This window comes from Sturnira hondurensis, unplaced genomic scaffold, assembly GCF_014824575.4.
Source record: "Sturnira hondurensis isolate 20B ecotype Veracruz unplaced genomic scaffold, ASM1482457v3 Scaffold0009719, whole genome shotgun sequence".
Taxonomy (NCBI): Eukaryota; Metazoa; Chordata; class Mammalia; order Chiroptera; family Phyllostomidae; genus Sturnira; species Sturnira hondurensis.
The window spans coordinates 3019182-3091185 of NW_028082350.1; the positions used below are offsets into that span (position 1 = coordinate 3019182).

Consider the following 72004-nt stretch of genomic DNA (forward strand, 5'->3'; position numbering starts at 1 on the left):
GATGAATGGTTGTCAGACTTCTGTACAATTCAATTTTCTGTCAGTTCTGGTTGTTTTTTGTTTCTAAATTCTTGTTGTCCTTAATTTTGGTTATGTGAGGAGGCACAGTGTGTCTACTTATGCCTCCATCTTGGCCAGAAGTCTGTTTAAGTATTTTTAAATGTATACTAAGACTATTATAATTTCCTCTATCTAGGTCATATATAGTTTTTGTTAGGTATTTATTGGATATACTCTGATATTATAGTAGGTAGTATCTTTTATCTTAGCTATGCTTTTAGTTGATTGTTGTTGGGGTATAGAAATATTTATTAATATTATGTATGTCATCTTATATCTTCGTTGCTAAATTGTCCTATTATTCCTAATCACTTGCTTATATTCTTTTGTTTTGGTAATGTGGAAAATTGTGTCATCTACAAAAAATTACAGCTTTATTTCCTCTTTTTGTTCCAAAGGTCTCTAATTTTGTTTTCTTCTTGAACTATGCTTGATAGGGCCTTAGATACAGTAATATTCTGAAAACAAGAGGGAACATTGGGCATTCTTCTGAATCCCTAATTTGGGAATGAATCTGCTATTTCTCCACCTAGGACAATATATGCTGTAGGATTTTAATAGTTACTCTTTATCAAGCTAATAAATTCCCTCTAATTCTAATTTACAAAAAGTTTTTTTATCCCAAATAGGCATAGGATTGTATTCAAAGGTTTTTTTGCTTCTATCGAGGTGGTCATATGGTTTTCCTCTTAATCTATTTATGTAGTGAATTATATCTATAGGGTTTTCTGATATTAAACCATTTTTGGTGTAATTGGATAAATAGTATTTTGTACTGGTGATTCTTTTTCTTTCTTTCTTTGCATGGTTGCATTCAATTTGCTAATATATTTTTTAGGACTTTTGCCACCACTTTTATTAGTGCAATAGGCTTAAAATTTCTTTGTTATAGTGTCTTTATCCAATTTTTGTATCAGGATTATTATGCTGGCCTCCATGAATAAATTGAATAGTATTTTATTTCTTCAATATTCAGAAAGAACTTAGTTTTTCTGGCATGTTAATTCATTTACTACTCATTCACTTGTGCAGCTTCTAAACTTTTGTCCCATTTCCTATCTGGTATTATCTTTATATTTTCTTGTCTTTTATAAGTATGTGCCATTTTAGTAGGATTTCAAGACATAAATCAGATAAATATGTATCTGTTCAGTTTATGTTTAACCCAAAATCTGATATCTCTATTTCCTTTCCTACTTATGCATTTATCTGTAAATTTGAGATCTGAAACTGAATATCTAACTTTATTCATTTTAATGGAAAAACTAAAAAGCCTATGTAACATAAAACAGTACATAATTTAAAGAATACTTTACCAAACCAGTACCAGTAAGACACCCAATGCCCAGACTGAACCTGAAATACAATACTATTTTCCACTAAAAGTAATTAGGGATCTATCAAGGGGGGTGGATGATTTCAGGTCTAGGGCAAGTAGCGTACAAGATGAGCCTGGAACATCTGTGGAGGATCAGCTGTGCAGGCGCAGAGTGGTGGTGCTCTTGGGTGGTCTGTAGCTGTCCACTAGGTGCATCGGCCTTGAAGTTTCCTGGGTGATGCAAGCCAGGGTCAGTTCCCATCTATGTTTTGCCCAGGGCCATCCTGACTGAGCTATCACGTAATTTGAGATGGCTGCTACTTGTGCTGGGCTTGGAGATTTCTAGGCAAAACCAAGCTGTGAATCTAGGTTGGCTGCTGCTAGTGCTGGGCCTGTGGCTAACTGAGGCCAGCTGTGGCTAATTTGAGAGGATTTAGGAAGTTGTAAAGCATGAATAAACACCAGCCTTTCCATATGGAGAAGCAGCTTCGGTGGGCCCATAAATTAACTAGTCTTATTTATTTATTTATTTTTAATTTATTTAATTATTTTTCAAGTACAGTTTTCTGTCTATTTCTTCCATCCCATACCACCCCCCATCCTCCCCCCTCCCTCCCATTTCCACCCTTCTCAGTTGTTGTCCATGTATCCTTTATATAGGTTCCTCTAAATCCCTCCCCTATTTCCCCTGAAATTGCCTCCCCTCTCCCCACTGGTCACTGTCAGCCTGTTCTCTATTTCAGTGTCTTTGGTTATATTTTGCTTGCTTGTTTGCTTTGTTGTTTAGCAACCTGTTAAAGGTGAGATCATATGGTATTTGTCTTTCAACACCTGGCTTATTTCACTCAGCATAATGCTTTCCAGTTCCATCCATGATGTTGCAAAAGGTAGGAGCTCCTCCTTTCTGCAGCATAGAATTCCATTGTGTATATGTACCATAGTTTTTTGATCCATTCATTTACTGACGGGCACCTAGGTTGCTTCCAACTCTTGGCTATTGTAAATTGTGCTGCTATGAACATTGGGGTGCATAGGTTCTTTGGGATTGGTGTTTTAGGGTTCTTAGGATACAATCCCAGCAGTGGAATTGCTGGGTCAAAAGGCAAGTCCAATTTTAGTTTTCTGAGAAAATTCCATACTGTTTTCCATAATGGTTGTACCAGTCTACAATCCCACCAACAGTGGACCAGAGTCCCCTTTCCTCCACACCCTCTCCAACATTTGTTGTTTATTGCTTTGTTTATGATAGCCATTCTCACCGGTGTAAAGTGGTATCTCATTGTAGTTTTAATTTGCATCTCTCTGATAGCTAGTGATATTGAGCATCTTTTCATGTGTCTCTGGATCCTCTGTATGTCCTCCTTGCAGAAGTGTCTGTTCAAGTCCTTTCCCCATTTTTTAATTGGGTTAGTTGTCTTCTTAGAGTGAAGTCGTGTGAGTTCTTTGTATATTTTGGAGATTAAACCTTTGTCTGAGGTATCATTGGCAAATATGTTTTCCCATACAGTTGGTTGTCTTTTTATTTTAATGCTGTTTTCTTTAGCTGCGCAGAAGCTTTTTATTTTGATGAGATCCCATTTGTTTATTCTTTCCTTTATAGTCCTTGCTCTAGGGGACATATCAGTAAAAATGTTGCTGCGTGAAATATCTGAGATTTTCCTGCCAATGTTCTCCTCTAGGACTTTAATGGTGTCATGGCTTATATTTAAGTCTTTTATCCACCTTGAATTTATTTTGGTGTATGATGTAAGTTGGTGCTCGAGTTTCATTTTTTTGCATGTAGCTGTCCAGTTCTCCCAACACCATTTGTTGAAGAGGCTATCTTTACCCCATTTTATGATACTGCCCCCTTTGTCGAATATTAATTGACTGTAGAGATTTGGGTTTATTTCTGGGCTCTCTATTCTGTTCCATTGGTCTATGTGCCTGTTTTTATGCCAGTACCAGGCTGTTTTGATTACAGTGGCCTTGTAATACAGTTTGATATCAGGTATTGTGATCCCTCCTACTTTGTTCTTCTTTCTTAACATTGCAGCTGCTATTCGGGGTCTTTTATGGTTCCAGATAAATTTTTGAAGTGTTTGTTCTATGTCTGTGAAATATGCCATTGGTACTTTAATAGGTATTGCATTGAATCTGTAAATTGCTTTGGGTAGTATGGACATTTTGATGATGTTAATTCTTCCAATCCATGAACACGGTATACGTCTCCATTTGTTTGTGTCTTCCTTGATTTCTGTCTTCAGTGTTGTGTAATTTTCTGCATACAGGTCTTTAACCTCCTTGGTTAGATTTATTCCCAGATATTTTATTTTTCTTTTTGCTATATCGAATGGGATTTTTTTCTTGATTTCTGCTTCTGCTGATTCATTGTTAGTATACAGAAATGCCTTTGATTTCTGGATATTGACTTTGTATCCCGCTGTTTTGCCAAATTCATTTATTAGTTCCAGCAATTTTTTGGTAGAGTCTATAGGATTTTCCATGTACACTATCATGTCATCTGCAAACAGTGACAGTTTTGTTTCCTCCTTTCCGATTTGGATGCCTTTTATTTCCTTTTCTTGTCTGATCGCTGTGGCTAGAACTTCCAATACTATATTAAATAGAAGTGGTGAAAGTGGACAACCTTGTCTTGTTCCTGATCTTAGTGGAAAAGCTTTCAGTTTTTGCCCATTCAGTATGATGTTGGCTGTAGGTCTTTCATATATGGCCTTTATTATATTGAGGAATGCTCCCTCTATTCCCACTTTGCTGAGTACCTTTATCATAAATGGGTGTTGTACCTTATCAAAAGCTTTTTCCGCGTCTATTGATATGACCATGTGGTTTTTGTCCTTGCTTTTGTTTATGTGGTGTATTACATTTACTGATTTGCGGATATTGAACCATCCTTGCATCCCTGGGATGAATCCCACTTGGTCATGGTGTATGATCTTTTTGATGTATTGTTGGATGCGATTTGCCAATATTTTGTTGAGGATTTTAGCATCTATGTTCATCAGTGATATTGGCCTGTAATTTTCTTTCTTTGTTGTGTCTCTCTCTGGTTTTGGAATTAGGATAATGCTCGCTTCATAAAAAGAGTTTGGGAGTTTCCCATCATTTTGGATTTTTTGGAATAGTCTGTGAAGAATAGGGGTTAGCTCTTCCTTAAACGCTTTGTAGAATTCTCCTGTGAAACCATCTGGTCCGGGGCTTTTGTGTGATGGGAGTTTTTTGATTACTGCTTCAATTTCATTTGCTGTTATTGGTCTGTTCAGGCTTTCTACTTCTTCTTCATTGAGTTTTGGAAGATTATATTTTTCTAGAAATTTGTCCATTTCACCTAGGTTTTCAAATTTCTTGGCATACAGTTCTTCATAGTAATTCCTTACAATCCCTTCTATTTCTGTGGTATCAGTTGTAATCTCTCCTCTTTCATTTCTGATTGTGTTTATTTGTGTCCTCTCTCTTCTTTTCTTAATGAGCCTACTTAAAGGCTTGTCTATTTTGTTTATCTTTTCAAAAAACCAACTCTTGGATTCATTGATCCTTATAATTGTGCTTTTGGTCTCTATGTCATTTAATTCTGCTCTGATCTTGGTTATTTCCTTCCTTGTACTTGCTCTGGGCTGTCTTTGTTGTTGTTCTTCGAGTTCTTGCAGGCGTCGGGTTAGGTTGTTTGTTTGAAATGTTTCTATTTTCTTTAGGTAAGCCTGTATTGCTATGAACTTCCCTCTCAGGACTGCCTTGGCCGTGTCCCATAAGTTTTGGGTTGTTGTGAGTTCATTTTCATTTGTTTCCAGAAACTTTTTGATTTCTTCCCTAATTTCAATCTTGACCCATTCGTTGTTTAATAGCATACCATTCAGTCTCCATGATTTTGGGTGTTTTGGGTTTTTTCCTTTGGGGTTGGTTTCTAATTTCAGTCCCTTGTGGTCAGAGAAAATGCTTGGTATGATTTCAATTTTCTTGAATTTGTTGAGGCTCATTTTGTGTCCTATCATGTGGTCTATCTTTGAAAATGTTCCATGTGCATTTGAAAAGAATGTGTATTTAGCTTCTTTGGGATGAAGCGCTCTATATATATCAGTCAAGTCCATTTCTTCTAGAGTGTCGTTTAATGCTGCTATATCTTTGTTGATATTTTGTTTGGAAGATCTGTCCATTTTTGACAGTGGGGTGTTAAAATCCCCTACTATAATTGTGTTGCTGTCAATATCTTTCTTGAAGTCTTCTAGGATTTTTCTTATATATTTGGGTGCTCCTATGTTGGGTGCATATATATTTATGATGTTAATGTCTTCGTGCTGGATTCTTCCCTTGAGCAATATGAAGTGACCTTCTGGGTCTCTCTTTATGGCCCTTTTTTTGAAGTCTATTTTGTCTGATATTAGAATTGCTACCCCGGCTTTTTTTTCTTGTCCATTTGCTTGGAAAATTTGTTTCCAGCCTTTCACTTTTAGTCTGTGATGGTCTTTTGTCCTGAGGTGGGTCTCCTGTAGGCAGCATATGTGTGGGTCATGCTTTCTTATCCATTCAGCTATTCTATGTCTTTTGATTGGAGCATTTAATCCATTTACATTTAAGGTTATTATTGATAGGTACTTATTCATTGCCATTTTTCTACCAGAGTTCCTCTCTGTCTCTCTCTTTTCCTTCCTTTCCTTAAAGCAGTCCTTTTAGTGTTTCTTAGAGAGCTGGTTTGGTTGAGGTTTATTCTTTTATACTTCTTTTGTCTTGGAAACTCTTTATTTGGCCTTCTATCTTGATTGAGAGCCTTGCTGGGTAAAGTAGCCTTGGTTGTAGGCCTCTGGTTCTCATTACTTGGAGTATTTCTTGCCATTCTCTTCTTGTTTGGAGTGTTTCCATTGAGAAGTCAGTAGCCAACCTTATTGGGGCTCCCTTGTATTTTACTTCCTTTTTCTCCTTGGCTTCCTTTAAGATTCTCTCTTTGTCTTGGAATTTTGCCATTTTAATGATGATGTGTCTTGAAGTGGGCCTCTTTAGGTTCCTCTTGAATGGGACTCTCTGTGATTCCTGGATTGTGTAACTTTTTCTCTCATCAAATTAGGAAAATTTTCCATCATTACTCTTTCAAATAGGTTTTCTATCCCTTGTTCTTGTTCTTCTCCTTCTGGTATTCCTATTATTCAGATATTATTACATTTCATATTGTCTTGCATTTCTCTTAATCCCTCTTCTGTCTTTCTGAGCCTCTTTTCCCTTTCTTGCTCTTTCTGGGAGATTCTTTCTACTGTGTCCTCCAACTCACTGATCCGATCTTCTGCCTCATCAATCCTGCTTTTCATTCCTTCTACTGTGTTCTTCAGTTCCAAAATTGTATTCTTCATTTCCTCCTGGCCTTTGCTGATAGTTTCTATTTCCTTTTTCATGTTGATATAGTTTTTGGAGAGTTCATTGTAGCTCCCCTCTAGTTTCTGGTTGGTCCCCTCTAGTTTCTGGTAGCTCATTGTGAGCTCTTTGAATTTCCTGATAACTAGTGCTTTGAATTCAATATCTGATAGCTGAGTTGCCTCTCTTTCATCTAACTTTATTTCTGAGACTTCCACCTTTTCTTTCATTTGGGGATTGTTTCTTTGTCTTCCCATTGTTTATGAAACTTTTCTTGTTAGCCTCAGCTTCTTAAATTGATCTGTTCTTACTCCCTGGGTTTATAGTGTGATCTTCTGTGGTAGAATATCTGTGAAATTCAGTGGTGCTGTCTCCTGCAGGTATCTTGAAGTTCTCTGCTTCCACCTACTCCTTTCTTTGTGTGTGTGTGATCAGTTGGAGGGGCAGGCATAATGGTTTATGACAGCAGGAGAGTACTTTATGATATTTACTCTCACAGCTGGTAGAGAAGAGATAGAAGATCTTTAGGCTCTATATAGTGTTAACTGTAATCTTCAACCCAATTTGCCACTTTTAAGAAAGGATAGACCAAAGATCAGTCTCTTGTTGAGGAGAGAAGGCTTGTGAGTTGTATTTAGAAAGCAGTGAGGTTGCGGGTGGTCAGATTTTGAGGTAAGGTGAGAGTAAAGAATAGTAAGTAGGTGTAGCATGTGAGTAAGTAGAGTTAATCACTGCAGTAATGGAATTCAGGAATCTTTAGTGTGCTAAGACCTGAGAGATGTGTTGTGAAGTATTTACAGTGGTATAGAAAGCAACAAACAAACAAACAAACAAACAGGAAGGTCAGGAGAAGTGAGGAAAAAGCAATAAGTTTAGAGTGAAACGATGAAGGACTAAAACAGAAAAAAAGAAAGGAGAGAAACAAAGTACTGAAAGATACAGCAACAATAAAGTTAAAAAAATACAATTACTGAAAAAAAAGTTAAAAAGAAAACAAAACCCTCCCGTGTTGGTTTCAAACTGTTCAATCCGGTTTTTCTGGTTTCAGCAGGACTTCTCTTCGGGCTGGGTTGTAGGCCCAGACGGACTCCTGCACACCAGCCAGGCTACCAGAATGGAGTGCAGGTGCCTGCCCACCCGACAGTCTGCCTGCGGCCCATGGGATCTGGTACTGGTCCTTCCCAGTCCTGTGCCTCGGTGAGAAACAAGTCAAGCTGCCTTCACAGGAGAACACCTCAGTCCACTTTTCAATAAAAACATCTCCAGAAAGCCTGCCTCTCAGCCCAGCCCAATCCCCAGCCCGACCAGTTAGGACAATGCTCCTCTCAAATTTCCTGGGCTGGTGGGCTGGTGGGCTGGTGACCACAGAGATCAAAACTGAACATGGCCCCCTGTCCTTGCCACCCTCCCTGCAAACCTAGACAGACAGGTGTCTGCCACCCAGCCCCGCCTAGATGGGGAGGGAGGGAGCCAGCTCTCTTCCAAGGACCCTGCAGCTGGCCCTAGGCTTCACTGGGTGCCGAGCTCCCGATGAGTCCTCTGTGGCACTGGGCACAGATGGAAGTCTCTACACCCCTAACACAGTGGCCGCGGCGGCTCTGAGGCATTACGGGCTCACCAAGGGCAGCTGGCCCTGCCACTGCTGCTTTTGTCTTTAGTCACCGGTGCCGGGCTCCCGATGAGTCCTCTGTGGCAGACATCCCAACGATGGCCGGAGATGGAAGCCTCTGGGCCCTGAAAGCTGAGGCAGCAACAGCTCCAAGGCTGTTAGGCGATGGCTGAGGGCTGCTTGTCCTGCTGCCGCTGCTCCCACCACTGTCACCCTTGAGTTTACTCAGGGGTGACGGGCTCCTGATGAGTCCTCCATGGCAGACGCCCCTATTGCTGGGTGCAGACGGAAGCCTCTGGGCCCCAACCGCTGCAGCAGCCACGGCCCAGGGCTGCTGCCGGCCAGGCTGCCTCTGTCCTTACTTGCGTCCCTGAGACCCGAACGACCTGTAGCTGTCTGGTCCGTCACTATCTCTGCTCTCTTATTTTCATAAATGCTTGGGAATTGTTGGTTGGGGAATTGATTGCGCTGTTCCTCAGTAGATCTGCCAGGATTTTCTCCCAGGGGTATGAGAACTGGAGTTGCTCTGTCCTACTCTGCCGCCATTTTCTAATAACCAAATTAACCAAATCCTGGACCAGTCTACTCCCCTGTCAATTTAAGAGTACAGAGAATTGGAACATTGCAAGTGAATTGACAGGGCACCAGCAGCCTGTGTGTTACAAATTTCTCTGTGATGGGCTGCAGACCCTGTAGGGTCTTCTGTTTCACAGGATACAGTTTCCTATGGGGATAGGCTGTCCCAGGCTCTAAGCGAATTTGAACTGGTTGGGCAGTCTTAGCATTTTCAGGAACTCCAGAGTCCCAGACTAAGGGACCTATTTTCTGTAAAATTTGTTCTGGGGTGTCATTTCCTAATTTTATTTTATTGGCTAACACAATTTTAAAGATCTTAATTGGGACCCCCTGAAACTTTAAAGTGTCCCCTAATCTGGCCAAGAGGTCTTGTCCTAGAAATGGTATAGAACATTGTAGAATAATTAGAAAAGAATGTTTAAAAATCTGGTTTTCAAATTGATAGCTGATGGAGTGTGTAAAAACAAGTTGGAGATTTTCCTTCAACCTCCATAATATTAATTGAATTGGAGTTGAATTAAAGTCCAGTGTAAGCATTGAGGACAGAGTAAGAGGTCCCAATACCAACAAAAAAGTTAATTTTCTTACCTGCCACATCACTGCTTACCTGGAATTTCTTGTTAGAGATCAAAATACTGGTGTATGTAGGCTGGGGCCATTCTGTTCCCCAGGCACCCTCAGACCTTACGCACTGCCATAGCCTTAGGTGATAATCCCTTTCTACTCTGGGAATAGGGACAGTCTATCTTCCAGTGCCAGAGATCAGGGTTCACACCTTTGCACATGGGACATGGCCCTGGGTGTGGCCTAGTACAATCCCTTATCCAGTGTCCAGGGTATTTAAACTTAAAGCATGTTTAATCTTTTTTTCCTTGAGATTTTTATGGCTTTCCTAGGTTACCTTGAGGTGGCTAAACATTGCCAATGGCACTGCTAAGAGTGCCATTAACTTGGCTGCATTTCCTCCCTCTTTTTCCTATGCTGGATCTGTTTCTTCCTTTCCTCAAGGTATTGATTGTTAAAAACCAAGAAGGCAGTGTCTATTAGTTGGGCCATAAAAGTTTGTGGACCCATTTGTAATTTCCAGAGCTTTCTACAAATATCTGGTGCTGACTAGCTAATGAAATGCTGCTCCATTAATACTTGACCTTCTGGAGAGAATGGATCTAGATTAGTATATTTCCTAAATGCCTCAACCAGCCTATTACAGAACAGAGCATAATTCTCTTCCTGTCCTCATCATTTCTCTGATCTTGTCATAATTTACAGGCCTTCTAATGCATTGTTTCACTCCAACTAATAAACACTGAATCATGATGCTCCTGTTTCTATTTCCTCCCTGAGTATTATAGTCCCAATCAAGCTCTTGATCAGGGGCTATTTGGGTTGCTAGTTTTGAACATGTATTGGCTTGCATGTTTGCAGGCCTCTTCCCAAATTTGTTGCTTTTCTTCTAGAGAGCAACAGATGGTCAGGGTTATATGAAGTTCTCTCCAGGACATAACAAAGGCAAGGTTAAGGTTTGAAAGTTACTAGCGAAGAATGGGTGATCCTCAGAGAAGCTTCCTAGTCTATCTTTGCACTGCTGCTGGCCAGTTATTAAAAAGGGCACAGTTACTGAAATAGGCTCTTCTGTACCTGCTACTTTCCTTAGGGTGAGGCAGGCAGGAGCAATGGGGAGATATGAGGCTCCACTCCAAGTATGCTGCACTGGACTAGGTTTCTGGGAGTAGGGTGGAGGAGAGATTAATTCCTCTGAGGTAGGAACAGAGGCTTCAGGACTCTGGGGCCCACTTGGTTCCCTCTGAGAGACAGACAGAGGTCATTGCTGACCCCTAGAGGGTCTGTCTCCCTTGGCCCAGAACAGAGGGCTAGATTGTGATACAGTGCAATGAAGGCCTGAACACAGGAAACCTCTGGCCATTTGCCCAACCTTTAAAAAACAGGTCTAACTAAGATATGGTATAATTGTTGCTTCCATTTTCAGGCCAACTTCTGCATCACCTAGTCTATACTGAGACCAAGCCATACTACAAAAGAAAATTAGTCTCCCTTTCTTGAGATTTTTAGGTTCTTTTCCCCCCGGATTCTAAGAATGCATCCTAATGGGGATCCTGAGGGAATAGAGGGTATATTACTCATCTTGTCCATGACATAAGTGAGTGGGAATTCCTGGCTCCACAGAGGCACCCCTCTTTGTTGCCCAAGGAATTCCCTAGTGGGTTACAGGGCGCCCCCTGTTATCTCACTGTTCTAAGCTACCAGATGTCTCTGGTGAAACTCAGATAGAAAACAAACAAACTAGAGTTGCCATGGGCTAATCATACTCTCTTTCCTGGTCCTAATTCGGAGGCTTCAGTAAGAAAATTAACTTCTGCTAGTTCCCTTTGCTCCTAATTGATTAACTTGGGCTAGTTTAATGGGCTAGTTTCCTTTGCTCTTCATAACTTGGGCTACTTTCCTCATAACTGATTAACTTGGAAATTGATTTTTTAAGTTGGACTCCTGCAAGGGGTTGTAGGAATGGGATTGTAATTGATCAACTTGGGCTAGTTTCCTCCTTGAAACTGTTTAATTCAAACTAGTTTCCTCATAATTGATGAACTCAAACTAGTTTCCCTGCTTAACTTGAATTAGTTTCCTCTACTCTTCTGCTTCTCATGATTGATTAAATCTCCTCTTCATAATTGATTTCTCTGCATAGGGGGCAAGAGCATTGTAGTTTACAAACTTAACCTGTGTTGGGAAGCCCTCCAAAAGGATCTAAAGGGCTTACTATCCTTGACATACAATCAGCAAATGTAGGAAAAATGTACAGGGAAGAGGTACAAAACAGAGAAGTGGTAAGTGAAACAAGTTTTGGAAGGATCATTGTTGACTTGCAAAGAAGAGAGGTGGATCAAGCAACACTTTCCGAGAGTTACCATAGCCTTGCATGGAGAGCTTCAGGGAAGGGATGGTGTTATGTTTTAACAGTGTGCCTTTGCATGGATATTGTTTTGTGCCTGGTGGGGAGCTAGTCTCTCAACCCAATCCATGACAAGGTAATCCTTATGTGGGAGTCTTTTAATGCCTGGCTTTTAACTGCCTGATCCATGCCTGTGCAAAAGTGGCAAATTCTCTTCAAGGAGCCAGGGTGTCCCAAGGCATAAAGGAGACAGAACAAAGGCCTCCTCTAAAGGAAGGGGTTGTCTTACCACTCCAGTGTCTTCACAGTTCTTCTGGTTGGCTCACCAAACTGTTGCAGATGGAGATAGGGTGTAGGCTCTTGGTGGTCTTGAACAAAGAATTAGACTGACCACACAGATATTATAAAGCAAAGCTAGTGGGGAATTTATTAAGGAAAGTATACTTCCCAAGACTTGGGAGCAGGCCATCTCTGGTCAGGGAATGACACTCTTCTATTGAAAGGCTACAGGCTTTATAGGGTTTTTACTAACGCTTATACACATGTAATTTCCCACAGTCCTTCTTGATTGCCCAATCAGGAAGGAAACCACAACACTAATTATTATCAGTTCCCCCCAAGGTGATTCTCAGAAGTCAGGATGCTGACTGATGAAAGCTGCAGTGTCTCAGGATTTCCTATTCTATCTTCTGCCTCAACATGACCCACTTTAAAAATGTTAATTACAGGAAATAAAATAGAGATAAAGGGGAGTCCACAGACTGAAAAATACTTAGGAAACTTATGGATCAATTACAACTTTTGGACCTTATTTGGACCCTAACTCAAATAAAGAAACTATAACAAAATTTAATAGTATTTATGAGATAATGGAAAGTTTTAAGATGACATTTTACATTTAGGAAATATTATTTTTAAAAACATGTTTTAAATTTATTTTTCAGAAAGAGGAGAAGGGAAGGAGAAAGAGTGGGAGAGAAACATCATTTTGTGGTTGCCTCTCATGTGTCCCATACTAGGGACCTGGCCTGGAACCCAGGCATGTGCTCTGACTGGGAATTCAACCAGCGACCCTTTGCTTCATAGGTCCATGCTCAATCCACTGAGCTACACCAGCCAGGGCAGAAAATGTTAATTCTTTTTAGGTGTGATAATGGCATTGAAGTTACATTTATGAGTGAAATGCTACGACGTCTTCAAGTTATTCAAAATAATGTTGGATGGGAAGTTGAAAGTAAAATGAAAAAATGTTGACAATGGTTGATGACAATTGGACTGAATGGCAGGTACTTAGGGTTCATTGTACTGTTTTGTTTATTTCTGTACATGTTTGAAGTTTTCCATAGTAAAAAGCTTAAAAATTACCTTTAAATTTATGGGGCTTTGTGTGAACCCTTAGAAAGAACTTTAGATTTAGACAGAATACCCAGAATGAGCTCAAGTTCTACCATTTATCTTGTAGTGGTAGGTAGCTGGGTAGCTGGGTCAATGACTTCATAGCTATCATTCTCTTTTCTTTCTTTTTAAAATATATTTTATAGATTATGCTACTACAGTTGTCCCATTTCCCCCCCTTCATTCCCCTCCATCCTGTACACCCTCTCCCACCCACTTTCCCCCCCTTTAGTTCATGTCCATGTGTCATAGTTCTTCAGCTTCTACATTTCCCATACTGTTCTTGCCCTGCCCCTGTCTGTTCTCTACCTACCATCTATGCTACTTAGTCTTGTACCTTTTCCCCTGTCTCCTCCTCCCACTCCCCTATTGCTAACCCTCCATGTGATCTCCATTTCTGTGGTTCTGTTTCTGTTGTAGTTGTTTGCTTAGTTTTTTTTGTTTTTGTTTTAGGTGTGGTTGTTAATAATTGTGAGTTTGCTGTCATTTTACTATACATGTTTTTTATCTTCTTTTTCTTAGATAAGTCCCTTTAGCATTTCATATAATAAGTACTTGCTGATGATGAACTCTTTTAACTTGACTTTATCTGAGAAGCACTTTATCTGCCCTTCTATTCTAAATGAAAGTTTTGCTGCATAGAGCAATCTTGGATGTAGGTCCTTGACTTTCATGACTTGGAATACTTCTTTGCAGCTCCTTCTTGCCTGTAAGGTCTCTTTTGAGAAATTAGCTGACAGTCTGATGGGAACTCCCTTGTAGGTAACTCTCTCATTTTGTCTTGCTGCTTTAAAAATTCCCTCTTTATCTTTAATCTTAGGTTATGTACTTAAGATATGTCTTGGTGTGTTCCTCCTTGGGCCCAACTTCTTTGGGACTCTCTGAGTTTCTTGGACTTCCTGGAAGTCTATTTCCTTTGCCAGACTGGGGAAGTTCTCCTTCATTGTTTTTTAAAATAAGTTTTCAATTTCTTGGTCTTCCTCTTTTCCTTTTGGCACTCCTATAATTAGAATGTTGGAACGTTTAAAGATATCCTGGAGGTTCCTAAGACTCTCCCTTTTTTTTTTTGAATTCATGTTTCTTCATTCTTTTCTGATTGAATATTTCTTTATTCCTTCTGGTCCACTCCATTGATTTGAATACCAGTTTTCTTCCCATCACTATAGGTTCTCTGTACATTTCCTTTATTTCACTTAGCATAGCCTTTATTTTCTCAACTAATTTGTGACCAAACTCAATCAATTCTGTGAGCATCCTGATCACCAGTATTTTGAACTGTGCATCTGATAGGTTGGCTATCTCTTCAATGCTTAGTTGTATTTTTTCTGGAGCTTTGATCTGTTCTTTCATTAAGGCCATTTTTTTTTGTCTTGATGCATCTGTTATGTAGTGAGAGGTGGGGCATTAGGTGTTCACCTGGGCAGGGCAACCCAGTCACTGGATTGTGATCCTGTATGTGGGGCATGCATGGGTCCAAGAGAAAACAATGGTACTTACTCTGCTCTCTGCTGGATTTCAGTCACTTCCCCCACTTTCCACAAGCAAATTGAGCCCTTCTGGTGCTGATTCCCACGTGGGTGGGTTTGTGTGTGTTCTAAGACCCTGTGGGTCTCTCCAGTGACCTCTCCTGTGAGACTGGAAGTTTCTCCTAATGCCTCACCCCCAGAGGTGTTTTTGATTGGTGTTCTGAGGCTTTATCTCCCCAAGCTGGGACCTTAGGTTGCGCAGTTTGTCTTGCTCCCTATTTTCTCCAGGTTTATCTGTGAGTGAATGTGGAATTGCCTGGTCCACTAGCTGCCTTGCACCACACCCATTCCACAATCCGCTACCTTGCTGGGTCTGCCAGCTGCCTTCTTGCACCTGTGGAATCTGCCAGCCACTGCTTTGTTGCAAGCCCTCTCCATCCCAGCTGCCTGACTCCGCCCCTCCTACCAATCTGGATGAATGTGTCCATTTTAACTTCTTGGTGGTTGGACTTCCATACAGTTCAATTTTCTGTCAGTACTGGTTGCTTTTTGTTTTTAAATTGTTGTTGTTCTTCTTTTGGTTGTGCAAGGAGGCACAGTAGCTGTGCAAATCTCCCAACACCATTTGTTGAAGAAGCTATTTTCACTACATTTTATGCTGCTGCCCCTTTGTCAAATATTAATTGACTATAGAGACTTGGGTTTATTTCTGGGCTCTCTATTCTTTTCCATTGATCCATGTGTCTGTTCTTATGCCAGTACCAGGCTGTTCTGATTACAGTGGCCTTGTAATACAGTTTGATATCAGGTATTGTGATTATCTCCTACTTTGTTCTTCTTTCTCAAAATGGCTGCAGCTATTTGGGGTCATTTATGCTTCCATATAAATTTTTGAAGTGTTTGTTCTATAGTCATAAAATATGCCATTGGTACTTTAGTAGGTATTGCATTGAATCTATAAATTGCTTTGGGTAGTATGGACATTTTGATGATGTTAATTCTTCCCATTCACGAACATGGTACAGGCTTCCACTTTTTTTGTATCTTGTTCAATTTCTTTCTTCAGTGTCTTATAACTTTCCAAGTACAGGTATTTTATATCCTTGGTTGTAAAATTATTTTATAACCAATGTATTTCTAAGTACATTATTCCTAGGTATTTTACTCTTGTTGAAGCGATTGTAAATGGGATTGTTTTCTTAATTTTTCTTTCTGTCAGTATATTATTGGCATGTAGAAATGCAAATAATTTCTGAATATTAATTTTGTATCGTGCTACTTTGCTGACTTCTTTTATTAGTTCTAGTAGTTTCTTGCTGGAATCTTTGGGATTCTCTATGTACAGTCCCATGTCGTCTCCAAATGAAGAAAGTTTTACTTCGCCCTGGCTGGTGTAGCTCAGTGGATTGAGCGCGGGCCTGTGAACCACATGATCGCGGTTCGATTCCCAGTCAGGGCACATGCCTGGGCTGCATGCCAGTTCTCAACAGGGGACTCTTGAGAGGCAACCATACATTGATGTTTCTCTCCTCTCCTTCCCTTCCTCTCTAAAGATAAATAAATAAAATCTTTAAAAAAATAAAAAAAAAAGAAAGTTTTACTTCTTTCCTAGTTTGGATGTATTTTATTTCTATTTCTTGTCTGATTTCTGTGGCCAGCACTTCCAGTACTATGTTGAATAAGGAAGGTGAAAGCAGACATTCCTGTCTTGTTCCTGATCTTAAGGGGAATGCTTGTAGTTTTTGCCATTGAGTATGATGCTGGCAGTGAATTTGTCATATATGACTGTTATTATGTTTAGGTATGTTCCCTCTCTTCCCACTTTGCTAAGAGTTTTAATTATAAATGGGTGTTGGATTTTATCAAATGCTTTCTGTTCATCTATTGATATGATTGTGTGGTTTTTATCTTTCATTTTGTTTATGTGGTGAGTCACATTTATTGATTTGTGAATGTTGTACCAACTTTGCATTCCCAGAATAAACCTCACTTGATTGTGGTATATGATCTTTTTGATGCATTGCTGTTTTTGGTTTGCTAATATGTTGTTGAGGATTTTAGGATCTATGTTCATCAGAGATACTGGTGTATAATTTTCTTTTTTAAAGTGTCTTTATCTGGTTTTGAATTTATGATAATTCTGGCTTTGTAAAATGAGCTTGGGAGCTTTTACCTTTCTTGAATTTTCTGAAGTATTTTGAGAAGGAGAGGTGTAAGTTTTTCACTAAATGTTTGATAAAATTCACCTGTGAAGTCATCCATCCAGTCAGGGCTTTGAATTATTGGGATTTTTTAAATTAATGCTCAAATTTCATTAGGTATAATCTGTCTATTCAGATTCTCTGATTCTTTCTGGTTTAGTTTTTGAAGATTGTATGTTTCTAGGAATTTATCCATGTCATTAAGTTTGTCCAATTTGTTGGCATATAGTTGTTCATAATATTTTCTTACAATCCTTTGTTTTTTTTTTGGTGTCAGTTGTTATTTTTCCTCTTTCATTTCAGATTTTATTTATTTGGGTTCTCTCTATTTTCTTCTTTGAGATTGGTTAAAGTTTTGTCAATATAGTTTGTGTTTTCAAGAACCAGCTCTTGGATTCATAGATCTTTTGTATGGATTTTTTTTAGACTCTATTTAATTTATGTATGCTATGATCTTTATTGTTTCCTTCCTTCTACTAACTCTGGGCTCAAGTTCAAGTGTAAAGTTAGATTATTTATTTGAGCTTTTTCTCTTTTTTTTTTTTGAGATAGGACTGTAAAGCTATGAATTTTCATCTTATGATTGCTTTCCCAGTGTCCCACAGATTTTGGATTGTTGTGTTCTCATTTTCATTTGTTTCAAGGTATCTTTTGATTTCTTCCTTGATCTTGTCATTGACAATTTCATTGTTTACTAATGTGTTATTTAGCTTCCAGGTCTTTGTACATATTTCAGTGTTCTTGTGATTGATTTTTAGTTTCATAGCATTGTGGTCAGAGAAGATGCTTGATATGATTTCAGACTTCTTGGATTTATTAAGACTTGTTTTTTATCCTAACATGTGGTATATCCCTAGAAAACATTTCATACACATTTGAAAAGTATGTACTGTATTTTGCCATGCCTAATGCCCTTCCATGTATAATGCATACCCACATTTTTGTGCACATTATACAGGAGATTATTATACTCATTACTATACCCATTGTATGTAATCATTATACCTGTGTAAGATGAGCATCCTTATTTTTCCCTAAAATTTTGGGCAAAAAGTGCACTTGTACACAGCAAAATATGGTATATTCTGCTGCTTTAGGGTAAAATGTTCTGAAGATATCAATTAACTTCATTTGATCTAGTGTGTTGTTTAAAGCCACTGTCTCCTTGTTGATTTTCTCTCTGGAAGATCTATCCATTGAAGTCAGTGTGGTGTTAAAATCCCCAAATATGTATTTCTGTTGATCTCTCCATTTATGTCCATCAGATTTGCTTTACATAGTTAGGTGATCCTATGTGGGGTGTGTAAATATTTACTGGAGTTATGTCCTTTTGTTGTATTGTTCCCTTTATTATTTTGCAGTGTCTTTCTTTGTCTCTTTACTATAGCCTTGTTTTTAAAGTCTATTTTGTACTTCTGGCCAAAATGGAGGCATAGGTAGAAATGCTTTACCTCCTTGCACAACCAAAAGACAACAACAAATTTAGAAACAAAAAATAACAGAACTGCCAGAAAATCGAACTGTATGGAAGTCTGACAACCAAGGACTTAAAGAATAAACATTTATCCAGGCTGGTAGGAGGGGTGGAGATGGGCAAGGGTGCAGCTGGTGGACAGGGCAAGGTGGTGGCTGGTGGAGTGGGTGGTCCCACATTTGTATGGGGTTAAATTGGGAGAAATAACTGAGGAGCAAGATAGACCATGCAACCCAGGGTTCCAGTGCAGAGAAATAAAGCCTCAAAACCTCTGACTGAAAGAAACCTGTGGGGGTTGTGATACTGGGAGAAACTCCCAGCCTCATAGGAGAGTTTCACTGGGGAGACCCACAAGGTCCTAGAATATACACAAACCCACCCTCCCAGGAATCAGCACAAGAAGGGCCCAATTTGCTTGTGGATAGCAGAGGAACTGACCAAAAGTGGAGCAAGAACTGAGCAAGCAGCACTGTTTCCTCTCTGACTCCCTCCACCACATACAGCACCACAGTGCAGCAAAGTGGGTTACCCGGCCCTGGAAAATACCTAAGGCTCTGCCCCTCACAATATAACAGGTGGGCTGAGACAAACAAATATGGCCCAAATAAAGATGAGCTCAAAACTCTAGAAAAAGAACTAAACAACAAGGAGATAGTCAACCTATCAGATGCAGAGTTCAGAATACCTTAATCAGGATGCTCAGAGAAATCCTTGAGTATGGATGCAAAATAGAGGAAGAAGTGAAGGCTATACAAAGTGAAATAAAGCAAAATATACAGGCAACCAACAGTGAAGGGAAGGAAGCCAGGTCTCAATGCAATGATTTGTAGCAGAAAGAAGAAAAACATTCAACTGGAACAGAATGAAGAAACAAGAATTCAAAAAAAAAAATGAGGAGAGTCTTAGGAACCTCTGCAACAATTTGAAATCTTCCAACATCTGAATGAGAGATGCCAGAAGGAGAAGAACAATAGTTTCAAAACTTATTTGAAAAAACAATGAAGGAAAACTTCCCCAGTCATATGAAGGAAATAGACTTCCAGGAAGTCCAGGGAGCTCAGAGAGTCCCAAAGAAGTTAGACACAAAGAGGAACACACCAAGGCAGATCATCATTAAGTTACCCAAGATTAAAGACAGGAGAAAATCCTAAAAGCAGTAAGAGAAAAAAAGATAGTTACCTAGAAAGGAGTTCCCATCAGACTGTCAGCTGATTTCTCAAAAGAAACCTTACAGGCAAGAAGGGGCTGGAATGAAGTTTTCAAAGCCATGAAAGGCAAGGACCTACATCCAAGATTGCTCTATGCAGCAAAGCTTTCATTTAGAATGGAAGGGCCAATAAAGTGCTTCCCAGGTAAGGTCAAGATAAAGGAGTTCATCATTGCCAAGCCCTTATTATATTAAATGTTAGAAGGACTTATCTAAGAAAAAGGAGAAGATCAAAAATACAAACCGTAAAGTGACAACAAACACAGTTATCAACAAGTGAACCTAAAGCAAAAACAAACCAAGCAAACAGCTAGAATAGGATCAGAACCACAGAAATGGAGAGCACATGGAGGGTTATAAGAGGGGAGGAGGCTGGGGGAGAGTGGAGTAAAAGGTACAGGGAGTAAGAAGCATAATTTGTAGGTACAAAATAGGCAGGTGGAGGCTAAGAATAGTATAGGAAATGTAGAAGCCAAAGTACTTATATATACAACCCATGGACATGAACTAAGGTGGGAGTATGCTGGTGGGAGCAAGGTACAGGGCAGAGGAGGATAAAGGGGAGTAAATAAAGTGATGTAATAGTATAATCAATAAAATATACTAAAAAAGAAGTAAACTAATGCTTCACCCACCACAAAAATAATATTGAATAGAATTTTCATTATTAATGTTATAAATTTTTCTTTATATTATTAGAATTTAACTGAAAACTCTTGTGATACAGTGCATACAAGAATCTAGCCATCAATAGCCTCTTTCCTGCTGTTGTTCCTCTTATATTTGAAATTTGTTTTGTGGAGCAAGGGTCATAGACTTTAGAATTAAAGCCCAGCTACCACTTTTTGGCTATGTGACCTTGAGCAAGTTACTAAATCTCCCATCTTCAATTTCCTCATCTCTAAAAGTACTTTCTAAGGTTGTGATATATAAAGATATTAAAATAAGTTATGTAACAAATGGTAGTTATTACTATTACCACACTCCAGTATCCTACCTGGAGTTTTTGCACAAACTGGTCTGTTTCACTCCTAACTCCAGAGTGCCCTGCCCTTCTGTGAAGTGGTCTTCATTTTTCAGAAAGCCTTATATGTTTAACCTTTCCAAAGAATCCCTCCCTTGTGTCCCAAGGCAAAGCATGTCTTTATTCTTGCACTATCACTTGTATTTGGAAGCTACTTTATTACTGTGTATTAGCCTGTAATGCAGCTTTTTTAAAAGCTAATCACTGTTTAGGGATAAGATATCTTTTTTTAATCCTTGAATTTCTGAAGACAGTGCCTGACAACTGGTAGTTGCTTGAAAGTATATTTTTTAAGATTTTATTTATTTATTTTCTGTGAGAGATTAAGAGAGAAGGAGAGAAACATCGATATGTGAGAGAAACATTAATTGGTTGCCTATTGCACACTCCTAACCAGGGACAGCCCACAACCCAGGCATGTGCCCTGACCAGGAACTGAACCAGTGACCTTTCAGTTTGTCAGACAATGCCCAACTCACTGAGCCATATCAGTCAGGGCTAAAAACTAGTTTTGAAAAATAAATCAGTAATAAGACACAGAAGGAGCAAAATGATGAGATTTTGGCACAATCCAAACTTTACTTTCCACAAAACTTCCAAGTTTTTTCATATCAAATCTTTTATTTTAGGGTAGACATTGAGAAGAGTATGTCTAAATTTTATTTATTTTATTTTTGCCTCAAAAGTCTGTTATAGTTGTGGAGGGTGGTAGTGGTCATGAGAGAAGGAAGGTACTATATTGGTCAGAGTAGCCTGTGCATACAATTAAGGGTTGGCTAAAGATCCAATTGATAAAATTTTAATGAGAAAGAAAGACTGGTATTGCAGAAAGAGTTAAGTTGGATCTGAAGTTGACCTGAGAGTTAGACAGGCCTGGTTTTGAATTCTGACCATGACACTGGGTAGGTAACCATGGGTTGGATACTGGTCCTCAAAGTCTCAGATTTTGACTAATTTTTTTTTCTCATTCCTATTACCAACCCTGTCAGACCTCCTCTTTCTTTCAGACTTCTCTCCCAATCTCCTTGCCTCTAGGATAATGACCCTTCTTCCCCAGTATAAAACTAGAGTAGTAACCCATTAGATTAGAACTCCCTGAAGTGGGAAAAATAACTTTATAAATACACACATAGATTTTTAAAAAACCCTTCAATTTTTGGTCTCTTTCACCTTCAAAGATGGCCATATGGGTGCCCATCCTGAGGTCTCTCCTTATCTAGGTTTACCATATAAATGATCTTCCAAACTATAAAAGAGTGTGAAAGGAGTAATATTAGTCATTACAGCAGGACAATAGGTATAAACCAGTACTATTGTGAACAGCCAGAACATCCTTAAGCTCTTGCTGAAAGAGGTATGCTTCTTCCTGTTCACTGGCTCATTTCTATAAGCATTTTAACATTACAAAACTTGCCCTTCTTAAAACTAGCAAATGAGTCCCAAACTAAAATCTTCTTTCTGCCCATATCCCATTGCAGTTACCTCCTTCTTTGCGCCCTTTACACAACCTTTGTTCTTTGTAAACTATTCCCTCACCTCCTACCTACCCATCCAGCTACTGAAAAATAGCCTCTGCCTTTACGACCTGGTGGAACTGCTTTCACCAAAATCACCAATTGAAGCATCTAGTAGATACTTCCAGTCTTATTTTACTTGAATCTTGGCATTTGATATTTTGTATGGTTGCTCTCTTTTGAAACCCCCTTCTTCCCCTAGCTTCTGTTAAACCACTGTCCTACGTTATTTTCTTCTCTCCTTTCCTTTTCTTTTAGACACACTTGGTTTTTTTCCCCCACAGATCTGCTTTTCTTCTTATTCCTTAGGTATTGTTCAGCCTGTAGATCTTGTCTTAGGACCTTATTGTTCCTAACTCTTCAGTGGTCCTGGAAAATCTCTAATCTCATTCCTGCAGTTACCTTCCAGGAGGGCTAAAGATCTCAAACATGTCCCTACAGCAGGGGTCCCCTGTTAGGAACTGTGAGCAAAGTTTGCCTGAGCTCTGTCTATTGTTTTGCACCTCCTCCCCATGAAACCAGTCTCTGGTGTCAAAAAGTTTGGAGACTGCTGCCCTATTGTCATTTCCTACCCTTACCCAAGAGCAAACATTTTTATACTTTTTTCTACCAAATATTAGTTTTATCTGTTCTAGAACTTCATAAAAGTGGAATCAAAGAGTATGTAGTACTTCACATCTGGCTAATTTTATTCAACATAATAGTTTTGAGGTCCATTTATAGTTTGTATATATCAATAGTTTGTTCCTTTTTATTGTTGAGCAGTCTCCCATTGTATGAGTATTCCACAGGGTACTTATCCACTTTTCTGTTGATGAACTCCTAAGCTGTTTCCAGTTTGGAGATACTGTGAATAAAGCTCCTACAAATGTTCTCACACAAGTACTCTTTGTAGATTTATAACTTTATTTCTCTTGGGTAAATACCTAGGAGTGGAATTGTTAAGATGGTTAGCTTTACATGAATCAGCTTTATAAGAAACTGCCAGGCCTTTCCAAAAGTGGTCATGGGAACAGTTTTTTAAATTTTTTTTTATTTTTTAATTTTTTTATTTAACTTTTGTTCAAGTACAGTTTTCTTTCTTCTTTCCCAGCCCTGCACCCCCCCAGTGCTCCCCACCCCCTCCCATCTCCGCCCCCCGTCTTAGTTATTGTCCATGTGTCCTCCATACTTATTCATGTGAGTCCATCCCCTTTTACTCTGTGCTTCTCTCCCCTCTACCCTCTGGACCCTGTCAGAACGTTCTGTATTTCAGTGTCTTTGGTTACATTTTGCTTGCTTGTTTGTTTTGTTGTTTACATTCCTGTTAAAGGTGATATCATATGGTATTTGTCTTTCACTGCCTGGCTTATTTCGCTCAGCATAATGCTTTCCAGTTCCATCCATGATGTTGCAGAGGGTAGGAGCTCCTTCTTCCTTTCTGCAGCATAGAATTCCATTGTGTATATGTACCATCGTTTTTTGATCCAGTCATCGACCGATGGGCATCTAGGTTGCTTCCAACTCTTGGCTATTGTAAATTGTGCTGCTATGAACATCGGGATGCATAGGTTCTTTTGGATTGGTGTTTCAGGGTTCTTAGGATATACTCCTAGCAGTGGAATTGCTGGGTCAAAAGGCACGTCCATTTTTAGTTTTCTTAGAAAATTCCATACTGCTTTCCATAGTGGTTGTACCAGTCTGCAATCCCACCAACAGTGAACTAGAGTCCCCTTTTCCCCACAACCTCTCCAGCACTTGTTGTTTGTTTCTTTGTTTATGATAGCCAATCTGACTGGTGTTAAGTGGTATCTCATTGCGGTTTTAATTTGCATCTCTCTGATAGCTAGTGATATCGAGCATCTTTTCATGTGTCTCTGGATTCTCTGTATGTCCTCCTTGGAGAAATGTCTGTTCAAGTCCTCTGCCCATTTTTTGATTGGGTTGCTTGTCTTCTTTGAGTGGAGCCGAATGAGTTCTTTGTATATTTTGGAGATTAAACCCTTATCTGAGGTATCATTGGCAAATATGTTTTCCCAAGCTGTTGCTTCTCTTTGTATCTTGATACTGTTTTCCTTAGCCATGCAGAAGCTTTTAATTTTGATGAGATCCCATTTGTTTATTCTTTCCTTTATGTTCCTTGCTCTAGGGGACGTATCAGTAAAAATATTGCTGCGTGGAATATCTGAGATTTTCTTGCCAAGGCTCTCCTCTAGGGTTTTAATGGTTTCACGGCTTATATTTAAGTCTTTTATCCACCTTGAATTTATTTTGGTGTATGGTGTAAGTTGGTGCTCAAGTTTCATTTTTTTGCATGTAGCTGTCCAGTTCTCCCAACACCATTTGTTGAAAAGGCTGTCTTTACTCCATTTTATGTTATTGCCCCCTTTGTCGAATATTAATTGACTGTAGAGAGTTGGGTTTATTTCTGGGCTCTCTGTTCTATTCCATTGGTCTATGTGCCTGTTTTTGTGCCAGTACCAGGCTGTTTTGATTACAGTGGCCTTGTAATACAGTTTGATATCAGGTATTGTGATCCCTCCTACTTTGTTCTTCTTTCTCAAAATTGCAGCAGCTATTCGGGGTCTTTTCTGGTTCCATATAAATTTTTGAAGTGTTTGTTCTATGTCTGTGAAATACGCCATTGGTACTTTAATAGGTATTGCATTGAATCTGTAAATTGCTTTGGGTAGTATGGACATTTTGATGATGTTAATTCTTCCAATCCATGAACACGGTATATGTTTCCATTTATTTGTGTCTTCCTTGATTTCTTTCTTCAGTGTTGTGTAGTTTTCTGCATACAGGTCTTTTACCTCCTTGGTTAGGTTTATTCCCAGATATTTTATTTTTCTTTTTGCTATATCGAATGGGATTTTTTTCCTGATTTCTGCTTCTGCTGCTTCATTGTTGGTATACAAAAATGCCTTTGATTTCTGGATATTAACTTTGTATCCCGCTGTTATGCCAAATTCATTTATTAGTTCCAGCAGTTTTTTGGTAGAGGCTATAGGGTTTTCCATGTACACTATCATGTCATCTGCAAACAATGCCAGTTTTGTTTCCTCCTTTCCGATTTGGATGCCTTTTATTTCCTTTTCTTGTCTGATCGCTGCAGCTAGAACTTCTAATACTATATTGAATAGAAGTGGTGAAAGTGGGCAACCTTGTCTTGTACCTGATCTTAGTGGAAAAGCTTTTAGTTTTTGCCCATTGAGTATGATGTTGGCTGTAGGTCTTTCATATATGGCCTTTATTATATTGAGGAATGTTCCCTCTATTCCCACCTTGCTGAGTACCTTTATCATAAATGGGTGTTGTACCTTATCAAAAGCTTTTTCCGCATCTATTGATATGACCATGTGGTTTTTGTCTTTGCTTTTGTTTATTTCGTGTATTACATTTATTGATTTGCGTATATTGAACCATCCTTGCATCCCCGGGATGAATCCCACTTGGTCATGGTGTATGATCTTTTTGATGTATTGTTGGATGCGATTTGCCAATATTTTGTTGAGGATTTTAGCATCTATGTTCATCAGTGATATTGGTCTGTAATTTTCTTTCTTTGTTGTGTCTCTATCTGGCTTTGGGATTAGGGTGATGCTGGCTTCATAGAAAGAGTTGGGGAGTTTTCCCTCCTTTTGGATTTTTTGGAATAGTCTGTGAAGAATAGGGGTTAGCTCTTCCTTAAAAGCTTTGTAGAATTCTCCTGTGAAACCATCTGGCCCAGGGCTTTTGTGTGATGGGAGTTTTTTGATTACTTCTTCAATTTCATTTGCTGTTATTGGCCTGTTCAGGTTTTCTGCTTCTTTTTCATTGAGTTTTGGAAGATTATATTTTTCTAGAAATTTGTCCATTTCACCCAGGTTTTCAAATTTCTTGGCATACAGTTCCGCATAGTAATTTCTTACAATCCTTTCTATTTCTGTGGTATCAGTTGTAATCTCTCCTCTTTCATTTCTGATTGTGTTTATTTGTGTCCTCTCTCTTCTTTTCTTAATGAGCCTACTTAAAGGTTTGTCTATTTTGTTTATCTTTTCAAAAAACCAACTCCTGGATTCATTGATCTTTAGAATTGTGCTTTTAGTCTCTATGTCATTTAATTCTGCTCTGATCTTGGTTATTTCCTTCCTTCTACTTGCTCTGGGCTGTCTTTGTTGTTGTTCCTCGAGTTCTTGCAGGCGTTGGGTTAGGTTGTTTGTTTGAAATGTTTCTATCCTCTTTAGGTGAGCCTGTATCGCTATGAACTTCCCTCTCAGGACTGCCTTCACTGTGTCCCATAAATTTTGGGTTGTGGTGAGTTCATTTTCATTTGTTTCAAGGAGTTTTTTGATTTCCTCCCTAATTTCAATCTTGACCCATTCATTGTTCAATAGCCTACCATTCAGTCTCCATGATTTTGGGTGTTTTGGGTTTTTTCCTGTGGGGTTGGTTTCCAATTTCAGTCCCTTGTGATCAGAGAAGATGCTTGGTATGATTTCTATTTTCCTGAAGTTGTTGAGACTGGTTTTGTGTCCTATCATGTGATCTATCTTTGAAAATGTTCCATGTGCGTTTGAAAAGAAAGTGTATTTAGTTTCTTTGGGATGGATGGCTCTATATATATCAATTAGGTCCATTTCTTCTAGAGTGTCATTTAATGCTGCAATATCTTTGTTGATATTTTGTTTGGAAGATCTGTCCATTTTTGACAGTGGGGTGTTAAAATCCCCTACTATAATTGTGTTGCTGTCAATATCTTTTTTGAGGTCCTCTAGGATTTTCTTTATATATTTGGGTGCTCCTATGTTGGGTGCATATATATTTACGATGTTAATGTCTTCTTGGTGGATTCTTCCCTTGAGCAATATGAAGTGACCTTCTGGGTCTCTCTTTATGGCCCTGTTTTTGAAGTCTATTTTGTCTGATATGAGAATTGCTACCCCGGCTTTTTTTTCTTGTCCATTTGCTTGGAAAATTTGTTTCCATCCTTTCACTTTTAGTCTGTGATGGTCTTTTGACCTGAGGTGGGTCTCTTGTAGGCAGCATATGTGTGGGTCATGCTTTCTTATCCATTCAGCTATTCTATGTCTTTTAATTGGTGCATTTAATCCATTTACATTTAAGGTTATTATTGAAAGGTACTTATTCATTGCCATTTATGTACCTGTGTTCCTCTCTGTCTCTCTCTTTTCCTTCCTTTCCTTAAAGCAGCCCTTTTAGTAATTCTTGTAGAGCTGGTTTGGTGCAAGCGTATTCTTTTAGACTTCTTTTGTCTTGGAAGCTCTTTATTTGGCCTTCTATCTTGATTGAGAGCCTTGCTGGGTACAGTAGCCTTGGTTGTAGGCCTCTGTTTCTCATTACTTGGAATATTTCTTGCCATTCTCTTCTTGCTTGGAATGTTTCCATTGAGAAGTCAGTAGCCAGCCTTATTGGGACCCCCTTGTATGTCACTTCTTTTTTCTCCCTTGCTGCCTTTAGGATTTTCTCTTTGTCTCGGAGGTTTGCCATTTTAATGATGATGTGTCTTGCAGTAGGCCTCTTTGAGTTCCACCTGCTGGGGACTCTCTGTGATTCCTGGATCCGTGCGACTTTATCTCTCCTCAACTTAGGAAAATTTTCCGTTATTACTCTTTCAAGTAGGTTTTCTATCCCTTGTTCCTCTTCCTCTCCTGGAATTGCTATTATTCGGATATTATTACGTTTCATGTTGTCTTGCAGTTCTCTTAAATTCTCTTCATTTTTTCAGATTCTCTTTTCCCTTACTTGTTTCGTCTGGGAGATTTTTTCTAACCTGTCTTCAATCTCACTTATGCGATCTTCCGCCATGTCAATTCTATTTTTCATACCTTCTACTGTGTTCTTCAGTTCAGAAATTGTATTCTTCATTTCCTCTTGTCCTTTGGTGATAGTTTCTATTTCCTTTTTCATGTTGATATAGTTTGCAGAGAGTTCATTGTAGCTCCCCTGTAGTTTCTGGTAGCTCGTTGTAAGCTCTTTGAATTTCCTGATAACCAGTGCTTTGAATTCCACATCTGATAGTTGACTTGCCTCTATTTCATCTAATATTCTTTCTGAGGCTTCCTCCTTTTCTTTCATTTGGGGATTGTTTCTTTGTCTTCCCATTGTTTGTGATACTCTTCTTGTTGTCCTCCGCTTCTTAAATTGATCTGTTCTGGTTCGCTGGGTTTATGGTGTAAACTTCTGTGGTAGGATACCTGTGAAAGTCACCGGTGCAGTCTTCTGCAGGTATCTTGTTGTTCTCCGCTTCCACCTACTCCTTTCTTTATTGTGGGTGTGTGATCAGTTGTGGGGGAGGCAAAATGGTTTATGATAGCAGAAGGTTATTTTATGTTTTTTTTATAGACACAGTGGGCAGAGAAGAAATAGACAATCTCTAGGCTATGTATAGAGTTAACCGTGCTCTTCAACCCAACTTACCCCTTTTAGGAAAGGGCGGGCATAAGTTAAGTGTCTTGTTAAGAAGGGGGGGCTTGTCAGTTTTATCTAGAAAGCAGTGTGGTTGCGGGTGGTCAGATTTGTGGTAAGGTGACAGTACAGGTTAGTAACTGGGTGTAGCGCGTCAGTAAATAGAGTAATAGAAGTCAGGCACCTGTAAGGTGGTCTAAGGTCTGAGAGATGTGTTATGAAGTATTACTGTTGTACAGAACAGCCCTTATTTACACTAATATTAGAGGAACACTCAAGTGATAAATTCTATGTGATCTGTCTAAATGGAGGTTATAGAGCTTGGGTAGTATAGCAAAGGAAAGCACGTGAAGTATAGAAAATCAGCAAAACACTGCAGAGGAAGGAGTAGTGGGAACCTGTCAGGTAGTACAGTATACCCAGCCAGGAGTAAAAAACCTGTACAGAAAGAGGTGGGATACAAAGATGTTCTTGAAATGAAAAAAGGAGTAAGAATAATGCAAAAATAATAATAATACAACTCAAAAGAAAACTAAGCAATGCACAAACAAACAATCTGACACACACACACACACACGCAAAAGTCAGGAGAAAAGGAGAATAAGCAGAAAATTTGGGAAGAACAGAAGGACTAAAACTGGACAAAAAGGAAAAGAAATGAGGGACAGAGTATTGAAAGATAGAGCAACAATACAGTTTACAATATATAAGATTAATTACCAAAGAGATTGAGAGAGAAAAAGAAAAAATATTAAAAAAAAATAAAATAAAAATAAAAAAATAAAAATAAAGAAAAAAAAGGGGGGAGGGAAAACACACACACACACACACACACACACACACACACACACACTAGAGAAGGAGGAAAAAAGAAAAAAAAAAGGAAGCACCCTTCCTTTGTTGGTTTCAAATTGTCCAAACCGGTTTTTCTGGTTGCCGCGTCTCTGAGAGCAGGTTTGCAGGCCCGCGCTAGCAGGCTGCTGATTGGTCTGTGGTCGCGCACAGCCCCAGGCGGCTGCCTGTGTCCTACGGTATCTGGCACCGGTATCTGGCACCGTCCTTCTCCCTCCCGTGCAGGTCCACAAAGCCTGTCTCTCAGCCCAGCCCAATCCCAAAAGACCAGCAATGACAGTGTCCTTAAATCCCTTGGGCTGGCTGGCTGGTGGGCTGTCAGGCTGCCACCCTGTACCTTAACTTAAGCCCACGGGTCTCTGCCCGGTACTAATCGGCCTGCCTAGACCCGGAGGAGAGAGTCAGTTCTCTCCTGCAGAGTGCGTTGCCGGTCCACCGGATGCCGGATGCCGGTTCTCCAGCATTCACTCTGTCACCGGCGCCCCAGCCCTGGATTCAGACGGGGCTCCTGTTTCCCCCTGATGGTGCCAGCCCCCATTGCGCGCCAATTCTCGTTGGTACTCACGCTCCACCAGAGTTCGTCTGCTCTGGGCGCGCCCGGCCCGGGCACAGCCTGCCGCCTCCCGCGGGCGCGCAGCCACTTTTGTCTTCACTTGCCTTCTGGATTCTTTGCCGACCTGCCGTTGTTTGGTTCCTCCGTTATGCTCTGGTCTCCTATTTTCATAAATGTTGGGGAACTGTTGGTTGATTATGCTGTTCTTTGGTAGATCTGCCCGGATTTTCCACCAGATGCACTAGAGCTGGGTTCCCTCGGTGCTACTCTGTTGCCATCTTAACCCTCTCCATGGGAACAGTTTTGAATATCTTAAGTATTGTATACCTACAAACAACTAGATTTACTAAGCATATTCTATGGTCACTGAGCATAGAGCTATATTTAAATATAACAATTCCCCTGATTCTAATATGAAACCTATGGGGCAGGTATTATTATTCTCATTTTACTTGGGAGATAATTAAGGCACAGAGAATGAAATCACACAGCTAGTAAGTAGCCAAGCTTGGATTGGGATCTAAGCAGGTCAGTCTCTAGCTTCTGTGCCTCCTGCCTCTTAATATATAGTAGCAAAAAAATTGGTCGTTCTTTTCTCAGGAAATGAATTACCTTCCTAAAAATGAAAGTGGTCATAGTAATCCAAAGATGCTATGTCCATCAATAAAAACTATAGGAGACCATTCTGCATGGTGTGGGCCCAGCTCCCACTAGAAGATGCACAGGACCCACACCCATGGATAGGTTCTCCCATGGGGAATAAGGCCTGCATTGTACCAAGACTGTTATGAAACTTCCTTTTGCTAAAACTCCCTCACCCTGAATTGAGACAGAAAGTGCCTACTATAACTTCCTAAAATCCATGCTAAAACTCCCCAGTATGGAGTATAACTGGTTCAACCACTTTTCCCTTTGCATTTGCAAATATCCTTCTTCTGTGATGTGATTAGCAGCATCCTCTCCTTTGTTTTCTGTAAAAGGTAACCACCTAAAGCAAATCTGTGCATAGTAAATGAGGACCATTATCTAATGTGCCCAGAAAAGAAAGAAAGGCCTGTCACCCCAAGGGCCGAGGCTTTTCTCCTCTTGTCTCCATGCTGTCCCTTTTCCTCCACAGGACTCAGTAGTCCATGTGAATTTCTTTTGCCCCAGCTACAATGCCATGGACCCCATGAACCAGTGTCCACGTCAAAAAACAAATAAATGTAAACTCTCATCCATTATTTAGATATGGTATGTTTAGTGAATAGAAAGATAGACAAATGCATCCATCAAGGCCACTTTATTCTCCTGAGAGATTCAAAGTTACCTTCAAAGACACACCATCACTCTAGCCTTGTGCAAATCCATCTAACTTCTCTACAGAATAAGTGAAGGTTAAACTTCGGAGCCTCTTGAGCTGATTAATGAAAGCATGATTTCTCCTCTGTAAATAAGAAAGGAGCCTAAGGCTTTACTGGAGAGGTGTATATGCTGCATTGGGGTGAAGAGATAGGCCAGCGGGTCCTCCCATGGTTTTTCTATGCTATTAGAGCTCAGTTTCAAATCCAGACCTACTTTGGGCTATCTCTAGGAAACTTCAGGCAAGGAGGAAGACAAAAGAGAACACATATCTTTTGGGGCTGAAAGCCACCTCTCATCTAGGACTCACATCTTCACCTCTCTCATCTTTGAAAAGCTATTTAAACCAGAGAAAGTTTTTTTTTAAAGGAGTTATAAATAGGAATTGTTGGTGAGGGAAGACTAGGAGTCTCTGAGTCCTTTGAAAACTTATATTAAATTCCTACCAGGGACTTAATGAGAAAGCTGGTAGAGTATGTGGTGGTTGATGTCTCAAGGCTTTTCTTCATTATTTTCCCTCATTATTTGTTTCATGGTTAATGAGGATCTGTAACATCTGAGCTTGTCTCTCTCTTCAGCCTCCTGGCCCGCTATTCGTCCATATTTAAGGGATTGTTTGCAGGTTCCAGTGGCTATGACGGTCCCACACATTTGTCCCAACAGGAATGCCTTTGTTTCTTTTTTTAAACTTTATTTTCGTCATTGATCCTATTACAGATGTCCCCATTCTCCCCCTTTGCCCTCCTCTACCCAGTCACTACACCCCATTCCCTAAGGCCATTACCACAATGTTGTTTGTGTCCATATGTCATGCATATATGTTCTTTGGCCAATCCCTTCACCTTCTTTCATACAGTCCTCTTGCTCCTCCCCCTTGACAACTGTTAGTCTGTATCATGTATCCATGCCTCTGTTTCTATTTTGTTTGTCAGTTTATTTTGTTCATTAGATTCCACATGTAAGTGAAATCACATGGTATTTTTCTTTCTCTGATTGGCTTATTTCACTTAGCACAATGCTCTCCAGGTCCATCCATGTTGTCAAAAAAGGAAAGTTTCTTCTTTCTCCTGCCACATAATATTCCATTGTGTTAATGTACCACAGCTTTTTTATAATCTTATCTACTGATGGGCACTTGGGCTGTTTCCAGATCTTAGCTATTAAAAATAACACTGTTCTGTACATAGGGGTGCAATTCCCTATTCTTTGGTGCTTTGACTTTCTTCAAATAAATTCCCAGAAGTGGGATTTCTCAGTCAAAAGGCAGATCCACTTTTAATTTTTTGAGGAAACTCCATACTGTTTTCCACAGTGGCTGCACCAGTCTACGTTACCACCAACAGCGTATGAGGTTTCCGTTTTCTCTTCATCTTCACCAGCACTTGTTGGTTGATTTATAGATAGTAGCCAGGTGTGAGGTAATATCTCAATGTAGTTTTAATTTGCATCTCTCTGATGATTAGTGACACTGAGCATTTTTTCATGTGTCTATGGGCCATCTGTATGTCTTCTTTGGGGGAGTGATTATTAAGGTCCTTTGCCCATTTTAAATATTGGATTGTTTTTCTTCCTAGTGCTGAGTTGTATAAGTTCTTTATATGAGTTCTGTCAAAAAAAAGTCCAGCCATTGTTAGTATTATGAGAATGGTTTTCATGACACTGATGTAACCTGGAAGCCAAGGAGAATGGACTGGAATGTGCATATGTGACCAATGACAACTCCACTGTACTAGTCATTGGGAGTGGTAGACAACATCGAGTGAGCATGAATACTGTGTCGTTATTGCATTCAAAATGATGGCGCAGGCAGAGCAATGAATCTGCATAAAATTTTTTTATTAAGCTTGAACATTTCTCCATGGAAATTATTCAGATGATTCAGAAGGCTGCAACTGTGGGCACCTGGTGATTGGAAGCTTCATCATGACAACATGCCTACATGCAGTTTTTTTGGGAAATATGATAATGGCCTGGGAGACTCAGCATCCCCCTACAGCCTAGATTTGGTGCCCTACAACTTCTGGCTTTTCCCAAAACTAAAATCACCTTTGAAAGGGAAGAGATTTCAGATCATCAGTGAAATTCAGGAAAATATGACGGTGAAGCTGATGGTAATTGGGAGAACTCTGTAAGGTCTCAAGGTGCCTACTTTGAAGGGGACTAAGGTGTCATTGTTCCATGCACAATGTTTTTGTATCTTGTATCTTCTTCAAAAAATGTCTCTATTTGTTATGTTACATGGCTGGATAGCTTTTAAACAGACCTTGTGAATTTTGAAAATTAAACCCTCATCAGATGTATCATTGGCAAATATGTTCTTCTATACAGTGGGTTCTTTTTTCATTTTGTTAATGGTTTCTTGAGTTGTGAAGAATAACTTGTAGTCCCATTTGTCTATTTTTCTTTCGTTTCCCTTGTCCCAGGAGATATATTGGCAAAAATATTGCTACCCAAGATGTCTGAAATTTTACTGCCCATGTTTTCCCGTAGAAGTTTTATGGTTTTGTGACTTACATTTAAGTCTTTTATCCATTTTGAGTTTATTTTTGTGTATGGAGTAAGTTGGTGGTATTGTTTCAATTTTTTGTGTGTACCAGTCCAATTTTCCCAATGCCATTTATTGAAGAGACCATCTTTGTTTTATTGTATGCTCTGCCTCTTTTGTCAAATATTAATTGTCCATAAAGGTATGGGTTTATTTCTGGGCTCTTTGTTCTGTTCCATTGATCTATATACCTGTTCTTATACCAGCACCAAGCTGTTTTGTTACAGTGACCTTATAGTATAGTTTGACATCAGGTATTCTGATACTTTAAAAAAAATTCTTGGGAACCATGGACTCCTTACAAGCATAGCTCATTTCTGCAGATTATTATCCAAATGTGTACAAAATGCAACCAAAATGGTGAATTCCTTAAGAACTTGAAGAAGTGTGACATTGAAACTTACAATTATCCAGCAGCAAGTGTTCCAGCTTTCAGTTGCCACCCACTTCCTCTTTCTCATCCCAAGTGTTAGTAGGGTGAAAATGTCTTCACATTGGATGTTTTCATTTCTTTCTTCTTGGCATCTGGGCATGGTTGTTCAGCAACTTGAAGAAGTGGGATACTTTTGCCCACATACGTGTGTGAATGTAGGCCTTATGTTCACTTGATGTTGTAGTGCAGGTGGTCCCAGCATGTGTGAAACAGGTGGGTGATGTTGTCTCCAGCACTGGCATTGGTGTGGGGAGGGAACAGCATGAAGGTAATATAGCCAATGTTGTCACCCACAGCAGCATCATTTTCTTTCAACTCAAGAGGAGGTTCTCTGTGGCTAAAAAGGGCCTGTGAGGTTGTGTGGTTGGCTCTATGTTTTTTGTACTCCTGCATGTACACCTTCCAACGACCACATCACTGTCATCCTTAAACACTGTGATAAAGTCTACTGTGATTCTGTCTTTTTTTAGACTCAACATGCATGTTTTCATCAACCCTATTATGGATAACTGCCCTATTCTCTCCTTCCTTGCCCTCTTCTTGGATCTGGAAGTATTTCTCAAAGACAGGAGCAAAACAATTTCAATGTGTACAATGGAATCCTTGGATGCAGGCAGATTTTTCTAGGTCATATAGCAAAGAGGTGCTGTATCCTGATTCTAGATTTACCAAGAAACTCTGTATACTCTCTCGTAACTCATCAATACCATGTGCCTGAAGTTCTTCATAGAAATTTGAAGAAATACTGATGAACACTTTTGTTATATCTTTAGTAGGATTTGAAACATGATAGAGGACACCATCAGAATCTGTTAATGTTACTTTTACTGCGTTTGATTTGTCTCTGGTGGCTCTGTTCTTGAACTCGAGCACAAGTGTCTCTTCAGTGATGTGGTTGTACACCTCCAGCAGGATTGTGGCAGTGGCTGCCCTAGAAGCCTAAACTCACCTGAACCCACCAGCCACTGCCTCATATATAAATAGGAATGCCTTTGTTTCTTCTCTCTCTTCCTAGAATTCCTATTCTTCTTTTAAGGGTTGAGTTCAAGAGTCACACATATGGTAATTGTTTATTACATATATACTTCACTTTATCTTTAGATTCTGACTTTTTTCCTAGGCAGACATGTCTCATTCTACTTTAAATCTTTCTTTTAATTTATTGATCTTAGAGAGGAAGAGGGAAAAAAACATTGATTTGTTGTTCCTCTTATTTATGCATTCATTGATTCCTTCTTGTATGTGTCCTGGATGGGAATCATACCCACAATCTTGGTGTATAGGGATGATGCTCTAACCAACAGAGCTATTTGGCCAGCACTTCTGCCTTATATGTCTAGCCCAGCATATACAAAATTTTAATACAATTTTTACTAGTAAGTAAGACATGGACAAAAACCTTTGAGTAAATGAATGCCTCATTTGAACTAACTTAAGAGCTAAATTGTTCCCCTTGCTTCACAGAATGCTAATTTTATCTTGTGGTGAGAAAATGATTTCTGCCTAGGATTTTAACAATTTTTACAAATATTGATACAGGCCAGTTGTCCTTTATGTCTTTTGGCCAATGTCTAGGTATCTACTAGGAATATTTTTGGATATACGTAGGAGGTTGGGACAAATTAAGTGCTTTCAAAACTATTGGTATGGAGATATGTTTGTTAGAGCACTCCTTTCTGGCAGTGGATGCTGCTGAGTAAGCATCATTGGTCTCCCCTCCTGCAGCCTTTATGTCTAAGTCAGAGTCTCCCAAAGAGCCAGAACAGCTGTGGAAGCTCTTTATTGGAGGTTTAAACATTGAAACAATAGAAGAGAGCCTGAGAAGCTATGTTGAACAATAGGGAATGCTCACAGACTGTGTGGTGATGGGAAATCTAAACACCATGTACTCAGAGGCTTTGGGTTTGTCACATATGCCACTGTGGAAGAGGTGGATGCAGCCATGAATGCAAGGCCACAAGGTGGATGGAAGAGTTGTAGAATAAAAGACAGCTGTCTCAAGTAAAGATTCTCAAAGACCTGGTACCCACTTAACTATGAAAAAGATTTTTGTCAGTGGTATTAAAGAAGACACTGAAGAACATCATCTAAGAGATTATTTTGAACAGTATGGGAAAATTGAAGTAATTAAAATCATGACTGACCAAAGCAGTGGCAAAAATAGAGGCTTTGCTTTTGTAACCTTTGATGACCATGTTTCTGTAGACAAGACTGTCATTCAGAAATACCATTGTGTAAATGGCCACAACTGTGAAGTAAGGACAGCCCTAACTAAGCAAGAAATGCCTAGTGCTTCATCCAGCCAAAGAGGTTGAAGTGGTTCTGAAAACTTGGAGGAGGGTTTGGAGGGAATGGCAACCTTGGTCATTTAGGAAACTTTCAGTGGTTGAGGTTGCTTTGGTGGTAGCCATGGTAGTGTTGGATATGGTGGCAGTGGGGATGGCTATAATGGATTTGGTAATGATGGTGGTTATGGAGGAGGTGGCTCTGGTTACTCTGGAGGAAGCAGGGGCTATAGAAATGGTGGACAGTCTTATGAAAACCAGGGCAGTGGCTATGGGAGGAGTGTCATCTATGACAGCCATAACAATACAGGGGATGGAGATGGTTTTGGCAGTGGTAGTGGACATAATTTTGGAGGTGGCAGAAGTTTCAATGATTTTGGCATTTACAATATTCAATCTTCAAATTTTCTACCCATGAAAGAAGAAAACTTTGGAGGCAGAAGCTCTGGCCGCTTTGGTGATGGAGGCCAATACTTTGTCAAACCTTGAAACCAAGGTGGCTGTTCTGGTTCCAGCAGTAGCACTAGCTATAACAGTGGTAGACATTTTAATTACTTCCAAAAAACAAAGCTTACTAGAAGAGGAGGGCCAGACAAGTGACAGAGAAACTACGGGTTACAACAGATTTGTGAACTCAGCCAAGCACAGTGGTGGCAGGGCCTAGCTGCTACAAAGAAGACACACTTTAGACAATACTCATGTGAATAGGCAAAAAAAAACCAACCCCCAAACAAAAACACAAACAAACAAAAAAACCTCGAGGACTGTATTTGTAACTAATTGTATAAGAGGCTATTTTAGTTTGTTTTATGGAAAATGTGAGGCATTCCAACAGAGTTTTAATGTGTTTATTTTTTGCACCATACTGTTGATTGCTAAATGTAATAGTCTGATCATAATGCTGAATAAATGTCTTTTTAAAAAACTGTGCTCTGTAAAGTTAGTTTGCTCTGAAGCCATCATGGTAAATTACCCCAACAGTGCGGAGTTAGAACTCCTTTATGATGATGCCAGGTTCCATTTGAAATTTATTTACAACCTGCTTGGGCACACAAGCCACTGTCTTCAGAAACCTTTGGTATAGTTGAATTGATAAGTTATTGTGTTGTGACCTTCAGTTCACCATTAAAAGAATCACTCAAGCAGGAATAAAACCTCTACTGGTATGCCACAAGTTTCAAAAAATTATTTTATTGTTGTTCAAGTACAGTTGTCTGCATTTACTCCCCACCACTCCATCCACCCCCAACCAAGCTATCCCCATCTCCCCACCGCTGCTTCTACCCCCTTGGTTTTGTCCATGTGTTTTCATAGTTGTTCCTGAAAATCCTCCCCTCCCTATTATTCCTCCCACCTCCCCTCTGGTTACTGCCAGATTGCTCTCAATTTCAATCTCTCTAGTTATATTTTGCTTGCTTGTTTGTTTTGTTGATTATGTTCCAGTTAAAGTTGAGATCATATGGTATTTGTCTTTCACCACCTGGCTTATTTCACTTAGCATAATGCTATCCAGTTCCATCCATGCTGTCGCAAAGGGTAGGAGCTTGTTCTTTCTTTCTGCTGCATAGAACTCCGTTGTGTAAATGTACCATAGTTTTTGGATCTATTCATTTACTGATGGGCACCTGGGTTGCTTCCAGCACTTGGCTATTGTAAATTGTGCTGCTATGAACACTGGGGTGCATAAGTTCTTTTGGATTGGTGTTTCGAGGTTCTTAGGATATAATCCTAGCAATGGAATCGCTGGGTCAAAAGGTAGATCCATTTTTAGTTTTCCGAGGAAATTCCACGCTGTTTTTCATAGTGGTTGTACCAGTCTGCAATCCCACCAACAGTGCACAGTGCACAGTGCAAAAGGGTTGCTTTTTCTCCACAACCTCTCCAACACTTGTTATTTGTTGCTTTGCTTATGATGGCCATTCTGGCCAGTGTGAAGTGGTATCTCATTGTGGTTTTAATTTGCATCTCTCTGATAGCTAGTGATATTGAGCATCTTTTCATGTGTCTCTGGATCCTCTGTATGTCCTCCTTGGAGAAGTGTCTGTTCAAATCCTTTGCCCACTTTTTAATTGGGTTATTTGTCTTCTTAGAGTGGAGTTGTGTAAGTTCTTTGTATATTTTGGAGATTAAACCCTTGTCTGAGGTATCATTGGCAAATGTGTTTTCCCATATTGTTGGTTGTTTTTTTATTTTAATACTGTTTTCTTTAGTCGTGCAGAAGGTTTTTATTTTGATGATACCCCATTTGTTTATTCTTTCCTTTATGTCCCTTGCCCTAGGGGACATATCAGTAAAAATGTTGTTGTGTGAAATATCTGAGATTTTTCTGCCAATGTTCTCCTATAGGACTTTAATATAGGACTTTGTCATGGCTTATATTTAAGTCTTTTATCCACCTTGAATTTATTTTGGTGTATGGTGTAAGTTGGTGCTTGAATTTCATTTTGTTTTTGCACATAGCTGTCCAGTTCCCCCAACACCATTTGTTGAAGAGGCTATTTTTAGTTCATTTTATGTTGCTGCTCCCTTTGTTGAATATTTAATAACCAAAGAGACTTGGGTTTATTTCTGGGCTCTCTGTTCTGTTCCATTGGTCTATGTGCCTGTTTTTATGCCAGTACCAGGCTGCTTTGATTACAGTGGCCTTGTAATACAGTTTGGTATCAGGTACTGTGATGCCTCCTGCTTTGCTCCTCTTTTTCAAAATTGCAGCTACTATTCTGGGTTGTTTATGGTTCCATATAAATTTTTGAAGTGTTTGTTCTATGTCTGTGAAATATGCCATTGGTACTTTAATAGGTATTGCATTGAATCTGTAAATTGCTTTGGGTAGTATGGACATTTTGATGATGTTAATTCTTCCAATCCATGAACACGGTATATGTTTCCATTTGTTTGTGTCTTCCTTGATTTCTTTCTTCAGTGTTGTGTAATTTTCTGCATACAGGTCTTTTACCTCCTTGGTTAGGTTTATTCCTAGGTATTTTATTTTTGTTTTTGCTATTTCAAATGGAATATTTTCTTGATTTCTGATTCTGCTGTTTCATTGTTGGTATACAAAAATGCCTTTGATTTCTGGATATTGACTTTGTATCCTGCTGTTTTGCCAAATTCATTTATTAGGTTGAGCAGTTTTGGGGTGGAGTCTATAGGATTTTCCATGTACACTATCATGTCTTCTGCAAACAGTGACAGTTTTGTTTCCTCCTATATGATTTGGACGCCTTTTATTTCCTTTTCTTGTGTGATCGCTGTGGCTAAAACTTCCAATACTATATTGAATAGAAGTGGTGAAAGTGGACAACCTTGTCTTGTTCCTGATCTTAGTGGAAAAGATTTTAGTTTTTGCCCATTGAGTATGATGTTGGCCGAAGGCCTCTCATATATGGCATTTATTATGTTGAGGAATGCTCCCTCTATTCCCACTTTGCTGAGTGCTTTTATCATAAATGGGTGCTGTACCTTATCAAATGCTTTTTCTGCATATTGATATAATCATGTGGTTTTTGTCTTTGTTTTTGTTTATGTGATGTATTACATTTACTGACTTGGAAATATTGAACCATCCTTGCATCCCTGGAATGAATCTCACTTGGTCATGGTGTACAATCTTTTTAATGTATTGTTGGATGTGGTTTGCCTATATTTAGTTAAGGATTTTAGCATCTATGTTCATCAGTGATATTGGCCTGAAGTTTTCTTTCTTTGTTATGTCTTTGTCTGTTTTTGAGATTAGGATGATACTGGCATCATAAAAGGAGTTTGGGGGTCTTCCATTGTTTTGGATTTTTTGGAATAGTCTGTGAAGAATAGGGGTCAGCTCTTTCTTAAATGCTTTGTAGAATTCTCCTGTGAAACCATCTGGTCTAGGGCTTTTGTGTGTTGGGAGTTTTTTGATTACTGCTTCAATTTCATCTGCTATTATTGGTCTGTTCAGGCTTTCTGCTTCTTCTTCATTGAGTTTTGGAAGATTATATTTTTCCAAAATTTTGATTATTTCACCCAGGTTTTCAAATTTCTTGGCATACAGTTCTTCATAGCAGTTTCTTACAATCCTTTGAATTTCTGTGGGGTCAGTTATAATCTTTCCTCTTTCATTTCTAATTGTGTTTATTTGGGTTTTCTCTGTTTTTTTCTTAATGAGCCTGCTTAATACTTGTGTATTTTGTTTATCTTTTCAAGAAACCAGTTCCTGGATTCACTGATCCTTAGAATTATGCTTTTAGTCTCTATGTCATTTAATTCTGCTCTGATCTTGATTATTTCCTACCATCTACTTGCTCTGGGTTGTCTTTTTTGCTATTCCTCGAGTTCTTACAGGCATAGGGTTAGGTTGTTTGTTTGAAATGTTTCTATCTTTCTTAGGTTGGCCTGTATTGCTGTGAGCTTCCCTCTCAGGACTGCCTTAGCTGTACCCCATGTTTTGGGTTGTTGTGAGTTCATTTTCATTTGTTTCCAGAAGCTTTCTTATTTCTTCCCTAATTTCATTCTATATCCATTCATTGTTTAATAACATGCTGTTCAATCTCCATGATTTTGAGTGTTTTGGGTTTTTTCCCCCCCTTCGGGTTGGTTTCTAATTTCAGTCCCTTGTGGTCAGAGAAAATGCTTGGGATGACTTCAATTTTCTTGAATTTGTTGAGGCTTTTTTTGTGTGTGTGTGTCCTATCATGTGGTCTATCTTTGAAAATGTTCCATGTGCATTTGAAAAGAATGTGTATTTAGCTTCTTTGGAATGAAGGGCTCTATATTTATCAGTTAAGTCCATTTGATCTAGGGCATTATTCAATGCCACAATATCTTTGTTGATATTTCGTTTGGAGGATCTGTCCATTTTTGACTGTTGGCTGTTTAAATCCCCTACTATAATCATGTTGCTGTCAATATCTTTTAGAAGTCTTCTAAGGTTTTCTTTATATATTTGGGTGCTCCTATGTTGGGTGCATATATATTTACAATGTTTATGTCTTCTTGGTAGATTCTTCCCATTAATATTATGAAGTGACCTTCTGGGTCTCTCTTTATGGCCCTGTTTTTGAAGTCTATTTTTGTCTGATATGAGAATTGCTACCCTGGCTTTTTTTCCCTGTTCGTTTGCTTGGAAAATTTGTTTCCAGCACTTCACTTTTAGTCTGTGTAGGTCTTTTGTCCTGAGGTGGGTCTCTTGTAGGCAGCATATGTGTGAGTCATGCTTTCTTATCCATTCAGTTATTCTATGTCTTTTGATTGGAGCATTTAACCCATTTATGTTTAATGTTATTATTGATAGGTACTTATTCATTGCCATTTTTGTACCTGTGTTCTTTTTGTCTCTCTCTTTTCCTTCCTTTCCTTAAAGCAGTCCTTTTAGCATCTCTTGCAGAACTGGTTTGGTGGAGGTTTATTCTTTTAGACTTCTTTTGTCTTGGAAGCTCTTTATTTGGCCTTCTATCTTGATGGAGAGCCTTGCCAGGTGGAGTAGTCTTGGTTGCAGGCCTCTGGTTCTCATTACTTGGAGTATTTCTTGCCATTCTCTTCTTGCTTGGAGTGTTTCCATTGAGAAGTCAGCAGCTAAACTTATTGGGGCTTCCTTGTATGTTACCTCATGTTTCTCCCTTGCTGCCTTTAAGATTCTTTGTCTTGGAGTTTTGCCATTTTAATGATGATGTGTCTTGAACCCTTTTTGGGTTCCTCTTCATTGGGACTCTCTGTGTTTTTTGGATTTGTGTGACTTTTTCTCTCATCAAATTAGGGAAGTTTTCCATCATTACTTTTTCAAATAGATTTTGTATCCTTTGCTCTTCTCCTTCTGGTATCCGTATTATTTGGATATTATTACATTTCATATTGTCTTGCATTCCTCTTAATCCTTCTTCATTCTTTCTGCATCTCTTTTCCTTTTCTTACTCTTTCTGGGTGTTTTTTTCTATTTTCTCCTCCAACTCACTGATCCCATCTGCTTCATCGATCCTGCTTTTGATTCCTTCCCCTGTGTCCTTCAGTTCAGAAATTGTATTCTTCATTTCCTCTTGGTCCTTCTTGATAGTTTCTATTTTCTTGTTCACATTGATATAATTTGTAGTGAGTTCATTGTAATTCCCCTGTAGTTTTTGCTAGCTCATTGTGAGCTCTTTGAACTTCCTGATAGCCAGTGCTTTGAATCCAATATCTGATAGCTGACTTTCCTCTATTTCATCTAGCATTCTTTCTGAGGCTTCCTCCTTTTCTTTCATTTGGGGATTGGTTCTTTGTCTTCTCATTGTTTGTGAGACTCTTCTTGTTGGCTTAAGCTTCTTAAATTGATTTGTTCTGGCTCCCTGGGTTTATGGTGTGAACTTCTGTGGTAGAATACCTGTGAGATTTAGTGGTATGATCTCCTTGATCTCCCAAGCTCACTGGTCTTGGGCTGTCATTTAAGTTGGCTCTGTGTTTGTCTTTGGGTTTGATCATTTTTTGTTTCTTTCTTTTGTGGGTCCTTCCCACCAGTTGGTTAACTGATGGTCACTCTGTCCACCACCTCTTGTAGTTTGTTGTGCTGGTGAGGGCAGGTTGTGTTGACACTAGTTCTTCCATGTGTACAAGGTTTTGAGGATTCTCTTTTGCTCTTGTTCAGTTGTTTGCCCTGGGTAGTTTCTCCAGTACTTAGTTGTATTTCCAGATATGTCCTGGATTGAGGTTTATACGGTTTCCACTCCCTCCTTCACTTTCTTCTGTTGTTATCTGTTGGTGGTTCCTTTGTTGTTGGGTTTTCTCTTCCAGTGGGTATCCTGGTGTTCACCACTTCCACTTACTCCTTTTTTTTTGTGATCAGTTGGAGGGGAAGGCAAAGTAATTTAAGACAGCAAGAGAGTATTCTATGATATTTACAGTAGCAGCCAGTAGAAAAGAGATATGAGATCCTTTGGCTATGTTTAGTGTTAACCATAATCTTCAACCAAACTGGCCACTTTTAAGAAAGGATGGAAAGAAGATAAGACTCTTGTTTGGGAGGGAAGAATTGTGAGCTGGATTAAGAAAGCAGTGAGGTTGTGGGAGGTCAGATTCTGAGTTAAAGTGAGAGTAAAGAATAGTAAATAGGTGTAGTGTGTGAGAGAATAGAGTTAACCATTACAGTAATAGAGTTCAGGAAACTGTGAAGTGGGCTAAGGTCCAGGAGGAGTGATGTGAAGTATTTACAATTGTATGAAACAGCTATTATTTACAATAACATTAGAGCAACGATCATATGACAGAATCTATGTGATCTGTATAGAACTTTGAGTAGTGTGCTAAAGGAACACAGGTGATGTGAAGGATAGTAAATTAGCAATACACTGTGGAAGGGAGAACAGGGAAAACCTGTCAAGTGATACAATATAATTAGCCAAGCTTAGAAGACTATACAGAAAGAAGGAGTACAAAAATACTATTAAAATAAAAGATGTATGAATAATGAAAAAACGAATAATACAAATATGCAGTAGCTTGTGGTTTCTCTGCAATAGCAAAGTGAAATTTGTCTCACTGTCTCACTGTTGGGATGCCCCCTCTTTGGGCTCAACTCTGGTCCTTGCACAGTTCCAAGTTTTTTGTCTCACTTGTGGGCATTAAAAAAAAAGGCAGGGGAAGTGAGGAAGAAGAGATAAAATTAGAAAGAAAGTAAGGAGCAATAAAACAAGAAAGAAGGAAAAGGAGGAAAAGGGTATTGAAAGATAAACAATAATAAAAATTAAAAGAAACAAAAGATAAAAAATAAAAACAATCAAACAAAAAAACCTCTTGTTGGTTTCAAACTGGCCAAGCCAGTTTTTCTGGTCTTGCTGGCTGCAGCAGGCTGAGGGGGGATTGGTGTGGCCCTTCTTGTGTACTCAGCCAGTCTTGCAAGCACTCTCCCAAGAGCAAGTCTGGCGCTTCTCCCCAGTGCCCCAGGGTGGCGGATCCAAGTCTTCTTCAGAGTGCTCTTTCCCATGGGGTCATCACTGTGGGCTGGGGTGCGGGTGGGCCAGAGTGCAGGCCAGGCCGCCCGAGTTTCTCGGGCTTGGGTGCGAACCCTTCCCAGTGCTATGGGGGAATGCAGGGACTTCCAGGCAACCTTGGGATTGCTGCCCAACTGAGTGGGGAGTAAGCCGAGCAGGTGTTGCAGGAGACTCCCCCAAACAGTTTCACTTTCCGAAGAAATTCCTCTTGGAAACCACTAAAGCCTGCCACTCAGCACATCCCAATTCTCCAGCCTGACAGGTGACCATGTGGGTCTAGCCTCTCCTGTGTCCCCTCGTGTGTCCCCTGCTGGGAAATGGCCGGCAACCCAGGCATGTGCCCTGACTGGGAATCAAACCACGATCATGTGGTTCGCAGGTCTGCACTCAGTCCACTGAGCTACACCAGCCAGGGCAACAAGGTCTCTTCTGGTGCTGGTCAAACCCTGCTTGGCCAGGGTGGGAGGGAGCAGCTGACCCGGCTCTCTCCCAAGGACTCTGGCAGGCCTGCAGCTCCCAAAGAGTCTGTGGTAGACCTAACGCTGAGCGCTGAGCGCTGAGCACCAGGCACCAAAAGCCCAAACGCTGGGCACTGGGCCTGGGGCTACAGCGGAATCTCCGTGCTGGTCCCTAGGACCTTATTGTCCTGTAGCACTCTCCTTACTTTCTGGTTTTTCAGTGTCTGCTACAATTTATGGCTTCTTATTTTCATATATGCTGGGGTACTGTTGGCTGTTTGCTCTGTTCTTCTGTAGATCAGCCAGGTTTTTCTCCTTTGTGTAGGGGGAAGTGGAGTCTGCTCCCTCCTACTCCGTCACCATCTTCCAACCTCTTTTGCCTATTTTTTAATTGGGTTGTTTGTCTTCCTGTAGTGAAGTTGTGTGAGTTCTTTTTATATTTTGGAGATCAACCCATTTTCTGAGGTATCATTGTATACCACAGATTTTAATGACAATCAGGATTTTTTTCCTCTGAAAAACTTTAGAGAAAGTAATGTCTCTGGAAACATCACTTTTTCCATTTAATCTCTATAATTCCTCTTTCTTTTGCCTAGATTCTAACTATAACTTAGGCCTTACCTAGATGGCTGCACCTTTGATCAAAGTCCTGCTGACTGGCACCCAGGGCCTCTTATGGGCAAATGTCCTTTTTATGTAGTGTTTTCTCTACTTAGTCCAGCCCTTGGCCTTCTCCCTCCCAGCCTAGGGAGGGAAACTGGGTGGCTGAAACTACTCCTGCTAACTAGAAGGAATTGGGTATTGCTGGGCACCAAGCCAGGAACTTGAACTCTGCTGAGGAATGGAATCAGGGTAGCTGCTGACTCTCAGAGCAGAGCTGGGAGCCTGCTCACAGGGTGGCTGCCTACCTGAGGAAGAGATTCTTCTGCTTCTGACAATAGACACCTGTTTAGTTCTTGCTCTGATTCTTCTCTTGCTGCTTTTCTCTGTATCTATGAGCTTTTTGGTAACATTACTTCTCACCAAACTTTGCAATTTGTTGCAGATTTCAAAACTCAGGCTCCACCTCTCTTTTTTCTAGAGCTGCATTTCCCCAAAAGTTGAAAGTCAATAAAGAGGATCACATTTCCTTAACTCCTTTCACGGTCCTGGAACTGAACTTTTTGGAATTATATGCCAGAAAAGCTCTCTTTTATCCTGTCACTATTATAAAGGTTCCCAAAGCATTTTGATTTTAAGTTGATCTTTGACCTAGAAGCTGAGAGGAGTCAAATACTCTATTTTCAGAAATACTCATAATAATACATTCATGCTAGGACACTGATGATCATTCATTGGGATAGAATTTCCCAATTTTATGGACTGGGAGAAACCCAACTTCTGGATTTCTCAGTTTTAACAACTGATTTTTGATGTTGTTTACTTTTTTCCTCCAGTACCTTGATATTTTTCTCCCACTTTTCTTTTCTTTTCTTTTTTTTCTTTTCTTTTCTTTTCCTTCATGTCTCTAATCTGCTTCTCTCTTAATAAAATTTTCTCTTTTCTTTCTGATGTTTCTTTTTAGTCAGGCTGCCCTTCCCTCCCTCTTGTGGTAACTTCTCCTTTCCAGGATTTAACTTGCTGAATTTTATGAATCACTAAACAGTTTCTAGATTGCTAATCAGGGATAAGGGCAATTCATTCTGTTTGGGTTTAGATTCATGGTCAGGTTTACCTCTTAACTGCATGTGTAATCTTTTTGTATCTCCCTCCTACTGCTGTATCAGCACTGCTTCTTAAACCTGTTACCCACACTTTTCAGGGGAGAGAGGCACCATTTCTCATTTAAATTCTTCTACCCTTTTGATTTCTCAGATAGATGGCTGCTCTAAAAATGGCCCATGAACTTTTAGGCACAAAACAGTTATTATGAAATCCTTTTCATTGAGAGTCCTCTGTATGATGGTTCACATTAGCTGTTATTTCATAAAAAGAGAACTAGATTTAAAAGCTGGAAAAGTTCCAATTTTGCTCCCTATTGGCTGTGCAACTAAACCAGAAAAGTTGGCATTTGTGTTGCCTGTCACTACCAGAATCAATAAGTAGGGACAAGGATTGAATCTTTATGGGTGCTTTCTTCAGATGCCAGTCAGCTGAGAAGACAGTGGGTTATATACCCTAAAAATGATCTTAACATCTCATCTCAAGCTGACCTTTTTTATAAAGAGAAGAAAAGGGCAGGTAAGGGGTTTGGAATTTGGGGGAAAGGTTAATCAGATAAAAGTTGCAGACCAGTGATGAAAATCTAGCATCCTTTCATCTGCTGACCATCAGTTCTTTATCTGCATCCTGGTCAGTGGGTGTTCTCTCCCTGGAGTACAATGGCTCAGATACCATTTTGATCATTCATAGTCCTCCTGGGGCACAAAGATTGAACTGGTTGCATTCTAGTTCCTGGAACAAGAGCTTTCTATGTGCATTAATCACTAAACCTATTAAGTATAACAAAAGCTAAAAAAAAAGGTAACTCTTGTGTTTCCCCATCATTTCCCAGTTAGTTTTTTTAAATATATTTTATTGACTATACCATTACAGTTGTTCTATTCCCCCCTTCATTCCCCTCCACCCGCACACTCCCTCCCCCACCATTCTCCCCTCCTTAGTTTATAACCACGTGTCTCAAGTACTTTAGATTCTATATTTCCCCCACTATTCTTGCCCTCCCCCTTTCTATTTTCTACCTACCGTCCATGCTATTTTCTGTACCTTCTCCCCCCTTCTCCTCCTCCCACTCCCCTGTTACTAACCCTCCATGTGTTCTTCATTTCTATGTTCCACTCCTGATCTAGCTGTCCTCTTGGTTTGCTTTTGTTTTAGGTGTGGTTGTTAATAACTGTGTGTTTGCTGTCCTTTCACTGTTCATATTTTTCATCTTCTTTTTCTTATATAAGTCCCTTTAGCATTTCATATAATAAGGGCTTGGTGATGATGAACTCCTTGAACTTGACCTTATCTGAGAAGCACTTTATCTGTCCTTCCATTCTAAATGAAAGTTTTGCTGGATAAAGCAATCTTGGCTGTAGGTCTTTGGATTTCATGACTTGGAATACTTCTTTCCAGCCCCTTCTTGCCTGTAAGGTCTCTTTTGAGAAATCCGCTGACAGTCTGATGGGTACTCCTTTGTAGGTGACTGTCCCCTTATCCCTTGCTGCTTCTAGGATTCTCTCCTTCATTTTAGTCTTGGCTAATGTAATTATGATGTGCCTTGGTGTGTTCCTTCTTGGGTCCAACTTCTTTGGCACTCTCTGAGCTTCCTGGATTTCCTGGAAGTCTATTTCCTTTGCCAGACTGGGGAAGTTCTCCTTTATTATTTGTTCAAATAAGTTTTCCACTCGTGGCTGTTTCTTTCCCCCTTCTGGTACCCCTATAATCCGGATGTTGGAACGTTTAAAGATGTCCTGGAGGTTCCTAATCCTCTCCTCATTATTTTGAATTCTCATTTCTTCATTCCTTTCTGGTTGGATATTTTGTTCTTCCTTCTGGCCCATTCCATTGATTTGAGTCCCAGTTTCCTTTTCATCACTATTGGTTTCCTGGACATCTCCCTTCATTTCAATTAGTTTAGCCTTCATATGTTCCTCTAATTTGTGACTATAATCAACCAGTTCTGTGAGCATCCTGATAAACAGTGTCTTGAATTGTGCTTCTGAGAGGCTGGCAATTTCTTGGTTGCTGAGAGTTATTGGCTCTGGGACTTTGAGTTCTTCTTGCGCCATCTTTTGGGCTGTTTGTGCCTGTTATGTAGCAGGATTGGAGCCCTAAAGTGTTCACTAGAGCAGGGCAACTCAGTCGCTGGGTTGTGACACTGTATGTGGGGGTGGGGTCAAAGAGGAGCAATGGTGTCCCGTCTGCCGCCTCCCACCTGCCACCCCCTGCCATGGCCCCCACAGGTGCGGCAGCTGCCACCGTCACCGAGCCCACACGTTTCGTCCCACTGCACGCGAGTGTGCCACCGCCGTCAGCCCTTGCCCCCTTCGTGCGTGGTCCTTCTCACCGTGCGCGAATGTGCGACCGCGGTCAGTCTGCCCCACACCCTGACTGGGTCCGGGCCACTTCTCTAACTTGTCCTAGATCTTCAGTAATGGCATTGATGGCTTGAGGGATGGCATTCAAAAATTTTACCATAGCACAAGCTAACCTACTTTTATAGTCAAAGAAGTTACCATGATTGACATTACAAATATAGTCAAAGGTATATATTCAGTGGGGCTAAAAAAGTGCAAACCAATGTTATAATCAGGTACAAGAAAAAGTTCCCATCAAGCCCAAGTGGTGGGGGGCTTCTGAGGCATAAACACTATCATTCTTCCCAGAGAGCATGGTCCCTAGAACTATTTGCTGGAACATAGAAATAAACAGTCCCTCTACATATTAGAAACCATCTTGCAGGCAAATTCAATGTGACTAAAGGATAAGACACATTAGTGGTGGTGTTACAATTCATCTCCCCATCTGCTGAAAGCACAAAACAACTTTTAGTACAGTTGAGAAAAGTTGTACACCTCCAGCTTGGGCTACATTAGTGACTTTTAAGGAAAATATTTCCCTGTCCTTTAGAGTTACCATAGGTCCCCAATTATAAATATAGAAGAAGGTGATGGTCTTATTGATATTCAGAAACAAAGTATAATTTTGAATATTTTCCAGGGGGGTACAAACCCTTATAAGACATGAAATGAAAGTTCGTTTGACATAGGTTCATCCTTCAATACACCAAGAGACATTTAGAACATTTTTTTGTTAAATGTGCCCAAATATTTTCATCTCATTTGAAAGGAATAAGTTCTCTGCAACATGGGATTAAAAAAAATAAGGAAAATAATGTAAGTCACTGTTTTCAAAAGATGACTTTCAGGTTTTCTTGTGGTTTGGTGGTCCATTGTTCTTCTGGTGCTTTCTTTACTCAGTGTGATGAATGCAAGGTTTTTATTTCTGCCAATTTCACCATGGTTGGGGTGATGAGGAGTACATCCCAAAGCCCAGTCCACTTTTCTTTTGTCAGATTTCTGGGGATCCTATCTTTCAAGTCTTGAGTAGGACCTTATCTGAAGGCCCAAAGAAGTGTAGTGAACCTGTGTGGCAGAGGCCTCTAATACAAGCTAGGTCATTAATTACAGCTAAGGTCTGACTTAAATGTTGTACATAGTTCTTTTTAAAAATATATTGTATTGATTATGTTATTACAGTTATCCCAATTTTTTTCTCTTCTTTATTCTCTTCTTCCCTGGTTTGCCCCTCTCATCTGCCAGCATTCCTTTCCCCTTCCCTCCACACTTCATGTCCATGGGTTTTACATATTAAGTTCTTTGGCTTCTCTATTTCCTATACTATTCTTAACCTCCCTCTGTCTATTTTGTGGTACCTATTATGCTTCTTAATCCCTGTACCTCCCCCCCATTCCCTCCTCCCCCTTCCCACCAATAACCCTCTATGTAATCTCCATTTCTATGACCTGGTTCCTGTTCTAGTTGTTTGCTTAGTTTTTGTTTTTGTTTTTAGGTTTAGATGTTGATAGCTGTGAATTTGTTGTCATTTTACTGTTCATAGTTTTTTAAAAATATATTTTATTGTTGTTCAAGTTCAGTTGCCTTCATTTATCCCCCATCATTCCCCCTCACCCCAGCCATCCCAATATCCCTCCCCTGCTTCCATGCCACCCCTTGGTTTTGTCCATGTGTCCTTTATAGTTGTTTCTGAAAACCCTTTCCCCCTCCTCCCCAATATTCCCTCCCACCTCCCCTCTGGTTACTGTCAGATTGTTCTTAATTTCAGTGTCTCTGGTTATATTTTGCTTGTTCATAGTTTTTGGTCTTCTATTTCTTAGATAAGTCCCCTTAACATTTTATATAATAAGGGCTTGGTGATGGTGGCCTCCTTTAATTGACCTTATTTGGGAAGTGCTTTATCTGCCCTTCCATTTTGAATGATAACTTTGCTGGATAAAGTAATTTTGGATGCAGGTCCTTGCATTCATGACTTCAAGTACTTCTTTGCAGCCTCCTCTTGCCTGTAAGCTTTCTTTTGAGAAATCAGGTGGTAGTCTTGTGGGCACTCCTTTGTAGATAACACTCCCCTTTCCTTTTGCTGCTTTTAAGATTCTCTCTTTATCTTTAATCTTGATAAATTCTCTCTAAATCTTTAATCTTGATAATCTTGATAAAGAGAGTAATTTAATTATGATGTGTCTTGGCATGTTCCTCCTTGGATTCGATATCTTTGGGACTCTTTGGGCTTCCTTGACTTCCTGGAAGTCTGTTTCCTTTGCCAGACTGGGGAAGTTTTGTATTATTTGTTCAAATAAGTTTTCCACTTGTTGCTGTTCCTCTTCCCCTTCTGGTACCCCTACAATTCAGGTGTTGGAATGTTTAAAGATGTCCTGGAGGTTCCCAAGACTCTCCTCATTTTTTTGCATTCTTGTGTCTTCATTCTGTTCTGGTTGGATGCTTATTGCTTCCTTTTGTTCCAAATCATTGATTTGAGTCCTGGTTTCCTTCCATTCACTGTTAGTTCTCTGTATATTTTGCCTTATTTCACTTTGTTTAGTCTTCATTTTGTGGCAGAGCTCAATCAAGTCTGTGAGCATCCTGATTACTAGTGTTTTGAACTCTCTGCATCAGACAGGTTGTCTATATCCTTATTGCTTATTTCTTTTTCTGGAATTTTGATTTGTTCTTTCACTTGGGCCATATTTGTCTCAGGGCACCTGTTACATGGTAAGGGATGGAGCCTTAGGTATTCACCAGGGTGGGGCAACCATCTTTGCTGCATTGTGGTGCTGTCAATGGGATGGGGTCAGAGAAAGTACAATGCTTCTTGCTCCACTGTTGTCCCACTTTGCATCACTTCTCTTGCTTCCCACAAACAGATTGTGCCCTTTCAGGTGCTGATTCACAGGTGAGTGGGTGATGCAGACCCTGGCTCATGGGATCTTCCACATTGTGGATGGTATACAAGACATTCACATGGACTAACGAGTCCTGTGGAGAAAAAAAGAGAGAAGGCTTTTTTCCTCAAGGGGAGCAAAAAGCCATGACCTCCGTCACGGCAGGCCTTTATTCCCCCCCCCCCCACATTACATGATAGTCCTCATTTACTATGCACAGACTCACTTTATGTGGTTATCTTTTACAGAAAACAAAGGGGCCAATGCCACTAATCACATCATAGGAAGGGGATATTTGCAAACGAAAAGGGAAAAGTGGTTGAACAAGTTACACTCATCCTTGGAAGGTTTAGCATGAATTTTAAGGAGCTACTTTGCAGTAAATGTTTTCTGCCTCAATTCAGGGTGAGGGAATTTTAGCAAAAGCAAGTCTCATAGCAGTCTAGGTACAATGCAGTCCTGATTCCCCATTGGAGAACCTATCCATTGGTGTGGGTCCTGTGCATCGGACTTTGCTTCCACTGAGAGCTGGGCCCACACCATGCAGAATGGTCACCTACAAGTGGGTTTGTGTCTGTTTCCTGTGGGTCTCTCCAGTGAACTCTCCTGTGAGACTGGGAGTTTCTCCTGCAACCACAACCCCCACAATTTTCTTTTACAGCCTGGGGTTTTGAGTCTTTGGTTTCCTGCGCTGAAGCCATGGGTTCCACAGTCTGTCTCACTCTGCTGTTGTTCCACTGGGCTTGTCTGTGCACAAATGTGGGACTCCTCTCCGGTGTGCCAGCTGCTGCCTTGCCCTCCCCCAGTCTTCTAGCTGCTGCCTTGCCTGCCTGGTCCTCTATCCACCACCTTGCTGCATGTCCTCTCTGCCAGGCTGCCTGACTCTGTCCCTCCTACCTTCTGGATGAATGTTTCTTTCACTTCCTGGTTGTTGGAGTTCCATGTAAATGTTTTTCTGGCAGTTCTGGTTGTTCTTTGTATTTAAATTGCTTGTTATCCTTCTTTGGTTGTGTGAGTAAGTGAAGGATTTCTGCCTACGTCTCCATCTTGGCCAGAACCTGTACATAGTTCTTTACTTTCACTTCCTGATCTGCATACCTATCTCCCACCCCAATCATAGTCTGAAATGGTAACTCATACCCAATTTAATAAGGACTCAGTTGAATCTCACTTCAAGGTGCCACCCTTATTCTGAGCAGGTTAATAGGTAAAATTTGATCCCAATGGAGATGAGTTCCTTGACACAATTTGCCTATATTTTTCTTCAAGATATGGTTCATATTTTCTACCTTCCTAGAAGTCTGAGGTCTCTATGCTATGTGGCATCTCCATTTGATTCTTAAAAATTTACTAACCTTTTGTGTAATTTGTGAAGCAAAAGCAGGTCCATTATCATTATGGATGCTGGCAGTTAGGCCAAAGTGAGGAATTATTCCTTCAGTAGATCTTTCATTACCTCTGAGGATTTCTCAGTTCTAGTAGAATAGGCTTCTTCTACCCATCCTGAAAAGGTATCAACAAAGACTAAAATATTTCCACCTCAGACCCTCAGCATCTGGTAAAGTCTATTTGCCAGTCCTCAAGTGGGCATTGTCCTTGGTATTATTTTCCTTATTTCTTGTGATGGAGATCTGTCTTGGGTTTGTTCTTATGGCACACAACACTTTTCATATGGCTTTCATATTACTTTTCATATGGCTTTAAAAGTCCATGAACTGTGAGCCACAGTTTAATATAGGTGGTTAATGAATCCTTTCCATAGTGAGTGGTCTCATGCAAATGCTTCATGACTGGCTCTATTAAATGTTCAGGAAGGAGTATAACTCCTTTCTTATTCTTTCTCCATCTGCTTTAGGGACATTCTTCATCAAAACCTCAGCCTAATTTTCTCTAAGTCTGCAGTTGAATATTCAAGATTGGATTGTGACACATCTAGAACAGGTACCAAAGGCATAAATCTTCCTTTAGCAGCCTCTTCTGCTGCTCTATCAGCTAGATTGTTTCCTTTAACCATTTCAGTGACTTCTTTTTGATGCTCAGTACATAACTGTCACTTGTAAAGGTACATAGAGAGCTTCTAATAATCTTAAAATTTCTGCTGCATGCTTAATTTCTTTCTCATTGGAGGTCAATAGTCCTCCTTCCTTCCAGATAGAACCATGTGGATGCAAAATTAGGAAAAAATACCTCAAATTGGTATATACATTCACTCTCTTTTCAGGTGACAATTCTAGTGCTTTTGTCAGCGCAACCATTTTAGCTTTCTGAGCAGAGATTCCCAGCACTAAGTCCTTGGCCTCTACTATTCTTTCAGGAGTCACAACTGCATATCCAGCAGTTTCTGTTTCTTTTGCCCACATAACTGCTTCTATCTGCATATAATCAGTCTTCCTCCTCTAGAGGATGGTACTGTAAATCAATTCTGCTAGAATAAATTCCATCAATTATTTCAGCACACTCGTGCATTAGCATGGCTGAGTCAGGTTCCAGGAGAGAGAAAACAGAATTTAACTTAGAGTTTGGAGGGAGATGTTGGGATTGTTGAGAAGAATTGCCTGGTACCTGCCCATTCTTCCAGCAAGTTTCGTTTTTGCTCCATCAGGTTCAACAATTGGTGGGAACATAAATGGTGATAGGCTGTTCCAAGGAAACTTTCAGCTTCCTGTAAAAGCTTGCAGGTGGCTGCCTCAGCTCTCAAACAATCTGGCCACCCCTGGACAGGGTGATCTATTGATAATTTCTTTGACAAGTATGCAATAGGTTGTGGAATGTCACTAAGCATTTGGGTGAGGACTCCTAGGGCAATGCTCTGGCTTTCATGAACATGTAATTGTTCATGTAATGCTTCAGTAGGTTTGGAAGCCCCAAGTCTGGTGCAGAAGCCAGGCGTGACTTCAGGGATGCAAAAGCCTGAGTGCACTCTTTATCCATTCTAAAAGACTACATTCTGGTCCTTTCAGAGCTTCATACAGTGGTTTAGCAATGAGCCCAAAGTTTGGAATCCAAATGCAGCAGTAGCCTGCCATTCCTAGAAATCCTGTTAATTGTGTCGGGAACTCTCATTTGAGAATCCTGGTATTGGGGATTCTCATTTGAATTAGGTTTCTTTTCTTATTTATTTATTTACATTATTTTCTTTTTGTTCAATTACAGTTGTATTTACCCCCCACAACTCCCCCCACCCCAGCCATCCCCACCTCCCCCGCCCTGCTTCGACCCCCCATCCTGGTTTTGTCCATGTATCCTTTATAGTTGTTCCTGAAAACCCTTCCTTCCCCCTTTACCCTCATTATCCCCTCTCACCTCCCCTCTGATTACTGTCAGGTTGTTCTTAATTTCAATGTCTCTGGTTATATTTTGCTTGTTTTTTTTTGTTGTTGTTGTTGATTAGGTTTCTTTTCTGTTTCAAATAAATGTCCTTTTGCCAGGCTCAAGCAGGAACCCAAGAAATCTTAATGTTTGTTGGCAAATCTGTGTCTTCTGTGCTGATACTTTACAGCTACAAAATGCCAAATGATTTGAGGTAGCTATAGTATTAGTTAAATATTGCTGAAATAATATTCTGGTAAATAAGAGATCATATACATTCTATAAATGAGTTCCTCCTTCTAGTTTTAGAACCTCAAAGTCCTGGCTCAGGTTATCTCAATAAATCATGGAGGAGTTCTTGAACCCTTTTAGTAAGACTGTTCAGCAGTGCTGAACTTCGACCTGAGATTCTGGGCCCTGCCATTTGAAAGCAAACAAAGGTTGAGATTCTCCCTAAACTGGAATGCAAAAGTTGGCATCTTTTAAGTCCAATACTGAATATGCAGATATACTGTTCACCAAAGTATAAGGATTTGGGACAGTGGGGTGAATGTTCTGTTCCATGTAATTTATGGCTCTTAAGTCTTGTAAAATTATACTCATTTGAGTGGGGTTTCTTTCTCTTTCTTTAAATTTTTTTTCTAACCATTTTTTAATTTTGTTAAATTTATTGGGGTGATGAGTAATCTAACCCTTTGTTTTATTGTTGTTCAATTATAGTTGTCCCAATTTTTCCCCTGTTGCTCTCCCATGACTCACCCAACCCTGCTCTCAGTTAATCCCTACCCTGTTGTCCATGACCATGGGTCCTTTATACAAGTTCCTTGACTTGCCCCTTCCCATTCTTTCCCCTATTAACCCCTGTGGCTCCCCTCTGGTTGCTCTCAGTTTGTTCTTTATTTCCATTTCTGGTTCTATTCTTTGTTTTATTCATTAGGCCCCACTTAAAGGTGAGATCATATGGTATTTGTCTTTTGCTGCCTGGCTTATTTCATTTACATAAAGCTCTCCAGTTCCATTCATGTTGTTGCAAAGGGTAGGAGTTCTTTCTTTCAGGTATGTAGTATTACATTGTGTAAAAGTACCACACTTTTTTTTTATCCACTCATTTACTGATGGACACTTAGGTTGTTACAAGCACTTGGCTATTGTAAATAATGCTGCTATGAACATTGGGGTGGACAGATTCTTTTGAATTGGTGTTTCAGGATTCTTAAGGTACAGTGATTCCATCAGTGGGAATCATTGGATCATAACTCAGTTCCATTTTTAGTTTTTTGAGGAAATTTAATATTGTTTTCCACAGTGGCTGCACCAGTCTGCATTCCTACCAACATTGCACCAGGGTTCCCTTATCTCCATAAACTTGCCAGCACTTCTTGTTTGTTGATGTCTTATGATGGCCATTCTGACTGGTGTGAAGTAGTATCTCATTCTGGTTTTAATTTGCATCTTTCTGATGGCTAGTGATGCTGAGGATTTAATTTTTTTTTTTACTTTTATTAGGTATTTATTTTATGCTGAATTTGCTCCTGGGCCTTAAGATTTTGTTTCTTCAGTTTCTTCTGGGACATCTTTTTCTTCTGCACAACTTCCTCCTCTGCTTTGGGAGCAGTCTGCTCTTTCTCAGTGAGGATTATCTCAGTGTGGCAGGGAGAGCTTATGTACGGGTTGATCCTCCCAGGAACTCTGTAGGTTCTGCGCTGCATCTTGGGAGCTTTGTTCACTTGGATGTGCTCAATGACCAGAGAATCCACATCTACACCCTTAAGTTCGGTGTTACTCTCTGTGTTCTTAAGCATGTGCAGCAAAAACTCAGCATTCTTTTTAGGCCACTGATCCTGTGTCCAGCCCACTGTTTGGCCTGGTTACACCTACCCACTTCACCATTATATTGATGGAATGGGACACACTGCTTCTTTAAAGTGACATCTTTCAGACACTTGGTGGCTTTTTGAATATGCATACCCTTGATGGCCTGGGCAGTTTCTTGAGTGTTCTTAAAATGAACACGAAGATTTGAACCTCTTGATTTGCACGATTTTGTGGGGTTCTCCAGGTCAAGTGAATAGCGAACCATCTTCAGAAGTCACCTCTGGTCACTTTCAGGAAGAGCTGAGGATCCTTTCATACGTCTGGATGGGGCCCTCTGGATGTCCTCCTTGGAGAAGTGTCTGTTCAGGTCCTTTGCCCATTTTTTAATTGTATTGTCTGTCTTCCTGGAGTAGAGTCATGTGAGTTCTTTATATTTTGGGGGATCAAACCCTTGTCTGTGGTATCATTGGCAATTATGTTTTCCTCTACGGTTGGTTCCCTTTTCATTCATTGGTGTTTTCTTTAGGTGTGCAGAAGGTTTTTAATTTGCTATAGTCCCATTTGTTTATTCTCTCCTTTACATCTCTTGCCCTAGGGATGTACCAGTGAAAATATTGTTGACATATTTGTGCCTATGTTTTCCTCTAAGAATTCTGTAGTGTTGAGACTTATATTTAAGTCTTTTATCCAGACTTCCGCGAAGATGGAGGCGAAGGTGGAAACACTGTGCCTTCTCCCACAACCAAGTTTGAATACAACAAAGGTTTGGAGAACAAAGACGCAGCCAAAGAACAGAAAACTGAACTATACGGAAGTCCAACAACAACGAACGATTCTACTGGACAGGTAAGAGGGGCAGAGTCAGTAGCGGAGCAGGGTCGGGCAGGAAGGATCCCCTGACCCCAGGTGCCCAGGCATCCAGGGTAGTGCTGATGGACCCAGTGAGGGCTTGGGACTGCGGGAGCGAGAAGTGAGACGGACCGCACAGCCCCCAGCAGCAAACCCAGCAGCGGCTGACCTTGGTCGCACATTCACGCACAGTGGGACAAATTGCGCAGCCCACGGTGGCGGTGGAAGGAAGCAAAGGGTGCTCATCATTGCCTTCCTTTGGCCCCGCCTCCACATACAGCGTCACAACCCAGCAACTGGGTTGCCCGGCCCTGGTGAACACCTAGGGCTCTGCTCCTCATACGTAACAGGCACGAACAATCCAAAATATGGCTCAAGAACAACTCAAAGCCCCAGAGCCGATAACTCTAAGTGACCAGGAAATAGCGAAACTCTCAGATGCGCAATTCAAGACACTGGTGATCAGGATGCTCACAGAACTGGTTGATTATAGTCACAAATTAGAGGAACATATGAAGGCTAAACTAATTGAAATGAAGGGAAATGCACAGGAAACCAATAGTGATGGAAAGGAAATGAGACTCAAATCAAGGGGGTGGACCAGAAGGAAGAAAGAAATGACCAAACAGGAAAAAGTAAAGTTACAAGAATTCAAAAAAATGAGGAGAGGATTAGGAACCTCCAGGACATGTTCAAATGTTCCAACATCCAGATTATAGGGGTACCAGAAAGGGAAAAGAAACAGCCACGAGGTGAAAATTTATTTGAACAAATAATAAAGGAGAACTTCCCCAGTCTGGCAAAGGAAATAGACTTCCAGGAAATCTAAGAAGCTCAGAGAGCCCCAAAGAAGTTGGACCCAAGAAGGAACACACCAAGGCACATCATAATTACATTAGCCAAGATTAAAATGAAGGGGAGAATCCCAGAAGCAGCAAGAGATAAGGGGACAGTCACCTACAAAGGAGTTACCATCAGACTGTCAGCTGATTTCTCAAAAGAGACCTTAGAGGCAAGAAGGAGCTGGAAGGAAGTATTCCAAGTCATGAAATCCAAAGACCTACATCCAAGACTGCTCTACCCAGCAAAGCTTTCATTTAGAATGGAAGGACAGATAAAGTGCTTCTCAGAGAAGGTCAAGTTCAAGGAGTTCATCATCACCAAGCCCTTATTATATGAAATGCTAAAGGGACTTATCTAAGAAAAAGAAGATAAAAAATATGAACAGTGAAAGGACAGCAAACTCACAGTTACTAACAACCACACATAAAATGAAAGCAAACCAAGAGGACAGCTAGATCAGGAGTGGAACCATAGAAATGAAGAACACATGGAGGGTTAGCAACAGGGGAGTGGGAGGAGGAGAAGGGGGGAGAAGAGACAGAAAATAAGTAGCATAGATGGTAGGTAAAAAATAGATAGGGGGGAGGGCAAGAATAGTGGGGGAAATATAGAATCTAAAGAACTTGAGACACGTGGACATAAACTAAAGGGGGGAAGGGTGGGGGAGGGGGTGTGAAGGGTGGAGGGGAATGAAGGGAGGAATAGAACAACTGTAATGGTATAATCAAGAAAATATATTTTAAAAAGTCTTTTATCTAACTTGAGTTTATTTTTATGTGTGGTGTAAGTTGGTGATTGAGTTTCATTTTTTTGCATGTACCTGTCCAGATCTCTCAACACCATTTGTTGATGCCTTTGATTTCTGAATATTGACTTTGTACCCCACTCTTTTGCTCAACTTACTTACTAGGTTGTGTAATTTTTGGTGTAGTCTATAGGGTTTTCTATGTACACTATCATGTCATCTGCAAACAATGACAGTTTTACTTCCTTCTTTCCAATATGGATGCCTCTTTTTTTTTTTCCTGTGGAACTGCTGTGGCTAGGACTTCCAGTACTATGTTGAATAGAAGTGGCAGACATCCTTGTCTTCTTCCTCATCTTAGTGGGATAGTTTTTAGTTTTTGCTTGTTAATTATGATGTTGGCTGTAGGTATCTCACATATAGCCTTTATTACACTGAGGTATGCTACCTCTACTCCCACTCTGCTATCATAAATGGTTGTTGTACCTTATCAAGTGCTTTTTCACAATTTTTGGTGTAGTCTATAGGGTTTTCTATATACATTATCATGTCATCTGCAAACAGTGACAGTTTTACTTCCTTCTTTCCAATATGGATGCCTCTTTTTTTTTTCCTGTGGAACTGCTGTGGCAGTTGATAGGATCATGTGATTTTTGTGTTTCCTTTTCTTTATGTGATGTATTATGTTTATTGTGAATATCGTGCCGTCCTTGAATCCTTGGGATGAATCCCACTTGATCATGATGTATGATCATTTTAAGGTATTGCTGGATGTGGTTTGCCAACATTTTTTTGAGGATTATAGTGTCTATGTTCATCAGAGATATTAGCCTGTAGTTTTCTTTATTTGTTGTGTCTTTGTCTGGTTTTGAAATTAGGATGATGCTGGCCTCATAAAAAGAGTTTGGGAGTCTCTCTTTTTCTTGGATTTTTGGGAATAGTTTGAGAAGGATAGGGATTTGCTCTACCTTAATGTTTTGTGAAATTCTCCAGTGAAACTGTCCAGTCCAAGGCTGTTGTGTGCTGGTAGTTTTTTTATTACTCCTTCAAGTTTACTAGCTGTTATCAGTCTGTTCAGGCTTTCTGATTCTTTTTTATTCAGTTTTGGAAGATTATACATTTTATAAGTTTGTCCATTTCACCCAGGTTTTCAAATTGCCTGGCACATATTTGTTCATAGTAATTTGTTACAATCCTTTGTATTTTTGTGGTCTCAGGTGTAATTTCTCCTCTTTCACTTCTGATTTTATTTATTTGGATCCCCTCTCTTTTTTTCTTGATGAGTCTGTTTAAAGGCTTGTCAGTTTTGTTTTTCTTTTCCAAGAACCAGCTTCTGGATCTATTGATCCTTTGAATTATTCTTTTAATCTTTATGTCATTTAATTCTGCTCTGCTTTTGATTATTTCCTTCCTTCTACTCACTCTGGACTTTGTCGCTGTTCCTCCAGTTTTAGTAGATGTAGGGTTAGGTTGTTTGTTTGAAATGTTTCTGTCTTTTATGGGTAGGCGTGTATTACTATAAACTTCCCTCTCAGGACTGCCTCTGCTGTGTCCCTTAAATTTTGGGCTGTTGTGTATTCACTTTTATTTGTCTCCAGAAACCTTTTTATTTCTTCCTTGATCGCATTGTTAAGTCATTCATTGTTTAATAGCATGCTGTTCAGTCACCATCAATTTGAATTTTGGGGGGTTTTTCTTTAAGGTTGGTTTCTAGTTTCAAGTCCTTCTGGTCTGAGGAAATGCTTGATATGATTTTATTTTTTTTGAATTGTTGAGGCTTGTTTTGTATCATATTATATGGTTTATCTTGGAAAATGTTCCATGTGCACTTGGAAAAAATGTGTGTTTTACATTTTTTGAGATGAGAGGTTCTATCTATATCAGTTAAGTACATTTGAACTAGTTCATTGTTTAAGTCCTTTGCCCATTTTTTAATTGGGTTGCTTGTCTTCCTAGAGTGGAGTCGTGTAAGTTCTTTGTTTATTTTGGAGATTAAACTTTTGTCTGAGGTATCATTGGCAAATATGTTTTCCCAAACAGTTGCTTCTCTTTTTATCTTAATACTGTTTTCCTTAGCCATGCAGAAAGAAGCTTTTAATTTTGATGAGATCCCACTTGTTTATTCTTTCTTTTATGTCCCTTGCTCTAGGGGAAGAATCAGTAAACACTTCTCCAAGGAGGACATACAGAGGATCCAGAGACACATGAAAAGATGCTCAATATCACTAGCTATCAGAGAGATGCAAATTAAAACCACAATGAGATACCACTTTACACCAGTCAGAATAGCCATCATAAACAAAGCAACAAATAACAAATGTTGGAGAGGTTGTCGGGAAAAGGGGACCCTAGTTCACTGTTGGTGGGATTGCAGACTGGTACAACCAGTATGGAATTTTATAAGAAAACTAAAAATGAACATGCCTTTTGACCCAGCAATTCCAGTGTTAGCAGTATATCCTAAGAACCCTGAAACACCAATCCAAAAGAACCTATGCACACCAGTGTTCATAGCAGCACAATTTACAACAACCAAGAGTTGGAAGCAACCTATATGCCCATTGGTAAATGACTGGATCAAAAAACTATGGTACATTTACACAATGGAATTCTATGCAGCACAAAGAAAGAAGGAGCTACTACCCTTTGCAACATCATGGATGGAACTGGAAAGCATTATGCTGAGTGAAATAAGCCAGGTGGTGAAAGACAAATACCATATGATCTCACCTTTAACAGGAATCTAAACAACAAAACAAACAAACAAGCAAAATACGACCAAAGACACTGAAATACAGAACAGGCTGACAGGGACCAGAGGGGAGAGTGGAAAAATCACAGGGGAAAAGGGGAAGGATTCACAGGAACAAGTATAAACGACACATGGACAATAACTAAGGTGAGGGGTGGAAATGGGAGGGAGGTGGGGAGCACTGGGGTGGTGGTGGGCAGGGCTTGGAATATAAGACAGAAAACTGTACTTGAACAATAATTAAATTTTAAAAAAAGAATGAAAGTTCATTGTTTGATGCCACAATATCTTTGTTAATATTTTGTTTGGAAGATTATTTACATCGGGCTGTTAAAATCCCCTACTATAATTGTATTGTTGTCTATATCTTTCTTGAAGTCCTCCAAGATTCTCTTTTTAAGATTTTAATTATTTACCTTTAGAGAGGGTAGAGAAGGAGAGAGGAAGAGAAATATCAACGTATGGTTGCCTCTTGTGCATTTCCTGCTGGGAACTGGCCTGCAACCCAGGCATGTGCCCTGACTGGGAATTGAACCGCAGTTGTCTGGTTTGTAGGCCCACGCTCAATCCACTGAGCTACACCAGCCAGAGCATATTTATTTATTCTTAGAGAGAGGGGAAGGAAGGTAGAAAGAGAGGGAGAGAAGCACCAATATGTGGCTACTTCCCATGTGCCTTCCACTGGGGACCCAGCTGGCCACCCAGGCATGTGCCCCAACTTGGAATCAGACCAGTGACCCACTGGTTCACAGGCTGGCACCCAATTCATGTAGCCACGCCTGCCAGGGCACTTTCTTATCTATTCAGCTACTCTATCTCTTTTGATTGGAGCATTTAATCAATTTACATGAAAGGTACTTATTCATTGCCATTTCCCCCCTTTCTCTCACTCTTTTTCTTCATCTTAAAGTAGTCCCTTTAGCATATCTTGCAATGCTGGTTTAGTAGAGGTGTATTCTTTTAGCCTCCTTTTGCCTGGGAAACTTCTTATTTTGCCTTCCATTTTAAATGAGAGCCTTGCTGGGTAGCTCAGTCTTGATTGCAGGCCTTTGCTTTTCATTACTAGGAATATTTCTTGCCATTTCCTTCTGGCTTGTAGTGTTTCCATTGAGAAGTCAGCTGTTGGCCTTATTGACTTCCTGTGTTTGTTATTTCTTGTTTCTTCCTTGCTGCCTTTAAGATTCTGTTTGTTTTTGAACTTTGGCCTTTTAGTTATGATGTATTTTGGAGTGGGCCTCTTTGGGTTCCTCTTGATTGGGACTCTTTGAGCTTCCTGGACTTGTATGACTTTTTCTCTCATCAAATTAGGGAAGTTTTCCATCATTAATTTTTCAAACAGGTTTTCTATCCCTTGCTCCTCTTCTTCTCCTTTGAGTATCCCTATTATACAGGTATTATTACATTTCATGCTGTGCTGCAGTTCCCTTAACCTCACTTTGTTCTTTTTGAGTATTTTTTCCTTTTCTTGCTCTTTCTGGGAGTTTTTTCCACCTTGTCTGCCTGCTCACTGATTTGATGCTCTGCTTCATCTAGCCTGCTTTTGATTCCTTCTACTGTGCTAATTCAGAAACTATTCTTCATTTCCTCCTGGCTCTTATTGATAGTTTCTATTTCCCTTTTCATGCTGATGTATTTTGCAGGAAGTTCCTTGTAGGTTCCCTGTAGTTTTTGGTAATTGTCACTGAGCTTTTTGAGTTTCTTTATAATCATGTTTTGAACTCAGTATCTGATAAGTTTACTTGCCTCTATTCCATTTAGCAATCTTCCTGGAGATTCCTCTTTTCCTTTCAATTGGGGGTTCTTTGTCTTCCTATTATTTGTGAGACTCTTATTGTTTACTTCGGCTTCTTGATCTGTTTTGACTCTCTGACTTCGTGGTGTTATTTTCTATGGTAGGACACCTGTGTGATTCAGTGGTGCAGGCTCCTTAACCTCTTGAACTTGATGTTCCTGAGATGCCCTTTATGCCATTTATGTTGACTATTTGGATATAATTGGGTTTTGATTTTTGTTGAATCATTGTTTGGTGGGTCCTTCTCTCCAGCTGGTTGACTGAGGGTCACTCCACCCACCCTGTCTTGTGTGTTGTTGTGCATGTGTTGCCAGTACAACACTACAAAGCCCAGGAAACAATTCCATACTGGGAAAAATAACCCCCACCTGCAATCCCACTATCTATGGCAAGTGAACCAATATTAATAATGATATAAAAAGATTGAGACTATTATAAGAAAAGAGAGTGAATATGAGATGACCCACTGAAAGAAAAATGATTTTGAGAGGGTAGAGGGTGCAGCACTAATAAAAGTAGGAAACTGAAGCAATGCAAAGGAAGAAAGTAAAAATAACATTATAAATAAAAAGGGGAATGAAGAAGACAGAATGGAGTAAGGGAAGGGAAGTGTATAGGATTAGGTTTAAACAGAAATTTAAAAAATATGATTTCCAGCCAAGATGGAGGCATAGGTAGAAACCCCTCTCTTCCTTGCACAACCAAAAGGTGGATAACAACCAATCTAAAATCAATAAAACACAAGGAAATCAAACTACAAGGAACTCTGACAACCAAGGGACTGGAGAAAAAATAACCAGAACAATCAGACCAGTAAGGTGGTGGACCGCGTGGACAGACCCAGAAAAACTGTGGTGATGTGGTCTAGGGGCATGGCTGGTTGCTGAGCTCAGTGGCCATGCAATAAGGGCTGACTTAAGGAGAAAACTGAGACTCAGAGCTGACTGTGGGCTAAGACTGGGGTGGAAATTTCTCCCAGTCTGACACAAGAATTTGTTGAAAAGTGCACTAGAGATGAGCAGGTGAGCTGCACTGTTCCCTCTTTGGCCCCTCCGCCACAGGCAGAGCTGAAGCACAGCAAAGAAGGTTGCCCTGCTCCAGTGAATACCTAAGGTCCCACCCCCTTATAATTTATCAGCTGCACCAAGACAAAGAAATATGGCCCAAATGAAAGAACAGAGCAAAACCTCAGAACTAAGCAATGAGGAGATTGCCAACCTAGCTGATGGAAAATTTAAAGTCCTGGTAATTGAAATGCTCACAGAACTGATTGAGCTTGGTCAAAAAATGAAAGAACAAATGGAAGATACCCGAAATGAAATTAAAGCAAATTAGTCAGGGAACCAAACAGTGACAAGAAAGAAACCAGGATTCAAAGCAATGGTTTGGAACAAAAGGAAGAAATAAATATCCAACTGGATCAGAATGAAGAAACAGAATTCAAAAAAATGAAGAGAGGCTGAGGATTCTGAGACAACCTGAAACATTCTAGTATCTGAATTATAGGGGTGCCAGAAGGAGAAGAACAACTGCAAGAAACTGAAACTTATTTCAACAAATAATGAAGGAAAACTTCCCCAGTCTGGTGAAGGAAATAGACTTCTAGGAAGTCCAGGAAGTCCAGAGAGTCCCAAAGCAGTTGGACCCAAATAGGAACACACCAGGGCACATCATCATTAAGTTACCCAAGATTAAAGACAAAGAGAAAATCCTAAAAGTAGCAAGAGAAAAGGAGACAGTTACCTACAAAGGAGTTCCCATTACATTATCAGGTGATTTATCAGAACAAACCTTGCAAGTGAGAGGGGCTAGAGAAAAGTATTTGAAGTCATGAAAGGCAAGGATCTACATCCAAGATTAATCTATCCAGCAAAGCTTTCATTTAGAATGGAAGGGCAGATAAAGTGCTTGCCAGGTAAGATCAAGTTAAAGGAGTTCATCATCACCTAGCCATTATTATATGAAACATTAAAGGAACTTATCTAAGAAAAAGAAGATCAAAACTATGAACAGTAAAATGACAGCAAACTCACAACTATCAACAAATGAATCTAAAAGAAAAAAAAGAAAAGAAAAACAACAAAAACAAAAACTAAGCAAAAAGTAGAACAGGAAGAGAATCAGAGAAATGGACATCACACAGAGGGAATTCAGTGGGGAGGGGGAAGGGAGGAATGGGGGAAAGGTACATGGAATAAGAAGCATAATTGGTAGGTATAAAATAGATAGGGAGAGATAAAAATGGTATAGGAAACAGAGGACTCAAAGAACTTATAGGTACAACCCATGGACATGAACTAAGGGGGAGGGGGATGTGGGAGGGTTGTTGGGGCAGGGTGGAGGGGAATAAAGGAGGGAAATTGGGAAAACTGTAATAGCATAATCAATAAAAAATACTTAAGAAAGAAAAAAATTTAAAATAAAGTGAGAGAGAAAAAGGGAAAAAAGTAAATAAATAATTAAAAAATAGGAACCAAATTGGAGAAAAAGATTCAGCACAGCATTATCTATAACAAATGAGCTAAAATTAATGTAGGTGGGATTGGAATAAAAGGGGAAAAAGGAAGAAAGAAAAGCTTAGGAAATGTTTAGAGGAAAGGAATTTTCATATGCTAGCAGTGAATACTAAGAATAAGGAACAAAATCAAGGCTAAGACAGGAAAAAATTAAAATTTGAGATGAAAAGAAAAAGAAAAAAGAGGAGAATGAAAGAGAAAAGAAAAAATCAGGCTAAGACAGGGAAAAATTAAAATTTGAGACAAAAATGTAGAAGTGGATGGTAAAATTTGAGAATTGAAATACAAAAATACTAAATATATAGAGGTAAAATTAAAAACACACAACAAGAACTAACTAATGAGCAGAGATTGCTGAAAGTGGAAAGAAAATGTGGGTGTTTTAAGAGGAGGAAAAATAGTGTGTGATGACCACTCACAAGAAAATTGGTTTTGAGAATCGGGACGGGGGAGAAATAGCAAGAGTGCTGAATAGAAGCAAGTTGTAACAAGAGAAAAAACAAAATTTAAAATAAAAATAATAAGAAAGAAGAAGGTAATATGGGGTAAGAGAAGGGAGGAGAAAAATATGTGAATTAAAATAAGGTATAATATAAAGTCTTGTGACTTAATATGTACAAACTTGAGGGACAAGAAATGAATACTAAAAAGCTATGCAGGAAAGTATTGCAAATCATGATAAGACCACAGTGGATTTCGTCATGGTAGCATCTAGTATTTACCACTGTTTTTTCTCTCTGGATCCATCTCTGATGATGTCAGATGATGACATCTGACCTTCTGGCCTTAGGCAGCCTGTTTGAGACTTCCAGGGATTTACTGTCTGTGGCTGTCTCCTTCAGTTGTTAATCTAGTCACTCTGCACCCAGCAGTCAGGCTTAACCACTATAGGGCAGGGCAGAATCCCTTCTGGGGTTGAGGCTATTGTTTCCCCTAAGGCTGCTGCAGCTCAGAGGGGAGTAGTGTGCCTGAGCAGGATGGCTGCTGGTGCATGGGGGTTGATGGAGCATTGGGGTCCTGATGGTTACTCTCTCAGTCCTCTCCCCAAAGCCTCTGTCCCCAGTTTCCCCTCAAGTGAATGTACTCCACTCTGCCCCTGCTGCTCCTTTGTAGCAGCCCAGGGTAAGTGGCTACATATGAAAAGTTATGCGTTGGTCCTTTAAATGGTCCTTTGCAGCTCAAGCGGTCCATCTCTGGCAGAGAGAAACCCTGCCACTTTTTGCAGCTGGATATTATCTATATACTTTATAGGCTTTGGTGCTCTAGGCTGGGGATCCAAGCTTAGGATTTAGACCCCACACTTCTCAGAGGGATCCAACTGGTCACTTAAGTATCCATCTGGCACTTCAGCTGACACCTCCAGGTGCCCAGCCAGCCCTCTAGTGTGTCCACCACACTTGCTACCAGTTACATTGTGCTCAGTCTGTTTCTTTTGTGTGCCCATGGTTATAAGGCTTCCCTCTTGCTATTGTTTAGTTGTTTGTTCTGGATGATTTCTCCACAATTTAGTTGTAATTCAAGATTGGTCCTGGAAGGAGATTAGTGTAAATTCCACTCACTCCTCCACCATCTTCAATTCCTCCAGCTTTCCATTTTAAATGGCAGTCTCGCTTGGTAGAGTACTCTTAGTTGCAGGCCTTTGTTTTTTATTACTTGTAAAATTTCTTACCATTCCCCTGCGGCTTGTAGTGTTTCGTTAAGAAACCAGCTGCTAGCATTATTGGGTCTCCCTTGTATGTTATTTCTTGTTCCTCCCATGCTGCCTTTAACACTCTCTCTTCATCTTTGAATTTTCCATTTTAATTATGATGTGTCTTGAAGTGGCCCTCTTTGAGTTCATCTTAACTGGACCCTTTTTGTTTCCTGGACTTGCATGACTTTTTACTTCATCAGGTTAGGGAAGTTTTCCATCATTACTTTTAAAAAAATTATTGTTTTAATTTAATTATTGTTCAAGTACAGTTTTCTGTCTTTTATTCCCATCCCAGTCCACCCTCCCAGTGCTCCCCACCTCCCTCCCATTTCCACCCCCCTTAGTTGTTGTCCATTTTCCCTTTATACTAGTTCCTGTAAATCCTTCCCCCTTTTTCCCTTGAAATTCCCTCCCCTCTCCCCTCTGGTCACTGTCCCCCCATCATTACTTTTTCAAAGAGGTTTTCTATCCCTTGCTCCTCTTCTCCTTCAGGTATCCTTATTATATGGATATTTTTATTTTTCATGTTGTCCTGCAGCTCTGTTACCCCTCTTTATTCTTTTTGAGTCTTTTTCATTTTGTTGCTCTGCCTGGGAATTTTTTTCTACCTTGTTTGCCAGCTCACTAATTCAATCATCTGCTTCATCTAACCTGGTTTTAATTCCTTCTACTGTGTTCTTCATTTCAGATATTGTATTTTTCATTTACTCCTCACTTTTACTAGTTTCTATGTCTTTTTTTCATGTTGATGTAGTTTGCAGTAAGTTCCTTGAAGCTTTCCTAGAGTTCTTTGAAGACCTTGCTGAGGTCCTTGAGATACTCAAAACCATTATTTTGAACTTGATGTCTGATAGTTTGGTTGCCTCAGTTTTGTTTAGCAGTCTTTCTGGGGCTTTCTCCTTTCCTTTTGATGGAGGCTGTTTCTTTGTCTTCCTGTTTTAGGTGACTCTTTTTGTTTGTTTCCTGCTTTGATTCCTTGTCGTTGTAGTGTGAATTTCTATGGTAGGAGACCTGTGCGACTCAGTGGTGCAGTCTCCTTGATCATTTGATCCTGATGCTCTTGGGCTGCCCTTTATGTCATTTATGTGGGCTCTCTGGTTGTAGTTGGGTTTTGGTTGTTGTTGGGTCATTCTTTGGTGTGTTCTTTCCTCTGGATGATTGACTGAGAGTCACTCTACTCACCACATTTTGTATACTGTTGTACAGGTGTTGCCAGAGCAAAAACTAAACTGCTCAGGAAACAGACCCATACCCCCAAAATAACCCCACCCCCAGTTACACTATCAATAGCAAATAAGTCAATATTAATATATGTGTAAAGGGATTAAAATTATAAGAAAAGAAAAATGAATATGAGATGACTTACGGAAAGAAAAGAGATTTTGGGAGGGTAGAGGGAAGGACAATAATAAGAGTAAGGTATAGAGAAAAGGCAAAGAGGGAAAGAAAATGAAATGTTACATAAATAACAAAGGGAGGAGGGGAAGTGGAATGGAGTAAGAAAGGGGAAGCAGGTAGGTTAAAATAAAATTTTTAATAAAAAATATATGTTTATATCTAATGAGAGAAAAAAACTGATAAGCACCACACACACACACATACACACACACACACACACACACACACATTATCAAATAATATGAACCTAATTGTAGGAAAAGCTCCCCCACAGGAATATCAACAACCGAACAGATAAGATTTATATAGGTGGGATGGGAATAAGAGAAAAATGAAGAAAGAGCTTAAGAGATGTCTGGAGGAAAGAGAAGTTATTTTGAGAGGACAGAGGGAGAAGAAATACTAAGAACATGGGATGAAAACCCTGCTAAGACAGGGAAAAATTAACATTTAAAACTAACAAGGAAAGGTAGGAGGAAGGCAAAATGGAATAGTAGAGGGGAATGGTGAAATTTGAGATTTGAAATACAAACATAGTAACTTCCTAGAAATAAGATTAAAGATGTTGTAAAAACAACCTCCTTATCCACAACCTAAGAGCAAAGATTGATAAAAGTGGAGAGAAAGTAGGGGTATTTTAAGAATGGGAAAAGAAATGTGAGATGACTAACGACAATCACAAATGGTTTTGAGAGTCTGGAGAGGAGAGCAATAGTAATAGTGCAGAATAGAAAGTCATAGCAAGAGAGAAAATAGAGCTTAAAACAAAAATACAAAGAGGGAGGGAGTAAGTATTATGGAGTAAGAGAAGGGAAGAACAATAAATGAAATAATATAGTTTATTTGAAATAAAAAATATTGTAAAACCTGGTGTCATATTATTACCAAACTTGAAGGATATGAAATGAATGTTAAACAGCTACACAGGAGAGAATATAGCACCTTGTGGCACCTGTCTCTATTTTCTCTGCTCTGCGGGGTTTAGTAGATCAGGGCCTAAGGAACTGTGTTGCATGTAGTGACTGGCAAAGGACCCTATATCAGTGCTTTTTCTTCTTTCCTCTGAGAAAATGTATGTAGCAGAAAACTCCTGAGCTTGGCCTCACTGATCTGTGGAGCCTGTAATCCCACAGGTGAGGTTTGGGTTCACCTGCCTGTGAAAGGCTATGGCTGACTACAGCAAATCTTAGACATTCAGTTCCTGTCTTCAAGACCCAAGCCTGCTGCTCTCTTGCAGGAGGTCCGCCTGAGTTCTCCATTCTGAGCTGCTGCCCTCTCATAAGCCACGTGGGTTGGGTCCTCCTGTTCCTTCAGTGTATTCTCTGCCTCTGAGTTTTGGTTAGCAATGCTGCTGTTCCCCACCCTCACACACAGACATGCAAGATATTGGTCCCTGTGAAGCCTTGGATCTCATCTCAGCTCTCCTTTTAAAAAAGAGTTTCTGTATGGTCACCATTATAGCACTGGTCCCTGGGTGTCCTGTTCTCTACGTGCTCTGAGTGGGGCTTCTTAATGGACAATATGGGTATATTTTATGGGGAGTAGCAGGGATGAATAAATCTATATTCCCCAAACTTCTGAATTATTTGGCATATTCCTTCTAGGGTCTCTTTCCTGAAGGGATATAGCTTCTTACTGGGGAGTCCCCAACCCTGGTTTGAGGTCAACTTTTTTTTTTATATATAATTTTTATTTAATTCTTGTTCAAGTACAGGTTTCTGTCTTATATTCCCAACCCTGCCCGCCCCCCGCCCCATGCTCTCCGCCTCCCTCCCTTTTCCACCCCCCACCCTTAGTTATTGTCCATGTGTCTTTTATACTTGTTCATGTGAGTCCATTCCCTTTTCCCCTATGATTCTCTCCCCTCTCCCCTCTGGGCCCTGACAGCCTGTTCCATATTTGAGTGTCATTGGTTGTATTTTGCTTGCTTGTTTGGTTTGTTTAGATTCCTGTTAATGGTGAGATCATATGATATTTGTCTTTCACCGCCTGGCTTATTTCGCTCAGCATAATGCTTTCCAGTTCCATCCATGATGTTGCAAAGGGTAGTAGTTCCTTCTTCCTTTCTGCAGCATAGAATTCCATTGTGTAAATGTACCATAGTTTTTTGATCCAGTCATTTACCGATGGGCATCTAGGCTGCTTCCAACTCTTGGCTATCGTAAATTGTGCTGCTATGAACATCGGGGTGCATAGGTTCTTTTGGATTGGTGTTTCAGGGTTCTTAGGATATACTCCCAAGAGTGGAATTGCTGGGTCAAAAGGTACGTTCATTTTTAGTTTTCTTAGAAAATTCCATACTGTTTTCCATAGTGGTTGTACCAGTCTGCAATCCCACCAACAGTGAACTAGAGTCCCCTTTTCCCCACAACCTCTCCAGCACTTGTTGTTTGTTTCTTTGTTTATGATAGCCAATCTGACTGGTGTTAAGTGGTATCTCATTGCGGTTTTAATTTGCATCTCTCTGATAGCTAGTGATATCGAGCATCT

The 72004-nt window shown here is 39.9% G+C and overlaps 3 pseudogenes; 1 reads left to right on the plus strand and 2 right to left on the minus strand.

Moving 5' to 3' along the window:
• Window positions 1-34239: 34239 nt before the first annotated feature.
• On the minus strand, window positions 34240-35338 carry LOC118994690 (actin-related protein 2/3 complex subunit 2-like; annotated as a pseudogene).
• Window positions 35339-35923: 585 nt separating this feature from the next.
• LOC118994708 (heterogeneous nuclear ribonucleoprotein A1-like) lies at window positions 35924-36532 on the plus strand (annotated as a pseudogene).
• Window positions 36533-56613: 20081 nt separating this feature from the next.
• On the minus strand, window positions 56614-57239 carry LOC118994691 (60S ribosomal protein L17-like; annotated as a pseudogene).
• Window positions 57240-72004: the final 14765 nt, after the last annotated feature.